This window comes from Chenopodium album, chromosome 18 (assembly GCF_948465745.1).
Source record: "Chenopodium album chromosome 18, dcCheAlbu1.1, whole genome shotgun sequence".
NCBI classification, from domain to species: Eukaryota; Viridiplantae; Streptophyta; class Magnoliopsida; order Caryophyllales; family Amaranthaceae; genus Chenopodium; species Chenopodium album.
This window is the reverse complement of record NC_137851.1, coordinates 19,587,489-19,659,577: the sequence shown is the minus strand read 5'-3', so window position 1 is coordinate 19,659,577 and position 72,089 is coordinate 19,587,489. Positions and strand designations below refer to the sequence as shown.

Genomic DNA, 72,089 nt, shown 5'->3' with positions numbered 1-72,089 from the left:
TATGACAACAGTCGCGACTATAAACACACTCGCGACAATGGTAGGTTCTACTTGCTGAAACCTCTACTCTAATAAAAAGACTAAAGGCCCCTTGAGCTGACATCAACATAAGCTCGAGCACTGAAATAAGAAAGGCTTGTAGACTCGTAAGGAGAAGGAACTCGACTACTTGCTTACTTGAATGAGTAAGGTAATGCCAATTCACTTACTCGTTAAATTAAGGTAATTCCTATTTGCTTACTTGGAACAAGTAAGGATGAACAACACATTCTGAAACTAAAGCGCACACTAGAAAGTGTTTCGAAAGGTGCCAGCAGGTGCCCGGAGCCAGAGCCCGGCATGTTCGCCCGCTGGGCCGAGTGTTCGCCCACTGATCAATCTTCACCTTTAGATAACAAAAAGTGTCTGCCCCTCAGATCGCCAAACTATGATGAGAGTTTCGCCTTACTCTAACAAGTATGCAAGTAGAAACTACCTTTTGAAGCGCAATCGCGTAGGGCGACTGTGCCAGGCCAAGTCAGAAAGGCTTTGATGACTCAAGGTTCATATTAGGGAAAGGAGAGTGAGGGGAAGAGGCGACGAGAGTCGGCCCGATCATCCAATTCGCTCCAACAGACAGGCATGGTTTTGTAGTCAAGCAACTTCATCACTTTCGTGTACCCATTGGACGGCAGCCCTTTCTGGTGTTCCTTAGGGACCGATTCACTCTGCGTAGATTGACTGAACGCCAAAAGCCTTCCACTGGCAGGCGATCGTGTTTTTCACAGGATTTCTCGTTACTCATGTTAGCATTCTAACATCAATAAAAATTCAATACAAAAAAGCTAATAAAAAAACTGTAAATTGCGCTTCTTTAAGATCTAGAGAAATGCTACAAGTCATCCGTCCCAGAAACTTCAAGCTTTAAAGATCTTTAATTACAACTTATCCACTTCCAAACTTGTAGATCTTCACCTATAATCTCAAATACAAACACGTAAAAAAGAATTAAATAAATTATCTCCAAAAATATAAATGAAAACCATTATAACAGAATATAAAAAACAACGAAAACCTAAAAAAAAAAATTAAAATAACATAATTTATTCTCCATAAAATATAAATCAAAACAATTATAACGAAATTTAAAAAAAAAAAGGAAAAGAAAGAAAACAAATCAAAAATATCAAAGTTAAAAAAAAAAAAAAAAAAAAAAACAAGAATTAAACTATATGAAAAACCGAAAAAAAAATTTCTAGAAATTATAACTTATGAAATACAAGATCTAAAATAAAATTCGTTTTAAATGATGATTAAACATAAATTCAAAGCAAAGAATTGGAATCCCCACTTGATACTCACACATCACAATCCTAATTCAAAGAACCTTAATACCAAACAATTTTTTTTTTTTTTTTTTAAAAAGAAATCCAAAAAAAAAAAAGAGTAGAAACGAAATCCAATTATCAACTAATGAAGTAAAATCTAGAAGCAAAATATAAAACAAATATCAAAAATCATAGAATTTGAATTAAAAAACGAAGAATTGAGAAAAAATGGAAAATGTTAGTTAATTTATAGATCTTGAAAATAGCATGAAATTGAAGAACACTCATCAAGACGAAATTTTACAAAAAAAAAAAATGAAATAAAAGAGAGAAAATAATCAAACCAACCTTCTCCGTGCCTTTGCATGCTCGATCTAATCGAGAAATTAAATTCACAATACAGTAACAGAAGAGAAACTAAATCAAAACGAATCAAAGAAATCAAGTTTTCGAACAAAATCACATCGAAGCGAGTAGATTATTTTCGAAAAAAAAATGAATCGAAGAGATTGAGTTTTCAAACATTAATCAACTGATTCGAACAAACTCAAACCAAATAATGGTAGATATTAGGAGAAAATTAAATTATTGGGTTAAAAAAAATAATAGAGTTGTTGTGAATGTGCTCTGAGTTTAGGGGTTAAGACTTAAAGAAGAAAGAAGTGAGGAGAGAGGGGCGGGGAGGAAGAAGGGAGGAGAGAAAGGGAGAAGAGGAAGAAGGGTGGAATGAATAGGGTATTAGGGTTTCTTTTTTATATTTAGTAAATATAAGGGAGACCTGTTTAATGGGTAACCAATCTCTCCTACTAATTTTTTAAATTTTTTTAAAAAAGAGAGACATGTTTTCTTAATAACGGGTCTCCAACTATTTTTATATAAAATAAAAAAAAGCGAGAGAGACCGGTTATCTTAGATAACTGATCTTTCGAATATTTTTACCTTCAAACAAATGAAGTTTGAGACCCGTTATTCTTAATAAATGGTCTCTTGGATCAAAGAGAACTGTAACAGATCTTTTATATCGGGTCTCTTTGGCCAATTTTGTAGTAGTGTATTCTTTATTGGCTGGATAATATCCTCTATTGGCTAGATGATCTCCTCTATTGGCCGGATGATCTCCTTTATTGGCTATATGATATCCTTTAATGGTCGGATCATATTTCTACTTGGTGGATAATATCCTCTATTGCATGGGTGATATCCTCTATTGCCTAGATGATATCCTCTACTAACTGGATGATATCCTTTATTGACTATATGATATCCTTTATTGGCTGGATGATATCCTCTATTGGCTGGATGATATCCTTTATTGGATATATGATATCCTTTATTGGTTGGATGATATTTCTACTAGCTAGATGATCCATGATATCATATAACCAATAGAGGATATCATCCAGCCAATATAGGATATTAAAGACACAATCATAATTGATATCATAAAGCTAATAGAGGATATCATCCAACCATGATATCATATAACCAATATAGAATATCATCCAGCCAATAAAGGATATGTATAACTTGTTTGAGAATATGTATAATTTGTTTGATAATGTTTATAACAATGGTGGAACCTCCATTGAAGTGCTCGTACTAAAGGTCATGGATATAACACAACTTGCTCATTTCTCAACCAAAATACATGCATATGTTATCAAAATGCTCACAATTCAACATACAATCATATGGGACAATCAATTTCAACAATTATACATCACATAAGAAAGCCCCAATTCGATATTTGGGCATTTTTCAAAAAATCCGAGAATCTCAAGTTTTCTCTCTCTTCAGCCATGGATGACCTCGCTCCTCTCCTTCGCCGTAACCAGCACCAAATTTTCATCTGGTGGAAACTTGTTCTTCATCGCAAGAAGATGACGATGATTTGATACTTTCTTGAGTCTCGACTGACGAAACATTCGATGCAGCTTGCCGCACCCAATACTTTGTGTTCAAAAATACTCCCTCTGGTTTTGTTAAGTGTCCTATTGGGAGTTTTAGTACTATTTATTAGACGTATTTTGACCAATATTTGTGCAGTAGTTATGATGTGCACTACTTGGAAAAAAAATTGAACACTTTACAAAAAATGAACATTTAGTAAATAAATATGAACACGCCATAAAAAATGAACATAAACATGCAATTTTATATATACATATTTTATAAAGATATGTACATTTTATATGCTGTAAATGTTCACTTTATATTACAAAACTATTGATTTATTACAAGTTAGACAAACTTCTTTCAAAAATTTGATATTTATTATATGGTGTTGTATTTAATGTACTACAGGTTATACATATGTGGTTGTTTAGAATTTTTTTATTAAATGTTCAAAATTTATGATTTTTCAATTTTTTTTTTACTATATGTTCAAAAGTATAGGTATGGTGTATTGCGATTGTTCAGATTTTTTTACTAAATGTTCAAAATTCGCAATGTATATATTTTTTTTACTATTGCGATTGTTTAGATTTTTTTACTAAGGGCCTGTTTTGATTTACTGAAATGAGCTGACCTGAACTGATCTGATTGGAGCTAAACTGAACTTAACTGAATAGAGCTATGAATTGTTTATGAGAGAAGGAAATTAGGAACTAAATGGAACTAAACTAAATTGAACTGAAATTAAGCTGAAAAGAATAGGCCCGAAATGTTCAAAAGTATAGTCATGGTGCATTGCGGTTGTTCGGATTTTTTTACTAAATGTTCAAAAACTCGCAATGTTTAGTTTTTTTTTTTTTACTAAATGATCAAAATTTAAAGTTGTTCATATTTTTTTACTAAATGTTCAACAGTATAGGCGTGGTGCACCTATTTTGCGATGTTTGTGAATTATACAAAAGAAAAATTATTGGTGAATTATACAAAAGAAAAAATATAGATTTTTGGGTACTTGTTGGAATCATCTATCTTAATGAGTAGATTGTTAATATTTAATTGTTATTGGTACTATTGGGTGTTTTTCTTAATTAAAGATATTATTGGTTAAAGTTTTGCATCGGCATATGTGTCATACCACCATATATAGGGTACTTGAAAACAACAGATGAGGGAGTATTTGACACAATATAAATTGGTAAACATGACAACTCAAGATCGGAAACAAAACTCGGAATTCAACTTTGCAAGCCAACTGATATTTTAAATATTTATATTAAAAATTCTATTATGGTCATTCTTAAAATGATCAGCACTATTCTTAAATCTTATTGGTTAATTTTTCCATTTATTTTTAGCACTTGTTCAAACCTCTTTTTTTTTTTCCTATGATTAATTTTTTTTTCCGAAAAAATAATTTCTAATTTTTCGAAAAACTTATTTTATTTTTCATAATTATTTTATTTAAATCACTTTTTAATAAAATCGAAAAAATATTGTTCTTCAATGTTCTACAAGGTTATTAACCACCAACTTATGATCTTTATCCCATAAATTCACTCACACATCAACAGAGAATGAACATATGCCTTGATCACACACCATCTGCGAATTTTTTTTGTTTTCAAAAATTGGGTTTGTGTGAATATGTGTTCTTTTTCAATCCTAGAATAGTACATTTTAACTTGACAATTTTTAATCAAGGGATGCAAAATTAGCAATTATATGTAATTAAAAATATTTAAAAATTTTCATTTTTTCGATAATCTGGGTTCATTTGGAAAAAATGGGAAGAAATCGTAAAATATTTTCTTCAAAAACCCTTTTTATTAAAAAAAACTAGATCAAATTTTAAATCTTATTTTATTATAATATAATCACCTAAATACATACAGGACATTATATTTGACACACAACTAATATATATATATATATATACATATATATATATATATACATATATATATATATACATACATATATTTGTGTACGACCATATATGTTAATTTGGACATTACCAATTTCTCTTTATAATTCATTAATATCTTCTTATCTTTTTAAATTATAGTGAATATGATTGTAGTCCTCACTAGACAAACCAGACTTCATGTTAACAAGGTTTGATATAAGTGGTAAGGCTCCCTTTACTTCACCTTATTTTTGCTGAATTTAAAATATTTTTATTGATCTGAAATAATTTTTGCTGAAATGAAATTAAATTTATTGAATTGAAATTATTTTTAGTAAATCGAAATTAGTTTTGCTGAACTGAAATTATTTTTACTGATGCTCTATTATATTTCTTCTTTAAAGTTACTGAATTTTACTAAACTGAAAATATATTCACTGAACTGAAATTATTTTACTAGACTGAACTTTTTTTACTAAACTAAAATTATTTTTACTTAACTGAAATTATGTGTACTTAATATTATATTTTTATGGTGAAGTGAAGAAAGGCGGTCATTGACATGAAGTCACTCTGCACTGTCAAAGAAGTTCAAAAGTTGACCGGTTGTCCGGCAGTATTAGGGAGATTCCTTAGCCGGTCAGGTGACAAGTGCCTCTATTCTTTCAAGCGATTAGAAAGAAGACTATGTTTGAATGGGGGGATGATGCTGAGGCAGCCTTTTAAAGATTGAAAGAACATCTACACTCTTTGCCAAGGCTTGTTAGCCCTCTGCCCAAAGAGATGTTTTACATGTACTTAGCCGTCTCTAATCATGCCCTCAGTGATGTTCTCCTTGCTGAGAGAGACAGCATCCAGCTCCCGGTTTGTTTCATTAGCCATGTTCTTCGAAATGCTGAACTACAATACCCAACGGTTGAAAATTTTTACCTTGCACTTTACATGCCAATTAAGAAGTTGAAACCATACTTCTTGGCACATTCGATTGTGGTCTATACGGACCAACCCCTCAAGCGGCCAATGAAAACTCTGGAGTCATCCGGTATGATGCTCAAATGGGCTATTGTAATGCAAAGTCTAGAAATCACTTTCGAACTAAGAAAGGCAGTGAAGGGACAGGCGTTTGCCAACTTCATTGTTGAAATGACAAGGCCAGCTGCGCTGGAAAATCTTGACTAGGTTTGGAAAGTGTATGTAGACGGGAGCTCTATTGTGAATGGCTGTGGTGCAGGGATTATATGTCAGTCTTCTGAAGGGGACAAGTATGAATATGCACTACGTTTCAGATTTCAAGACCCAAATATTGAGGCAGAATATGAAGCCCTGCTAGCCGGCATCGCATGTGTAAGGCGGCAGGGGCAAGAAAAGTTTACACTGACTCTGATTCTCAACTGGTTGTTAGCCAATACCATGGTGACTATGAGACCACCCATCCGACTATGATCAAATATCTGCAGGTGCTCAAAGCTGAAGCTGTGACATTTGATGAATTCCACTTAAGTCAAGTGCCTAGACCTGATAGCAATCAAGGAGATGCACTGTCAAAACTGGCATCACTCGCCTCCTATGATACGCCTCGGTCAGTCTTCTGGGAAGTAATAGATAAACGAAGTAGTGAAGAAGATCCCATTGGAGTATTAGACCGAAGCTCAACCTGGATGGATGGCATCCAGGCCTATTTACTAGACGACACTCTACCTGACTTAGCTCTAGAAGCAGCCGTAATGAAAAAGCGTGCGGAAAACTTTGAGATCCGAAATGGAGAACTCTTCCAGACGGGCTTCTTGAAGCCTCTATTGATGTGCATAACCCCAAAGAAGGGGCAGGAAATACTGGAGGACTTGCATGTGGGCTATTGCGCCTCTCATATAGGCGGCAGGTCGCTAGCAGTCAGGGCTAGGTGGTAAGGCTACTTTTGGGCCACACTTGAGGCAGACGCCATGGAAATGATGAAGAAATGTGACAATTGTAAAAGATTGGGCAAGCTGATCCACCGTCCGTCCACTGATCTGACAACCATTTATAGCCCGGTTACATTCGCCAAATGGGGCATGGATATCTTGGGCCCATACACTCCTACGTCAGGCGGATGGCGGTACATTGTAGTTGTTGTTGATTACTTCACCAAATGGGTAAAGGTAGAGGCGCTCAAAAACATTAAGATAAAGGATGTCATCTCTTTTATCTGGAAGAACATCATCACCCGGTTTGGGGTACCTTTATCTATGGTCTTTGACAACGGCCCTCAGTTTGAGATGCCTACCCTGAAGAATTGGTTAGGAGATCAAGGTATCTCACATTGTTTTGCATTAGTTGGCCGACCCCAAGCAAACGGCCAAGTTAAAGCCTTCAACAAACAAATCTCAGACGGTATATAGAAGAAATTTGAAAAACCTGGCGGTCTATGGGCTAAAGAATAAACTCATGTCCTATGGGCCATCAAAACAACAAAAAAGGGGTAACTAGTGAAGCCCCAATCCTCATGGTATTGATGAGTGTCATTAATGGCACTCATTTAGCTTCTTTTAGGATGATTCTTAGTTGTTTTTATAGCTCTTTTATCTCTTTTTACTTTAGTTTTATCTTTTATTTCTCTAGTTTGTGCATTTCTTAGTTGTTTTCCCATGTTCTTGCATTTCTTAGTTTATTTTGCCTTTTCTCTTTTATTTGTTTGCTTTTCTTTGTTTACATGAGAACGGTGATGTCCAAGGCTCTCAATGTCTCTTCCTCGGGTTTTATGAAGCTCAAGATGCAAGCCGATCTCTCCCTTTGTAGCTCAAGAGTCAAGGTGTGCAAGATCTAAGTCTTCAAGGCCGCGCTCTCATGCTGTGCTGCCACCAAAAGTGGTGTTGAACCCACCATCGGGGCGTTTAGAGACTGCCACCCCCAATGTTCATCAAGTGGAGCGCACGGGAAACATCAATGGTCGCACGAGGAAAGTCCCCTGCTCCCATGGCGCGGGCACGCATGATAGGGGCGCAGGCGTGCACGAGCATGGCGCGGGCGCAAAACCCCTGCTCCCCTGTTCCGTACCCTCTTCTTCGCGGTCGCGCAATTTGGGGAGAGGGCGCGCTTGTACGTGTTCTTCTTGGACGTCTAACTAACTTCTCCTTTGTTTGTTTTACTTTATATAGATTTTCTTCCTATTTTTAGAGAAAGAATGATCAGAGAAGATTCAGATTTGTATTAGAATTGAATATATTTTTAAAGAGAGAAAGTTTACGCTTGGAATTCTGGTTCTTAGATTCTAGAGAGAGAAACTTGATGATTGATATACTTGATCTTCATTCTCTTTGATCTTGATCAAAGTTATATAAGAATTTCCTTCTCTTTAATCCAAATTTAGTGTTTGATTTTTGATATTTTGTTGAATTTCTAGTTGATTGATTGATTTGATTATATATTGTTGATAATTTGATTACAATGTTGCTGTGAATTTGATGATTTGTTTAGTTTCGTTCTTCATTTCTACAAGAGTAGTGAGTAGATTCTTTTCTAGGGATGTGGTGAAGCATGTATGAATGATAGATAATAGCTAATTGGGGGATTTTGATTGAATTGATATTGTGATTAAATTGGTTGATAGAAATTGTGCCTGTGTTTGATTTGTTGAGGAGTAGCTAACCTTGATTATCAAGCTAGATTGCATTGTAGTTTTCATTGATACGACACATTGATTTGGAAGTTACTTTTATCGATTGAACTTGACTTGTGATGTTCCTATGATAGACATTCGTAGAGACCCCTAGTTTGACGCCTAGGAAATAGCTTTTCAAGTGCTTTTGGTTGCAATTGCTATTTTCCCTCACATTATGCAATCGATCAATTTCCTTTCCAATTAGCATGTTTATCGTAAATGCATGTGGATCCTAATTCCCAAGTGTCTTGACAAAACCAATCACTTAATCTTCGGGATGGCTTGACAAAACCAATCACTTAATCTTCGGGATGGCTTGACCTAAGGGCTAAGGCTATAACACTTGCCTCCATTCCTTTGGGTTCGAACCTTGACTTACCTTTATACTTATATTTGGGTTTGTTAAGTGTTTACAAATTTTGTTTGGCTATAGGAGGATTAGTTATACCAACGACCTAGTCCATCCCGTCGTCAGGTACACAATGCTGAAGCCGGTTTGCCCATTGAACACTGTGAGCCGACACTTCGAGTCATGTTATATGATGAAGAGGCCAACTGGGAAACCATGAGGCTAGCATTGGACTCACTCCCAAGACGCAGGGGCAATGCCACCTTGTGTCATGAGATTTACCATATGAAAATGAAAAGAGCCTACAACAAAAGAGTGCACAAACGATGAAACACCCCTAAATCTCCCTCTACAGAAATACTAGTATAATACATGTATAATTATACCGTAGAGATAGACTTAGGAGTGCTACCACCGCATGATTACGCAAGGCTACTCAAAATACTTAACTCGATTACAAAACTTGCAGTGGAAAACTCAACTTTCTTTTATTAATGCTTATAAAGATAGTAACATTGTTATGAGTACTAAAAATAAAGACAAAACCAACATTCCTAAACTAGGTGAAGTAAATCCTGGGACTCCCATATTCTCATTCATGACTCCACCTGAAAATAGTCAACACTGCTTACCATTACGGTAAACAGGGCGAACCAAAATAAAAAGGAAATACGGATTAGCAAAAATATGCTAAGTACGATAAGTGCAAGATAAGTAAACTCAATTTTTTTTTTTTTGCAAACATGCTTTTAAAACCAATTCTAATAATTAATTTAATAAATTCCAAACTCATGATTCAAAACCAATTCACAAATATTCTCAAAACAATTCCAATAACTCAATAATAATGATTAATAAAATCAATTATTTTCGAAAACTCAATCTCCACTCTAAGTGTGCATACCCCCCAAGCTAGTCTCCTACTCTTTCAAGGCTATTCTTGGAGAAAGACTAGGTCATACAAAGTCCATAGTCTTTAATGAATTCACATAGTGGGATTAATATAATAAACATGCTTTGTAAAGCTTTTTAAATAAATAATTCAATAAATCCTCATAAAATTCCTCTTTGAATAAAATCAACCTTTATAATAGGTTAACTCAAAACTCCTTTTGTATTTAATTTCAACATGCTTCAAAATCAACCTTTTAATAAATACTTGAGAATTAAATCTCATATAAATAACTTTTCAAAATCAATAACTCTTCCTTTGAAAAACCTTTTATTTAATTCATCAAACTTTTCAAATCAATTTATTTAATTCAAACCATTCAAAACATGATATGAAAATCAATCCTTTGAAAATACATTTATTAAAACAAGTATTAAAATCAATACCTCCAAACATACTTTATTTCATAAATCATAATTCAAATCAATTTAATTCAATTACCAATTAATGATATAAAAACATGCCATTTAAACAATCACTTTCAAAAGTATCTAGCCACCAAAATGTACCTTGATTCCGATATCAATCAACACTTTGCACTTTCAAAGTACAATCACGAATACACCTTGCAAATAACATAACCATAAGGTTATCACAATATAAACTCAAATCTAATGTGCTTGAACTATAAAACACTTTTAAAATAATACTTTAACATAAAATTATAGCTTTGAAATAGGTATTTGTATTTTAGAAAACTAACCATGAAGAAGATAAAAGAATAGGATTAAAGAGAATTGAATTTTCGTTGGAAAGAATAGGCAGAACTTGCAGAGACCATAACTCCTTCAATATAACTCTGAATTGGGTGATTCTTGAGCCTAACCTTAAGGATTTTTTGAGAGGAACACTCTTCCAAGAAACGTAAAAACCCTAAAAACCGACTAGAAGTGCCTGAAAATTGGCTTCCAATGTATAAGGGTTGATTATGTATGAAAAGAGTAGAAAGAAAAGTATGAAAAGGTTTAAGGAAAAGAAGAATAAGAGAGAAGAAGAAAATTAGGTTTTGGTGTGAAGAATACGAGAGGCATGAGAGGGTATTTATAGGCTCATGAGTGAAAGAATTATGGTAGGAGAATGTAGGAAGAATCATGGTAAAAAGAATTAAGGATTTACTTGGAGAAGAGAATAAAGAAATATAGAAAGTTTTGATATTAAAGTGATTAAGAATAATAGAATTAAGGAAAGTGTGTTGTCATGAAAAATTATATGGAAAAAGAGATTACTTGGGAAATAATCAAGGAAGATATAAGGTAGGAAAATAAGATGATCAAATATTTAGGGGATGGAGAAATAAAATTAAGGAAAATAATATATTTAAGGGAGATAATTAAAATACAAAAATTACCAAAACAATTTTGCTCAAAATATAATATGGTGGCCGAAAATTTGAGCTTTCCTAAGCTCATATTTTCGGACCTCCCTTTAGATATTTAGGAAAATATTTTGCAAGTTTTTAAGGAATAAAAATGATTGTGTAAATAATATATTTTGTAGAAAATAATTAATTACAAAATACCAAATTAAACTAACTTAATTAACCAAGAAAAATCAGATTTTCTACATTTAGAAAATCCGAAATTACTAGCTAATTAAATAGGACTTTCAGCGCTTTAAATAAATAGGAAAATATAATTTTTGCTTAATTAAAATATCTGAAATGTATATAAATAATCCGATTTTTAAAATAAAATAAATGGATGATAAATCTTATCCAAAATCCAATAACCTTTGTTTTAAAAATATTTTTGGCGCCAAAATTCGAATATCATTTTGGCTCCAAATTCAAATAGTAAAATAAACTACTAAAATACCCTTTTAAGGGAATACTAATTAATTAATTAATTAGAAAATACATTTCAAAAATACGGGGTATTACAGTGTACCCCCCTTAAAAGAAGTTTCGTCCCAAAACTTAGCCAAAATAAAAAGAAATCGATTTTAAATTCTTAAACTCATGCACATCCTAAACCAGACACAAGATGAAAGACTCAAAATTACTCAAAAATGATTTGAAAAGCAAACGTGCGAAACTCTATCGCCCTCTACCCCCCTTAAAAGGAGTTACGTCCCCGTAACTCGACCAACACATTAACTCATAAATCAACACTTTATCAACAATCAAGTAAGGAAAACTGGCAAGTTTCAAACATCCAAAAGAGGCTAGGTGTTAAAATGATTTATTTACAAAAATAGTGAGAAAACTCGTAAAATATTTTTTTTAAGAGTCACTTGAAAAATTTATAATACTTACATTAGGAGAAATCGTTGAAAACACTATAAAAGTCTCATTGTATGGTATGAACTGAAATCAAAATATTTAATAAAAGATTTTAAAAGATCTATAAAAGTTTTCAATCTAAACAATTATTTAAAAACAAGGAATACAAAACCTTTTTTTTTTTTTTTTGTGAAAATATATTTGAAATTCATTTTGCATACTTGTAAAATACTTGATTTAATTAAATTCATAAGTTACTAAAATACCCTTTTAAGAGAATACTAATTAATTAATTAATTAATTAATTAGAAAATACATTTAAAAAATACGGGGTATTACAAATGACCCTTGAGAGTGGGGGACTTTGTGTTACGGAAAATGGAGGCAACCATTAGGGCCAATGAACGAGGCAAGTTGACGCCCAATTGGAAAGGTCCCTACCGGATCTATGAAGAAGTTAGAGGCGGCACCTATTATCGGGAAACTCCAGACGGCAGGAAGCTGGCTAGGATTTGGAATGTAGATAACTTAAAATAGTACTACTTCTAAGACTTGTAATTTTTCTGTAAATGAAAAGCTTATCAATGAAAAAGTTTCTTTTTGTTTTCAAACTTCTATTATTCATAATTTATTTAGATACGTCTCCCAATGGGAACACCGCCTGTGCAATGTGCAGGCGGCAAAATCTAAACTAACTGTCTGCTCCAACACGAGGACGACATCTGATGACATCCATTTGGGTGACTTTGTTGCAGAGAGCATATCCCATTTGGGTGGTACATTGCTCTAGAAACTTGAAAACAAACGGCCCTACGGACTGTCTGGATTAAGATATGCTCACAGCTGTTTGACTTAAACCATGCATCTAACATGAAACTAAAAAGTTGAAAGTTGCCTCCTGTTTTGTAATAAATGGCGACCAGCTACTATTTTATTTAGATACAACCACATCTTGGTGCATATACCGTTAAACACCTACTATTGCACAGGGGAAATACAGGCAACCAAATTCTAAATAATAAATTTAAGCTAAGTTCAAAAACTTAGCAGCTAAGCAGTGTTCGTGTAAAGCGCTCTAATGAGGCCAATGGCCGGATAATAAATCATTATTCATCTGCTCGATGGCCTACTGTCTGCCTGGTTTGGGGCAATCACCATAGTGATTGATTGACTTAGAAATCAGTCACACTCTTTAAAGTATCAAAAATTTCCAAGTCAATCAATTCACACTTGAAACCATGCGCACAACCAGCCAGGGGCAAGAACATTCGGTATAGTGAAAAATTGTAGAGAAAAAAGCAAGTTAACAACTTAGCTAAATTCTATGCATAATAAAATTGCAAATCTTAAAAATTTGAAATGACGCATTGTGAAATAATGCCGGCCAAATGGCCGGATGATTTATCATTCATAGGACTGACCCCATGGTCGGTCTAAAGATTAACCGGTTCAACCAGCATAAATTGTTGAGTTACCCGAACCCCTAGTCGGTAAAGATACATGATAACGTGGCACGCAGGTCGAAAAAGATAGCAAATGGCCATCCGGCCGCAAAAATAACGTAAAAGCTTAATTATCCTGAGGGAGCTCCTCAATATCGATAGCCGCATTCTCTTTCGCCTGGTAAGCTGATGTTCATTTACATTTTCCTGCTCCTCCTTCTAATCAGACCCCCCGAACGACTCTTCGGTAGAGTCGGATGACTCCTCTTCCTCCTCCACATCCGTTTCCTCTTTGGCCTTCTTCAAGAGAGCATCATTAAATTCAAGGGAGGCCGCTTCAAAGGACACTTTCCATCTGTCATAGTTGGATCTTCTGGTTTTGCAGCCGCCTCTTGAGCTTCTCGGCCTAGTCACGTAGCCTGTCGACCTCCTTGTTCGCCTCTTGAAGGGGCTTAAGCTTGGCCTTAAGGCCTTTGACCTCCTACTCTAACTCGTACATCCGCTTCTTCGCTGCCTCTAGATCAGCCTTGACCTGCAGATTGGTCGTTGCCTGAGAATACAGTCTATCATTGGTCAGTAGTTCATTTTGAGAAATCTCAAAAGCAGCCGTATCTAGAAAAGAGGCGGTCAGAGCATTTGCAGCCTTTAACTCTTTGGTCTTCTCGTTAAACGACTTTTTAAGGCCGTATACCCGCAACATGGCCTGCATCCGACAAAAGGGGCAAAACATTAATATCAAGAGACTCGAAGAGTTGCCCAAAAAGTAAAACTAAAAGAGTTATAATACCTCAGCAAGGATGGCATCGAAGTTGAGGGTGCTGGCTCCTCTGACCGACTCCTTATCCTCGGGGGAGATGGCTCTCAACATAGTCTTTGCCAGAAGCTGGATATCCGGCCTTTGGGGGACATCTGCACATTCAACACTTTGTAAGTAGTTAACATAAATCTGCCCATAGGATCGAGTGTCTTCAGAAGTGTTGGGCGACTGTTGATTGAATTTTACCCTACAAGGGTAGGGCAAAGGGTTAAAAGCAGTTATACCTCCAACACCCTCCTCGTCTCTCTCGGCAGGGGCCTTACTCCCACCAGCAGCCAACCTCTCTTTAGGATGTTTAGTCCTAAAAGTCATATCCTGGTCCTTGGGAAGCTTTCTTCTCCCCGCTGGTGAGCCGACAGCAGCACCAAGTGGACGTTTGCCACTCTTCGACACCCTTTGGGTGTTCGGCTTTTTCAAGGCTTCAAGCCCTGACAGTGATTTCCCTCCAGTAGGGGGGGTGGGAGCTGTCCCCTGCCTTGGTCTTCTAAGGCTTGTGAGCAACATGCTTCCTGGCCATACCAGGAGTCTTTACATCACCAACCGTCTGCTTCCGAAGCTTAGGATCTGGCTGAGGAGTAGAGGATTATTTGCTTGACTCCCCTTGCACATAAAAACCTAATTAAGTTATTAGCCAGTAGGAGAAGAAAGTAAATAAAAAAAGTACAAGTTAAAAGAATAACTCACCTTAGGCGGGTTTTCCGCCTCTGATTCATTGGGCTTACGCTTGCCCAAGATTGATGCCTGGTAGAAGGCGGTGGAGTTTGCATTTGGCTTCTTAGAGGCATAAAGCTTCTCCATTGCTTTGTTAGCATGATAAAAATGGGAAATGATTAGTAAGAATACAAAACAAAGATCAAGTCTTGCTAACAATTGAAACAAACATTTGGTCGACTACCTCTCGGCTTCTCAACGCTCAGGTCTCAAGCGGCCAAGTGATTCCCTTCAGCAAGCCATTCATGATGGGGAATGTAACTCTGGGGGACAATTATTTTCTCCCCAGTCTCTTCATTTGACTGAATAGTCACTCTGAAAAGACCTTTGTCCAAGATCTGCTCCTTGGCCCCTCTTGGGACAGGCGGCAGCTTAGCTCTTCTAGAAAGCAAAGGAGGGTTCCGGTTCCAACTGTTATATTTTTTTATTCCTTATCCTATTAGGGGAGGTGATAATGTAAAACTTTTTCCGATGGTCCCTCTATTTGGACTCCTTCCCGACAAGCATCATGTAACCCTTGTGGCTTGAAAGGGTGTACAATCTGGACCCGCTTTCTTTTGGGATCCGGATAAGGTGGTGCATCTGGGCAAAGGCCTCAAAGCATGGCTCTACCTCAAGCATCTTGCACACGAAAACATAGCCCAAGATATTGACCCAAGAATCGGAGGCAAGTTGCCAGATACCCTGCTGATATCCGTCTAAAATTCTCTCAACGGCCGGGTGGAGAAGGAACCTAAGACCAGCTTTGAATGGCCGCCTCATAGCACCCAAAACATTCCTCTCCATAGCTTGACGGTTCTGGCCAGACTACAGTATCTTTAGCATCCGGGATGATGATAATAATGTCAGGCCCCGCCAGCTCAAAACTTCCCCACCTTTTCAATCATAATCTTCCGCATGTTGGCGGGAACATGCATGGTGGTAGTAAGCAGCATATTGCTCTCGGCGAGAGGCAAAGGGCTCGGCCCGTCCCTTGCCATTTTCACGGACAGAGACCCCTCGTCGTCTCTAGCAGGAAGCACTTTTGATCAGAATATACAGAGACTCTGTCAAAAGTAGACGACTTTGATTCACCGCCAGAATTGTTGGACCCAATGTCCGAATGAGAGACCTTATGAACAGAGCAAGAAGCATCATCCCTTAACTCCTCCCCTGATTCTTATAAAATCAAATTGCTGGAGGTACTTAGGGTACTAGGCGGATGATCGGAAATTTCACTAACAGGAACCGTAAAAGAGCCATCTGAATTTTGTAGCCTAACTATTCTTTTTGTTCTGGCCATGGTGTCCAGTACAGACACAGAGAGGGTTTGATTCGGGGATGATAGTACTCTAAAATATTTACTTATGTGTGGGGCAAGCTCTTCTATTCTGGTTCACGGGTTCTCTTGGCTACATGGTTCATCAGGTGGAGAGATCGAGCTTCAAGAAATAGTGAATGGTCTTATCAATACACAAATGTATAACTCCCCGGGAATTTCAATTGCACTTATATTCATCACTGTAGGAATTGGGTTCAAACTTTCCCCAACCCCTAAGGATTTTGTCAATCCAGCCCATAGGGTACTAAATCATATCTTATTTTTTGAATTCGAGTCTTTCGGACTCAACTAGGATCATAATTTGTGAATTTTTAGGTGAATTAAGATCAAGAAAAGGAAGTTTTCTAATCACTAACTCAATCCCATTCATTGTCGAATTCTACTCAACGGAAGTCCAATAAAAGACATTCGACACTCCTAGTTCTAGACTCAACTGTCCTCTGTGATCGTCTGATCGCTAACCTAGTTTGTGTCGTGTGTGTTTGGGAAACCATTTTCAAGTAGAGAAGAAACAAAATAAAAATAAAAGAGAGAAAAGCAGGCGGTTACCTTACAGTTGAAGGTACGGAGGACGCTTGAAAATGCTTGGTCGTTTCTAGAATAAGGCGAACAGGTTGCATACGGCAGATACTTTTCTCAGAAAATGACAAATTATCTCAAAGTCAAAGATTCACTCTCAAAGAATTTTTTATAAACGTGCGAAAATGAGAGGGGGTGAAACTTATTTATAGAGGGGTTATAATTTGGGAGTTGAAACCCTAATTTTACCCCAGATAAATGGTAAAATAACATGCGCCAATGTATGAGTGCCACTTGTCACAGGCTCCATGTGGCATGCCACGTCATCCTTGTGTGAGGCAAATGTTTTGGGTATTTTTACCCCGCCGCGTAGACCAGCCAGAGCGTGACATGTGTTACCCTAGGAAGGGCCCAAAGTGGACCAACCAAGGCTCGACACATGGCAGGAAGATACCCTAAGGAAATTGGTGGCCTTCAAGGCCCAAATCCTTAGAAAGCCGTAAAACGGCGCAACCCAATCAGTCCAAGGTTTCCGTGACCTGAACAGGGGCAAAAATCCCGAGGACTCTATAAATATGGAGAATCCCCCCATTATTGGGGCATATTCATTTATTACAATACAATCAATTCTCTCACATTAGAGAAAACACCTGATCTTGGAATCCGAGAAGATCTCACTTTACCATTTTCACACCTTTTTATATTCTCCGAACACGTTCTAACTTGATCGTCAGAGGCAGAATTCCAACCAGCCGGAGTCTCCATTATTTTGCAGGTATAGGCGCCGAAATCCAGGCTTGGTGACGTAACTCTCCCAAGGGACATAGAAAACCCGAAAACAATTACGGTTATAGATGTGCAATCAAAAATATTTTTGTAAAGGTTTTTATAAACTGAAATTATCATTTCCAAATCGAAATTGAGTTAGTCTTTAAGTATCTTATTATTTTTTTTTAAATTGAACCTTGTGGTTTGCATTATATAATTTTTTTTTACATAATAATATCATAGTTAATAATTGGCTTAGATGGTTAAATATCCATATTTGTTATAAGAGGTTGAGGATTCGAATCTTCTTATCTTTATATTTTTATATGGAGTAATATTGGTTGCTTTGATGATGTGGCATATTATACGAAATAATATTAATGATGTAGAATTATGAGATGTTGGAAAGGTGACGTGGCGCAATACAAAAGGGAGTACGTGGCACATCCATGTTCTGATAAGGAAAAGTAGTAATGGAGGAATGTTATATATGTATTTGTTAATACATATATTGATTAAAATATTCTAAAAACACATGGTAGAGAGATAAAAGAGGAGAGAGATAGAAAGAGAGAGGTCTGTAGTGGATCCCACCTATTTTATAGTTAGATTGTCTCACATGATGGGGGACCGCATGTTGATTGTTCCACTAAAACTTATATAGTACCATTGAATCTTCAGTGCTAATATTTATCCATAAATTTGTTGCAACTGAATGTATATATAATACCACTATATGCAAATGTAGTATTATCGTATGTTTAGTGGTATTATTGATCATCCAATTATACCAGAATATGCAATCGTTTGTACATATGTATAATTACATGAATACCGTACCCCTTGTTATGCATTTATACATGCATAACATTCCTCCCTTTAAAATACATCCCATGTGAACACCTTTTAATATATTGGTACAAAATATAGATAAATAATCAAATGAATATGTGGAAACATAGCAATTATAGTGACAATAAACTAATTGTCAAATTAGCGTTATGTGTAATTACATGTGAACTATTTGCCATATATGATATCTACTTAGCTATGGTTAGAAACGAGGTAGATTATATTGTTATTGAATTGAACCATAGTTATTACTACAACCATTTGATCAAAATGATCTTCTCATCAATTTCCACTAAGTGTAATGAAATTTTTTCGCTTTCTATTTTAATTCGCTTATCCGCATTATTTTTCCATATTACCCTCATTTTAACCGGTCCAATGAAAGAATGGTCCGAATGTACTTTATTACAAAATAATAATATTCTCAATGTAGTTTATTCTAAGTGAGAAGATCATTTTGAACCATAAGCCCTAAATGCTAAACTCTAACCATAAACCCTAAAGCTAAGGGAGTAATTTTTAATATTTAAATCTAGGAGATTAATAATTATTTTAATAAATATATAGGATTATAAGTGACAAATCCTATTAAAATAATTTAAATTAACCAAAAAAACATAGTCACACGGTATCTTTTTGAATTAAACCCCTGTTACACCCAAAATTAAATTTTTGACACACTTTAACTTTGAAACATTAACTAACAAGAGATGAACTTTGAAACTATGTTAAGTAACTTAGTCTAATGATGAGAGTATGACTGAATAGAATAAGCCCCACTAGAAGGCCCAAAAAGAAGAATGGAACCAGTTGAAAAGCAAATAGGGTATTTCGAATTTCAAAGGGAATTGGCGCCAAAAGCCATAACGGCCTAGAGGTTATTAAAAGTATGTAGTAACTGCACCAAATTCGCCTATAAAAAAAGGAGAACAACCAAGGGAAAGACATAAACAAATCAATTACCAAAATCATTCCATTTTCTGTAAACTTTCTCCTTAGCTTTCTTAATTAGTTTTCCCTTGGCTTAGTAGCTAAGCAATAAATTAGTTCTTTAAGCTTTGTTTGAATGAGTTTGGCTTTTGGTTGATTCAACTAGCTTTGTTTGAATTAGTTTGACTTTCATTTAATTCAATTAGTTTTGTTGGAATGTGTTTGACTTGCATTTGTTTCAATTAGCTATGTTGAATGTATTTGACTTTCATTTGATTGAGGTAGGGGTCCAACTCCTTCTCATAGGTAGAGGTTTCTCCTCCACCCTTTTCTTCAACCTCAACGTCGGCCTCTCTATCCGATATAGATAGCTTTGATCTAGCATGAAAACCGTCTGACTTAGCATCCGACTGAAGTGACCCTTCCATGGAGTCGGATGTACTACTCTTACTACCAGACTTCTCACCGGACTCTCTTAAAATAGAGTCACCCAGCGTACTTGGAGGACTGGGTGGATGGTCAAAGACTTCCCTAGCTGACATCCTAATGGTACCATCTCCCTCTTCTTCATGGTTTGTTCTTTTCCTTTAGACCATTTTCTCCTGCACAGACAAAGAACCGGTCAGAATTAGGGAAGAATACAAAGGGAGAGGCACCCCTAGTCCTAGATTTAGTCGTACTAGAAGACCGGCAGAACACTAACCTAGCTCATGTCATGTGTGTTTGCGAAATCATTTTTTGAAAACAAAAAAGCAAACACAAGTGGTAAACAAAACAAGAAGAAGAAGCATAAGAGAGAAAGACGGTTACCACAAAAAAAGAAAGGAAGTGTTGAATATTGAGCTTGTGAGACGGCTATTACACAGACGGACTGAACAAAGGCAAAAACAGTAACTTTCTCTCTCTAAATACTCTTAAACTTTCTCTCTCTACAAATGATTGAAAGCGTAAAAATTAGGGAGGTGTAAAATCTCTATTTATAAAGGGGAAATTCAGGGGCAATATAATCATGTAACTTCTCACGGAATGTGAACGGTTAAAATAACCATCACCCCCTATACGCCTTACATGTGTCAAAGGCGCCACGTGGCATTTCACGTCACCCCTATAAGGGGTAAATTTTTAGGGTAAAAATACCCTAGACGCGTTGACCAACGAGGAAGTGACATGTGTCACTCTAGAAAACGTTCTGAGATAACCAACTAGGATTGGATACGTGGAACCCCTCATCATTGTGAGAAATACGGCCTTCAACAACCTAAATCCTAATGCGCTGTAAAAATTGCGCAGCCCAATCACTTAGGAAAAATGACCTAAGGAAGGGCACGCGCTCACTCCTATACCCTATAAATAGGGACATTTATTATCTTGGGAGGGACGCACAATTTTTACATCGTTCTCAGACACTATTCACCTATTATTTCAACAACAATCTTACCTAGATCTCGGGATCCAAGAAGAGTAACTTTTACTTTTCACACTTAACCTACTCCGTTCCTTTCTAACTTGATCGTCGGAGGCGAAATTCTGAACCAGAAGAGTAATTCCTTTTTTTCAAGTACAGGTGCACGTTGATCCAGCCTTGGAGCTGTAACTCTCCCAAAGAACATATAAAAAAAAACTCCCAAAACAGTTGGTGTTTGTGATGACAAATTCAGTCATCGCTTTTAATCTCTATCTTGAAGGAGGCTTCATATCTTCAATGTTTGGGGTAAACAATGTCCCCGAATGTTTTGCACCCTCCTTTTGTGGAGTTGCAAGAAGAAAACCTGAATATTCGTGCAAGGTTTCACATGGCAGTGTTAGTAACATATGAGAATTACTCGGTTTTTTTTTTCGATCCCTTGAAGTGGAGTGGTCTCGATCTTTTTAGTCAACATGGTGCCATGCATTCATCTTTCGTTATTTTCAACTCTCAACAGCTGCCTTCTTGAATTTGCTTATGTTCCTGCTCAGATCCGACAACCCGTATTCGAGATCCCTGAAAACCCTATCGTCTACCTAAACACCTACACAGGAAATGAGGATTAGCTAACCCCGGGGTGAATCCGGGGATAACCACTCCGATGACAAAGTCAGAAAGTGTCTAAGAGAAAGAAGAGATGATATGAAGAGAGAGATAGAGAAAGAGAGAGAGATTAGAGAGAGTAATAAATGATACCTTTTTATAAAGATAATCCCATCTATTTATAGCTAACTCCATTGCCAAGTGGTTGCATGCCATGCAAACCACTTTTGTGCCAAGTGTTGGTTGATCCATGCCACGTGCTGTTTGGTGACCAGCCATTATCTACGCCGTTATACATTAATGCCGATATGATTATCATTATAATATTTAATTTAGACCCATGCAATCCGTATAAGGGTTGATATCGGCAGACAACTTGGTGATATCGGTATCTTCCCATACAGCTTCAATCCCTTTACAAGGTTCAATTCCCATCACATGTATTAACTGTTAATCAAAGTCCCTTCCAAGGTTTACAAAAATGTGGCAAGTATGGGTATATAATAAAGAACTGGATGGTCATTGGGTGCCTTCGTTCTTCTGGTTAAATGGCAAGACTTGACATCGGGATTATTTTGGCATGTTGTTCCGTTGTGGTTCATCAAGTGTATTTCTTTTTCTTGTTTGGTTGGTGAGTTTAGTTTGGTGTTTGGTTTGTTGTTTTAAAGTTTCTTTTAGCCTTGTATGTTTGGTTGTAATTTGGTTTTCGTTTTATAAACTCTTTGTAATAAAAATATAAAAATTAATAAAAAAATAAAAAAAACAATTGGGAATTTGATAAGAAATTTGAGGTTATTAGTAAAAACACAACTCCATTTGCAGCTGAATTTGATTATTATGGACCAGATTACCTTATTAACCATGATAAAGAGGATACATATGCATGAGGTGATATTGAAGAATACCCAATTTAAACAACTAAGAGAAGAGAGAAAGGCAGAGGGAGAGCATATCGATTATGTTAATAACCATGATAAATAGGATACATGCATGGGGTGATATTGAACTATACCCAATTGGCCAATTTAAACAACTAAGAGAAGTGAGGGAGGCAGAGAGGGAGAGGGAGGGGAACTGCTTTCGAGACTTGTTTCAATATTTTCTCAACACCATGGCAATCTGAGCAGCCTATATACCTCACTCTGAACCTCTCTATGAACATTGAAAATTGAGATGAAATAAGTAATGGAAGTTTTCATTACACCTTGATTTAGTTTTATTACTTGCTCAAAGCTATCTTATTATATACATGCATACAAGTGTACAAGACACAAATAAAAAAAAAAAAAAAAAAAAAAAAAAAAAAAAAAAAAAAAAAAGGTGTAATGAAAACTAATGAAAGACATTCAAGTGTTTGAGTTGCCTTGCGTCGTATGATGAATATTGAAGGTACATTCCTACTCAGTTCTATAATGAAATTGCAGATCATATATTTTCATAAACTTATGTTAGCAAAAAATTTGTAATGTTAATGTCATAGTGTTGCTTATACTATCCCTAGTCACCGTTTTGTGCTATCTAAAACAATTTCAATAAATTCGACCTCTGTTTCATCCTCGTACTCATCCATTTTGTTAATCCTAGTGTTGTTGTAAAGGTCACTATTATAGCAAACTGCACTTTTAGTTGTTGCACTATGACTAAGCCACTCAGCATCGATTCTTCCCATAGAAAACAACTCTTTGCTGTCTTCGTATCCAAGCGTTGCTGCAGATGAGTTTACGACGGGACCAATGAAACATGGATTAGGGGTCCTGTGTGCATTTGCAGGAAGATAATTGAAGCTGCTTTGGCCTAAATTCACTAGCATAGTTATGCCAATGTTTGTAGCTATAACAGGGTATAATGGCCTCCCAAAATCCTCTGACTTGCAATGTATTACATGCACCAGCTCTGAGTCAGCTGTGAAGTAAATCTCCCTTTTTCTTGGATCAAATCCGCAACCAATTACCTTTCCAGTTTTAGCCCAATCTTCTTTTTCAGATTCAAATACAAGTTTCATACCTGAACAGTCAAAGATTAATCATATGTAAATCAGAAAGGTTTTATACTACCTCCGTTTCATATTCTTTGTCACGATCTGACATAAACTGTGAGTAGCAAGTGCCTAATCGTTACAATAATATAAAACATAGATATTATATAATTCACAACTCCTAAAGTCCTAGTAATTTTTTTTGAACAAAAAGTCCTAAAAAGTTTGGTGTCTCTGGAAAACACCTAAAGTAATATTCTATGCACTTTTTATAGATTTTTTTGACTTTTACCACAAAAAAAAATCAACAAATTGTTTTTTACCACCAAAATTTTTAAACTTTTATTTTACCACCAAAAAAATTCTAAAAATTGTTTTTTACCACCTACCGTTAAGAAAACCGTTTAATCTAACAATTTTTTAAAAAAAAATTCTTCAATTTTCGTGCACAAAATATGTTCATCATAGGTTTAAGGGGGCATTTTGGCCCAAAGAGTCTAATTTGAGGTCATAATTGACAAAAAAATGATCGAAAATGCCTCATTTGCGTGTTCATGCAAATTGAGATATTTTTAACCACACAAAACGAGGCATTTTCAATCACTTTTTGTCAATTCTAACCTCAAATTGGTCCCTTTGAACCAAAATGCCCCCCTAAACATATGAAGAACATGTTTTGCATACGAAAATCATAGAATTTAAAAGATTCCGTTAAGTTTTTGACGGCAGGTGGTAAAAAACAATTTTTAATTTTTTGTTTGGTGGTAAAATAAAACTTTTAAAAGTTTTGGTGGTAAAAAATAATTTTTGAATTTTTTTTATGGTAAAAGTCAAAAAATCCCACTTTTTATTTTAAATTTTGATACATAGTTATCATACGTGTTTTACAAATGTAAATCTTGCAAGAGAGAGAGAGGAAGGAAAAAAAAACGAGTGAGACTATAAGAACACATGGAATTATGGAAATATGTATCAAGATACCCCCAAGGTGTTACTTGGAGTTTGGAATTAGATGTGTCAAGGTTCTTCCAAGGAGTAATTGATTATTTACAGAATAACACTCTTCATATTTGATACTCCAATTATTCTTTATCTTTTTTTTTTTTTTAAAAAAAAAAAAAAAAAAAAAAAAAAAAAAAAAAAAACTCTATTTGACTTTTTGCGATCTTCAAGACTCAACTTAAAATGTATACGTGTAAAAATTATGAAAACTTTATATGAATAAAATATACCTGGTAAATCTAAAATGATTTGAAATGACTTTATTATCTATAACACAAATTTTTATATTTGGCTTGTCACATCATGTGGCCGAGGTTACTTATAAGGATTACTTAATCTAAGGTTACATAACTAGAGTTACTTATTTAAGGGTTACTCGGTTGATTAGGGGTAACTTATTCAGGAGTTACTCGGTTGGTCAAGAATTACTCTCACATAGAAAACACGCTAATCGACTAAGTAAATTTAGAATAAGTAACCCATGACTGGCATAGTAATTCCTAAATATGTAACCCGGCAAAAAACGCGCCAACCGAATAAGTAACCCAAAAATAAGTAACTTTTAACCGACTGAGTAACCCCTAAATAAGTAATCCCTGAATAAGTAAGCCTTATAAATAACCCTGGCCATGCAATATGGCCAGTCACGAAGAAAAAGCACCGTATTTCTAATAGATTAATGAGATTGTTATTAATGGGGCAAAAAAAATAAGGACATATAAAATAGTAATTTGAATCATAGAACTAGTAGCATTATTAGCGATGAATAATAATAATAATAATAATAATAATAATAATAATAATAATAATAATTTATGCACTGCAAATCTATTATTAGATTCATTTTTTTTTATTAAAAATAATAATAATAATAATAAGGAAAAATACACTTTAATAATTCTAACTATTACCGATTTGCTTCTAATAATCCCAACTAAGGTTTATTTTTTAATAATCCTAACTATGCCCTGAGTTTGTCTCCAATAGACCCAAAAACCGGTTACCTATTGAAAGGGTTTCATTTATTTTTTTTTTTTTTTTTTTTGTATTTTAAATGCCATATGTCAGCACATGATTGGCCTATTTTTTTTCTTTAAAAAAAACAGAAATAATCGTGATAGCCAACCCTCCACCACCGCCCAACCCACAGCCAATCGAAAAACAGTCGGCCACCTTCCTAACTCCCTGAAAATGGCCGGGCCCAACCCCTTTAACCACTCTCCTCCCTTCCTTCCCTCTTTCCCGGAAAACCAAAATAAAAAAATTTTAAAAAAAATTGGCGTCGCGCCACTTTTCCTTCCTTCACACCCCCTCGAAACCGCCTTGGGGGCCGAATTTGGGGGTTGGGAAGGGAGGATGGTCGGTTTCACTTATGTAGAGGTAGTTTTTGAGGGAGGTTTAGGTGGTTTGGTGGGTGGGAGTGGGCTAGATAGGGTGGTTTCAGGGGTTCGGAGGGACCGGTCGGTCGTTTACGGGGGTTAGTAGACAAGGTCGGTCGTTTTCCGATGGGTTGGGGGTTGTCCGTTGGGTTGTGTGGTGGCGGCAGGGGAAGGGTGGTGGCTGTTAGGGTTTAAAGTTTTTTTTCTTTTTATTTTTTTTTTAATTTTAGACCAATCACATGCTGACACGTGTATTGGTGACCTGTTACAGCAAGTCATTGACTTGGTGTTGACCGGCTGGGTCTATTAGAAGCTAACTCAAGGCAAAGTTAAGATTATTAAAAAATAAACCTTAGTTAGAATTATTAGAAGTAAATTAGCAATAGTTGGGATTATTAAAGTGTATTTTTCCTAATAATAATAATAAGTTAAAGTTCCGATCCACAACTTAGAGTACAGCGACTAAAATTGTGAAATATACACAAGGCCATGGAGAAATCTAGTTGGGAATCCTCCGGAGACATTTAAATTGAAAAGGTCGAGTAGGAATGTAGGATATATGTAATTCTTATGTGATTTGGTAAAGTGTTACAGTTTGATCGACACAAAATTTTTGGTATCTTAATTGATCACTTAAAAGGTAAATGGGTATGTATTTGGAGTATTAAATAATTATATAAGAAGATACGGAGGTTAATAATTTATTGAAAAGTAAAGAATGTTAGAAAACGAATTAATAATAATAATAATAATATTTTTTTTTTTGAAAGAATAATAATAACAATAATAGGGTTGGGCGATTAGGGTTGGGTAGTTTTAGGGTTGATCACCGGCTTCCACGTCAAGTTTCCGGCTTCTTCTCCGGCGAAGTGTTAGGTCTCAGGCAAAGGGCGTTTTCTGGGTTCTTAGCAGCAATTTTCCGTCGACATTCAGGCAGTTTCGGGGCTATTTTCTGAGAGGTTGCGCGAGCAGTTCAGCGGTTTTCTGGCAGCATCTACAAGCTTGGTCTACTCTGTTTTTAGTCGTGATTTTGGGTGCGTTTTTTGATCGATTTTGGTGCAATGATCAGGCGGCTTTTGGGTCTGTTTTGAGGGATGTTTTCGGGCTAGTTTCAGGCTGTTTTTCAGGTGACATTCTGATCGATTTCAAGTTGTTTCTGCTCTGTTTTCAATCGTGTTTTTGGGTCTGTTTTAGTCGTGTTTTTGGGTGTGTTTTTGGAGCGTTTTTGGGTGCGGCTTTGGGTCAGTTTTGAGGGCTGTTTGAGGGCTGTTTGCGGGCTGTTTGAGGGCTGTTTTCAGGCTGGTTTCCTAGCAAATTTCTGTTCGTTTTTAGGGCATACTTCAGGTTCGTACTGCTCGAGTTTAAGGCTGTGGTTTGTGGCAGTTTCAGGTGCAGTTTCGACTGCTTTTGGGTGCAGTTTATGGTCTGTTTCTGGTGCATTTTCCAGCGTCTTTCAGGTCAGTTTTCAGGCGTTTTGGCTCTGGTTTAAGTCTAGTTGTGGACTGGTTTTTCTGGTCATTTTTTGGACAGTTGTTTTGGTGCGTTTTGGTGGTGTTTTTGGTGTGTTTTGGGTGCAGTTTTCAGGCAGCTTTATAGGGGTTTAATTAGCAGTTTCCAAGTGTCACTTGGGAGGTTATTTGCAGCCTATGTCGGGAGTCGTTGTGAAGTTTCATTGTCCGTTTGTGGGTCTTAGTGGTTGTCAAGATGGGAGTGGAAATGGCCTTACTCGACGTTCTCTAATCAGGCATCTTAGTGATCGTCATTGTTGTATCGGTGCGCGAGATATCACCCGGCATTCTCTTACTTCTAATTTGGCTGTTTATAATGAGGCAGAAGTTACTTTTAGGCGTATGGGGATTTGGTTATGTGGAGTTTGCTATAAAACGCACACGTTTCGTTCTAAGTGTCGTCATGATAGGGATGAGGATGTGTCACCCCCTGATGAAGGAGATGGTATTGTTCGTTTTGTGCTTCATAATTTCAGCAAGCCGCAAGCTCCTTCTTCTTCTTCTCCTGCTCGAGTTGGTCATGTGGATGGTGAGGTGCGAGATAATAACGGCGGTTTTGATGTGGCTCTTCTTGATTGTTTATTCTCTAAGGGGTTTCGCACTGTTAAGTCTATCCCTCCCAAGTGTCGTTTGGGGTTTTCTCGGGTTCTGAAAGGCACTCTTGATAAGGTGATCTCTAAGCCTGATGACATTTCTAATTGGGTCTCTTTGTTGGTGTTACCTCTTTGCATCCTTAAAATCTTTCGCCCGAGGAGTAGTCGTGAGTCTCGGTCTTCGGTCAGACGTCGGCATCAGGAAGAGAGTATTTCCCGTGCTATTTGTTCTTGGGGTGTAGCGGGTGGTAATTTGCAGCTTGTGAGGGAAATTTTGGCAGAGGATTCTCCTACTTTGTCGGCGGTTGATGATGAGGACATTGATTTGGAAGAGCGTAATATAAAGCAGTGTCGTAGGAAGATTTGCGATGGCCATTACACTGCTGCAGTTCGGATTCTTTCTTCTTCAGGCGTTGCTCCTTATAATGACGCCACTCTTGCGGATTTACAGGCCAAGCACCCTTCATCTCCAGCTCCATCCTTGCCTGATATACCTATTGATCACCTTCATCTTGTTACGACTTCTGCTGTTGTTTTGGATCGGATTAAGAGCTTCCCTCGTGGCACATCATGTGGTAGGGATGGTTTGCGTGCTCAACATCTTATGGATTGCTTAAGTGGTGCAGCTGTGGCAGTCTCAGATGAGTTGGTTGTCTCTATTACCGAGGTGGTTAATCTCTTTCTAGCTGGAAGATGTCCTATGGAATTAGGAGAGTACATTGCTAGTGCTCCTCTTACGCCACTTGTCAAGCCCGGTGGTGGTATCCGTCCTATTGCTGTGGGTACGGTTTGGCGGCGTCTCGTTTCGAAGGTGGGTGCTGTTATGGTTGGTCAGTCTTTAGGGAGTTACTTTGATGGCCTTCAATTTGGTGTTGGGGTTTCTTCAGGTGGTGAGGCAATGCTTCATGCGGTGAATCGGTTGATTGAGGACCGTGGTTCTGATGTGGGTCTATCTATGTTGTTGGTGGATTTTCAAAATGCCTTCAATCTGGTTGATCGTTCGGTCATGTTAAGTGAGGTACGTCGCCGTTGTCCAGGCATTTCGCGATGGGTTGAATTCTGCTATTCTAATCCAGCCAGGTTGTACTATGGGGACCACACCTTATGGTCATCTCAAGGGGTGCAGCAGGGTGATCCCCTTGGTCCTTTGCTTTTTTCTTTGGTTTTACAACCCCTGGTATGTAAAATTAGGGAGACTTTTGATGTATGTCTTCAGGCTTGGTATTTAGATGACGGCACGATTATTGGTGACACTTTGGTGGTGGGGCAAGTTCTGCAGTTGATTATGGAGGAAGGACCTCGTTCTGGGTTATGTCTTAACGTGGAAAAAACTGAAGTTTTCTGGCCTACGGAAGACCCTCGAAGCAGGCTGGTGGGTGTCTTTCCGCCTAATATTGCTCGACCTTTGCGTGGTGTTAGGTTGCTTGGAGGTCCCGCTAGTTCCGATTCTGGTTTCAGTGGTGACCTTGTGATGCAGAGGGTGACCAAGACAATTGTCCTTATGGATAAGGTCGCTATGCTTGATGATCCTCAGTGTGAACTGTTGTTACTTAGGGCATGTACTGGAGTTTCAAAACTCTACTTTGCATTACGTACTTGTCCTCCTAGTACTTTTGAGGTAGCTCAGCGCACTTTTGATGGAGCTCTTCGATCTTCCTTGGAGCGTATTGTTACCGCTTCGGGGCCTGGGTTTGGTGATTGGCAGTGGCGGCTTGCCACCTTACCATTTGCGTTTGGAGGGCTTGGTGTTTATTCTGCAGGTGATGTTCGTCACTATGCTTTTCTTGCTTCTCGGTTGCAGTCTGCTGGGTTGCAGACACAACTTCTTCGGCATGCTGGCATTGTTGGTCTTGGACGAGCCTTTAAGGATGCGTTGTGTTTGTTTAATGGAACAGTGGAGTCTGACATTTTGAGTAATCCTAGTGAGGTCGCTGCCCCTAAACACATGAAGAAATTGGCAGATATGTATTTCACAAAGATTACCGCTTCTGCAGAATCTGCTTATTCTTTAACTCCTCGACAATCAGCATTATGGAAATCACAGCAGGGTGATCATACCTCAGCTTGGCTTCGGGCGGTTCCTATTTCGGGGTTGGGTCAGACGATGAACGCTAAGACTTATCGATGTGTGTTGTCCTATCGGTTGGGTGTTCCTTTATTCTCTGTCTCGACGTCGTGCTCTGCTTGTTCGAGGGTTTTTGCTGGAGATATTTTCGGTGATCACGCGGTGTCTTGTGCTGGTATTGTGGGTATTAAACATCGGCATAATGTCGTTCGGGATACCCTTGTTGATGTTTGCTATCGTTCTGGGATTTCGGCGAGAAAGGAGGTTGACATTGGGTTGGCTGGAGGGAACGACGAGGCCCTCAGACCTGCGGATGTGTTACTTTATTCATGGGATCGTGGTCGCGATGTCTGTGTTGATTTGACAGGGTCTTCTCCTTTGACACAGTCGGGGCTATCTGACTTTATTCCTGGGCGCGTTGTGACTGATGCTGCTCATCGGAAGCGGGTTAAGTATGAAGCTCGATGTCAGGTGATTGGATATGGTTTCATTCCCTTCTCCTTTTCTTCGCTTGGGGAATTAGAGAAGGAGGCTGTTGCGTTACTGAAGCGGATTCAGAGGTTCTCGTCGACGCAAGACATTGGGGCTCGTGCTGCAGCTCATATCTTCACTAGGGTAGGATTTGCTATAGCTAGAGGAGTGGGGGCCCAGATTGTATCTCGGCTTCCCACTAATTTATTGTAGGTTGTATGATTTTGTTTTTGAGATAATAATAATAATAATAATAATAATAATAATAATAATAATTTATCGCGATGTCTGTGTTGATTTGACAGGGTCTTCTCCTTTGACACAGTCAGGGCTATCTGACTTTATTCCTGGGCGGGTTGTGACTGATGCTGCTCATCGGAAGCGGGTTAAGTATGAAGCTCGATGTCAGGCTATTGGATATGGTTTCATACCCTTCTCCTTTTCTTCGCTTGGGGAATTAGAGAAGGAGGCTGTTGCGTTACTGAAGCGGATTCAGAGGTTCTCGACGACGCAAGACATTGGGGCTCGTGCTGCAGCTCATATCTTCACTAGGGTAGGTTTTGCTATAGCTAGAGGAGTGGGGGCCCAGATTGTATCTCGGCTTCCCACTAATTTATTGTAGGTTGTATGACTTTTGTTTTTGAGATATAATAATAATAATAATAATAATAATAATAATAATAATAATAATAATAATAATAATAATAATAATAATAAAAGTAATAATATACTTGGGTAGTTGGGTTGGATCATGAGAATCGAAAGATATAATATAAAAATGTAGCATTTTACGTTTAAAAAAAGTGTAACAAATTAAAATTAACCAAAAAATAGCTCGATTCCCTCTAGGACTTACTCTTAGGAGGAATTTTCTGGTTCCCTCTAGGGTTTTTCCCTATGGAGGGTTTATCTAGCCTCCATAGCTAAAATTTTTTGTTTTTTCCTTTAAGGTCTTTCTTCGCTCTTCTCCTTTTCTCTTTTTCTCTTCTATCTCTTCTCTTGAGGTCTTAACTATGAATCTTTGTAGGGGTTTTCACCTGTGTTTTTTTTACCGGTGGTGAGCCCCAAAATTTTTTTAATTGCTTTCAATAAATGGATCCTATCTTTAAGATGGTAGTTATTCAATTAGACTTAAATTCATTTTTTGATCGTCTGCCGAAGATTAAAAATTTAGGGTTTCATAATCTCAGGAAGTATCTAGAAAACCATATGATTATTTTCACTCAAACAACTATTCATCTGTGGATCTCAAGCCGAATTAGTGCTAACTTACATATTGTATTGTTTCGGATGAATTTTTTTATTAAGGCAGTCATTGATCGAATCTATGACGTAACTTGTTCTATGGTGATTTGTACTTGTATTTGAATCTTAGATTTCAAAAAAATATTGTTTGTAAGTGTTGTTTGACTATCTATTATTAATGAAATACGATCATTTTCCTTCTTATAAAAAAAGCGTAACATTTAAAAAAAAAAAAAAAACACAGCAAACACTTACTTAAACAAGGAGGGAGTATTACTTTTTAGATATACTCTCTACATTTTTTAATGAGTGCGTAACTTCATTTTGACTTTTGTACTATTCATGTAAACCACTTTGACCAATGCTTTATACTTCCTCCATTTTTTTTAGTTGCTACACTTTTATTTTCACGATCTCCTAAACAAATTTTTTAAGAGGAGAGAGATAGAGAGAAAAATAAATTGGACCCATGTGAATAGGAGAGGGATAGAGAGAAAGAATGTCAAAAATGTAAAGCGTTGCAGCTAATTAAAATTTTCCAAAATAGAAAAATGTAGCAACTAAAAAGATACGGAGGAAGTACGTAAGGTTAAATATTGTCATGTGTGTAATTCTTAGATACTCCCTCTGTTTTTAAATACTTGATCCATTTCTCCATGCTCGGAGTTTTAGAAGAAATTGGATAAAGTAATAAAAATAAGGAAGTAGTGGGGTAGGTGGAAGAATGAAAAATTGTAAGAAGCAAAAGTAGTGGAGATAAGTGAAGGAGAGAGAATAAGAAATTAGTAAAATAAGATTTATGATGGGTTCTCTAGGTGAGAGAAATGAATTAAATATTATAAAAGCTTTCTAAATAAGAAAGTGGAGCAAGTATTTAAAAACGGATGAAAAGGGAAAGTGGAGCAAGTATTTAAAAACAGAGGGAATATGTCATACCAAATTATAATGTCCAAACAAGTCATATCTGAATTGGATTTTTTCGGATCGATTTCGGATCAGGTCAGTCTGGTAGGTTTTTGACACCTTTATCGATGACTTGTAACAATTTATCTAATACAAAGTATACAAAGATTTGAATTATGTCATAAGAAATTATGCTTGCGCATAGCATGGAGATTTAGAAGATTACACCTACTAACACTTAGAGAATCAAAATTAGTGGTTGAAAATTTTATTTTATTTTATTTTTTTTAGAAAAAAAGGTGTATGCAGATACCCTATGATTCATACAATCATACCCACCTAGAGAGTAGAGATCTTATAACTACCTCCAAAATACAAATTTACAAGGTCAAATGAGAAAATGTTATTTGTTCCAATGAGAACAGAAAATTAATTTAATCTCTTTCTCATTATTTTTAATCCCTCTTTCCCACATTAGTTCGAACAATTATTGCTAAACAAAATTACTTTGGTAGCGTAATTTGTTGTCAATTTGTCATTACTATACACTCTTTTTTTTTTTTAGTTACATACTTTGCCTAAATTTTAAAACTTATAGGTTTTTTTTAAGTGTAATATTTCCAATTTTAGCAGATTATAACATTTTTATTTATTTTTTATTTTTTAATTTTTTTTTTGACAAAAGCTACATGGATATGTTATATTTTTCTTATTCTTTCTAATTACATAGTCCTTACACATTCATTACTCCGTACATTTAAGTTCACTAATTACTGTCAAAAAAATAAGTTCACTAATTAATGCAATATAATTATATAAATATTGTAAACCCTTAATAATTGATGATTGATAACAAATATGACACTGATAAATTCTTCTACATTTTTAGGGCCTCTAACCGTCTGAGTAATCTCTAATCGAGAAATAACCCCTGACCAAGTAACCCTTGAGCGAGTAGCCCCTGACCGAACGAGTAATTTCCAGATCAAGTAAACCTGGACAAAGTAAACCCAAAATAGGTAACCCCTAACTGAGTCATCCCTACCTGAACGAGTAATCCCTAAATAAATTACCCCGGCCACATTGTATGGCCAACCACACAAAGTACCCCCACACACGTGTGCAAAAGTGGTTAGTGTAAAATTAGTGAAAGTAGTGTTAATGGAAAAGAGAAATAATATGCTTACTCCGTTCTTTTTTAATATTTCCCATTTCCTGTTTTTATAAAGTATAATATATAGCCTTTTTTTTTTTTTTTAATTTGTACTTTTTTGGATGGAAAGAGAGAGTTGTATGGATATATTAATATTATTATATACTCTGTAGACTATGTAATGGGATAAAGAATGATAAAAGTTGAAAGTTTTCTTAGCATAAAAAGTTTAAAACAAAAATGAAAATTTGAAAATAGAACCTATCAAAATGAAAAGTGTTTTGGGTAATTTTTACTCAAGCCACGTGGACCAACCCGCAGGCGACACGTGTCAGTCCAAGATTAATCCAAACTGGATCTATCCTCATTTGACACATGGCGTTCCCAGAGTTTAGGAGAAAAGGCGGCCTTTAGGGCCCAAATCCCGAGAAAGCCGTAATTCGGCGCAGCCCATCAGAATTAGGTCAGAGTGACCTAATCAAGGGCACATTTACCAATGACCCTATAAATAGGGGGATTCCCCCCATTCCGGGGACATCTACAATTCATTTATTACAACCTACCCTACATTCTCTCACATCAGAGAAACCACCTAATCTCGGAATCCGAGAAGATCTCACTTTACTTTTCCGCACTCTTTACATTCTCCGACCACGTTCTAACTTGATCGTCGGAGGCGGAGCTCCAACCACCCGAAGTCTCCGTTGTTTTACAGGTACAGGCCGCAACGGACCAATCTTCGAGCTGTAACTCTCCCGAGGGACTAAAAACACCCAAAACATTTGGTGCCGTTTGTGGGGAGAATACCTTTAAGATGGTTCAAGAGTCTGTACCGCCACCTGAACCCAACCGGCCTGGAGCCGATGGGGTGGTCTATTCAGACCAAGATATGGACAATGACTGTGAAGTCGAAACCCGAGTGGGCCCTGATGTGTCACTCCTCTCTAAGCACATACGTTCCAGAGATAAGCTGGAACGAGGAAAAAACAAAGCTGGTACCAGCAGACTGCTAGACCACTGCCCAAGAAGACCCAGGCGGTAGGGGTCAGGCTCTAGTAACCCAAGACAAACTGATGTGTGTCATAAATGGCACACATTTGATGAGCATTTAGGTCCTTTTTGTCCTCTTTTCATTGCTTTCTTGCTCAATAAATGCTCGGTTTTATGCTTTTTCTCTCTTTTCTACCTTTGTTCTCTTATTTTACGGCTTTTGAGCATTTCTTTGGTTTTCTAGTATTTTCTCTTTTATTTCTTTTATTTTCGTTATTTTAGTTGTTTCCTTTTTATTTTAGATTTTATAGATTTAGTTTTATTTTATTTTATTTTAGTTTATTTGATTTTATTTTTATTTCATTTTCTTTTCTTTATTTTATTTTCATTTTATTTTATTTTCTTTCTTTTATTATTTTCATTTTTATTTTATTTCTTTTACTTATATTTATCGGTTTTAGTTTTATTTTACTTTATTTTTATTCCTCGTTTTTTTGTGCGTTTGTAGGTGTTGGTTCGAAGTCCAAATTGATGATAACTACTGCATACTTTGACCTTCATCACCATCATGGTGATGATAGTGAGATGATGGTGATGGTGATGAAAGGAGGCAGCAACTCCTCCCTTTTCTTCCTCTGCCTTCCCCTGTTCCAGCCCCTGCCCTTCACGCACACCACAACAGCAACATCAAATTCAACAGCAACATCAACTCCAACTCCACCACCGCACCAGCCATCACTCCGACCACCAATCACCACCTCTGCCCACAAACCCCAACACACACTCCAGCCACACAACAGCCACGCACCTCACCACGCAACTCCAACACACAATCGCATCTCCGCCACCGCGTCAACCACCAACAACCGCAGCACAAACGCCAGCTTCACACGCAATTTCCTCCAGCAGCAACATCAAATCACGCAACAACAACAGCTTTGCTACTCCTCACTCCCTCACCTCGCAACTCTAACTGCAGCAACCCAACACACACAACAACCACCGCAATCACCCGCAACCGCCGCTGCTCCTCCTTCGTTCATACCTCAGCAGGTGCGGGCGCACAATCAACGAGTGCGGCCGCACACAGCTGGGTCTCCATTTGTGCGTGGCAAATTGTTGGCCGTTGATTGATGTTGATGAGTGGCTGTGATGGTGTGCTGCGTGCTTGAAGATGGTGCGAAGCATGGGATAATTCCCTTGAGTTTTGGAGCAACAATTCCCGTAGCTTTGGCTTCTTATTTTGGGGATTTTGCTTTTATTTTATTTCCCATTTTATTTTTCTATTTTCCTTTTACTTTCTTTTTATTATTCTTTTATTTTTCTTTTCCTTATTCTTTTCTTATTTCTATTTTCTTTTCTTTTCTTTTCTTTTTCCTTTTTCTTTTCCTTTTATATTCTTTTTCTTTTATTTTAATTTCTATTTTATTTTCTTTTAATCTCTTGTATTTATAAATACCCATTTTTGGGTAGAATTAGAAGGAGACACAATTAGAAATTAGATCATTTTTCCTAGCTTAGTTGAGAGCTTCTCTCTCTAGTTTAGGGTTAATTTTAGGAGTAGATTTTAGAGAGAGAAAGTGAGGAATTTCAATGGTGATTGAGAGATTGAAGATTCAAATGTGACAATTGTATTGGAGATTTACTCTATCATCAATGAGCATTTCTAAACTCTATCTCATTTATTGCTTTGTTTAATTTTCATTGTTTTGATTGATTGATTTGATTGGATTTTGATGAATTGATGATTGATTTTGGTTATTCATGTTTGTAATGGTAGAATTGATGATAATGTTTGAGTAGTTGTTTAGTTAGGGATTTGGTGAAGCTTATGATGTAATGAATTGATGTAAATTGGGGATAATTGATGGAGTTGATGATGTGATTAAACTTGGTTGATTGATCATGTGCATGTGTGTGATTAATTAGAGAGTAGCTAACTTTGATTATTGCACTAGATTGCATTGTAAGTTCACATTGATACGGACCATTGATTTGTGGCTTGCATTTACACGATTGAGGTGTCTTGTGATGTTTCCTAGCTAGAGTTTATCGTAGTTGACGCTAGTTAGACCTCTAGGAGAATAGCTTGACATGCTCTTTTGGTTGCATGATTGACTTTCCCTCACATTGCTTGACTTAGTCGACTTTCCATTCCAATTTGCATTGTTCATTGCTATTATAAGTGAATCCTAATCCCTAGCTCTTATATTTGTTTGGTTTCCTCGTTTTAGTAGTTGTTAGAGCCACCTTTTATCTCTAGTCTTCGACCTAGCTTAGGCATATAATTGGAAGCACTTAGGCATTACCGTTCCTTTGGGTTCGACCCTTGACTTACCTCTATACTTGTATTTAGGTTTGTTGAGTGTTTATAAATTTTGTTTGGCTTAGGGAGAATTAGCCCAACGACCTAGTTTTCCCCACGTCACAAACTCATGAAATTCATGACAAGTTTCATGGGTGAAATCAAGGACCTGATCAACAAGAGGACGGCTGGCTCTAGCAAGGGTCAGTCGGCCAAGAAGACTCCTCAAGCTGAGAGGAGGAAGTTAGTCAGAGACCGGCAGCCTACTCCACATCCAAAGGAGAAGACTACGTCTTCCATTGACTGGTCTAAGATCCTTCTGCCCTAGAAGGGCAAAAGGAAGGTATCCGAGCCGTTCAGCCGGATGGCAGCAAGAAAACCTTCTCCGATGCTCGACACATCATCGAGCACAACCGGAGCCAGTAGCTGTCTGAATCAGCCTCTACATCGAGCTTTCCATACAGCTTCAAAAATACATCCGCAAGGAATTGTCAATCCTTGCATGAGAGCCATACAGGCAGCAAGTCCGTCCATACCGGCCCTTAGATGATTGGAGCAGTCCCTTATGCACCTCAGATGCCATACGGGTAGTATGTCCCACCATTCATGTAGCCGGCCCTCTTCGGGGGTCAGGCGGCACACAATGTCCAACCTCTGGACTGGCAGCTCCGTATGCTCAGACTTGGTGAACAAACCTCTGCGTTCACCAAGGAAATAACCGAGGTGGTACAGCCGACCAAGGTTAAAAATGTCTTGGTTGGTGCCTATGATAGTACCACAAACCGTGAGGACCACCTCATGGCTTACCACCAACCTTATGCACATGCAGGGGTTGGATGATGCTATGTGGTGCCGATGCTTCCCGGCTACCTTGAAGGGCATAGCCCAACAATGGTTTGGTAACTTGCCAGCCGGATGCATTGATAGTTTCAGGAGGCTTGCCTTCTTATTTGCTTTAAACTTCTTGATGAACATCCCTGCCAAGAAAACAAGTCTCGACTTGAGCACCATATGGCAGGGAGAGAGAGAAGGACTTCGCTCCTACGTCAGATAGTTCAATCTGGTGAGAATCTAAATACAAGGGTTGTTTGACAAGGTAGCCTACACAGACTTCTTCAAGGGTCTGAAGGATGGGTCAACCTTTAAGTTTGACCTTGTCCGAAAGAGGGTTTTCACCCTCCAAGAGGCATTGATAGAGGCGGAGAGCTTTATCTATGCCACCAACCTCTGCTCGTCCAGCCATCAGTCAGACTCCAAAAAGTCTGATAAGCAAAAAGAGAGTCAATCTGCTCAACCGGCTTAGAAAGTTGAAGAGAAAAAAAAAAGAGAAAAGGAGTCTGGGCAGTTGATGAATCTGATTAGCCATCCAAGAAGAAAAAGAGAGAATTCAAACCGTACATCCTAAGGTACGAGTTTAATAAACATTGCAACTCCATCCTCATAGAGATAAAGGACCGGCTGACCATTTAGAAGCCAAATCCAATGAAGAGTTCTATCCAATCACGGAACAAGAATAAATAATGTAACTTCCATGACAAAGTCGGCCATGACACCAACGACTGCTATAGTCTCAAGCGGACGTTGGACCGTCTGACAAAGAGGTGCTGAAATCTTATATCTTGAAGTCCAAAACAACTGTCAAGACGAATCCGGGACAATTGTCTAAGACTGCCCAACCAGGTACTAGTTCGGACACTAACAAAGACCCGGTCTACACCATAGCAAGCTTAGTGGTGGCCCGACCATCCAGGGCACCAAGGATAATCTGAAGAAGATGATCCACTATGTCGGTGATGGCCAGGTGTCTGCTAGTTGTACTTTCCCAGACATCCTCATCACTGAGAAGGATCGGGCAAAGCCCGCCGGTCGCATGACGACCCAGTTGTCATTGAGTATAAGGTCGCCAAACAACTGGTTGGTCGGATCCTTATAGACACGTGTTGCTCCTCTGACCTCATCAACTACAAGTGTCTGTCCAAGCTGGAGTATAAGCTGGATAACCTGCGCGACGTCTCTCATCCTCTTGTAGGTTTTGGGGGAGGGTCGTGCACCCAGTCGGACAAATTGATCTACCCATCCGGCTGGGGGAGAAGGGAAAAGGGCGACACATGATCATCCGCGTTTTGGTGGTTGAAGAGCTGACCGCCTATAACATTATTCTGGGCCGACCCACTCTGGATGAGTGCAAGGTCGTCATCATCCCAACTCTTATGTTGTTAAAATGTGAAAAGGATGATGGCTCTGTTGGCTCCATGAACAGGGATCAGAAGACGGCAAGGGAGTGTTACCTCTCAGACGTCAAACCAACGGTTGCTGCATCTGGTAATGTAAAGGAGCCAATAGATCTTGACGATGTCAAGGACTCTGACTCAGCCCCACCAGCAGGTGGAAAGAAAAGAAAAGATGATTAGCTGGTGGAGATGAAGAAAGAGAAGAAATAGCAATCACTAACCGGAGAACGGTCACATTAACTTCGTCCCCAGCCGGCTGGCGATCATATTGATATTCTAGTGGATGACAGTCATCATAGAGAACTATTAAGGTGGGGATGGCTGCCTTTGAAAGGCTGGGTGCAGACTTGCACCTCCTGCTGAAGGAATTCAAACATATTTTTGCCTTTGAAGTGGAGGAGCTGTCCACAAACTCGCCGTGGATCCCAAAAAGAAGCCTATCCGACAAAAGAAAAGAAATCACGGCGAGGAGAGAAGTTAGGCGACAGCTGCCGAGGTTAACTTGTTAGACGCTGGGTTCATTCGGCCGTGTAACTTCTCTGATTGGGTTTTAAACGTAGTGCTAGTAAAGAAGCCGAATGGTACCTGGTGCATGTGTGTAGATTACACTGACTTGAACAAGGCATGTCCAAAGGACAGTTACCCGCTTTCATAGATCGACAGCCTGGTCAACTTAACAGTCGGGCATGACTTAATGAGTTTTATGGATTCCCACTCAGGCTTCCACCAAATACCCCTGTGGAAAAAAGATCAAGAAAAGATAGCTTTCGTCGCTAATCAAGGGTTATTCTGCTATACTGTGATGCCGTTTGGCTTGAAGAATGCGCCTGCTACTTTTCAACGGATGATTAATACTGTCTTCATTAATCAGATTGGGAGGAATGTAGAGGCGTATATTGATGACATGATAGTCAAATCCAAGCAGCAGACGGATCATCTTGCTGACCTTCGAGAAACCTTCACCATACTCAGGCGGCACAAGGTCATGCTCAATCCCAAGAAGTGTGTCTTTGGTGTTGAGTTTGGGAAGTTTCTCGGATTCTTGATTGACCAAAGGGGGATAGAGGCTAACCTTGAAAAGATACAGGCGGTCATTAACATGAAGTCACCCCAAACTGTCAAGGAAGTTCAGAAGCTCACCGGTTGCCTAGCGGCATTGGGAAGATTTCTCAGCTGGTCAGGTGACAAGTGCCTCTATTTCTTCCAGGCGATCAGGAAGAAGACAAGGTTTGAATGGGGGGATGACGCTGAGGCGGCCTTTCAGAAACTGAAAGAACATTTACACTCTTTGCCAAGGCTTGTTAGCCCTCTGCCCAAAGAGACGCTTTACATGTACTTAGCCATCTCATATCATGCTCTTAGTGTTGTTCTCCTTGCTGAGAGAGACGACACTCAGCTCCCTGTCTATTTCATTAGCCACGTGCTTAGAAATGCTGAACTACGGTACCCCATGGTTAAAAAATTGGCCTCGCTCTTTACATGGCTGTCAAGAAGTTGAAACCTTACTTTTTGACACATCCGGTTGTGGTCTATACAGACCAACCCCTCAAACGGCCAATGACAACCTTGGAGTCATCCGGTAGAATGCTCAAGTAGGCTATTGAAATGCAAAGTTTTGAAATCACTTACGAACTAAGAAAGGCAGTAAAGGGTCAGGCGTTTGCTGACTTCATTGTCGAAATGACAAGGCCTGTTGCTCTTGACAATCCTGGTCCGGTTTGGAAAGTGTATGTAGACGGGAGCTCTACTATGAACGACTGTGGTGCAGGCATAATCTGTCAGTCTCCTAATGGAGACAAATATGAGTATGCACTATGGTTTAAGTTTCAGGCCTCAAACAACGAGGCAGAATATAAAGCCGTGCTAGATGGTATCCGATTGTGTAAGGCGGCAGGGGTAACAAAAATTGACGCCTACTCTGATTCACAGTTGGTCGTAAGCTAATACCATGGTGACTATGAAGCCACCCACCTGGTTATGATCAAGTATTTTCAGGCGGTCAAAGATGAAGTTAGGACACTTGAAGAATTCCATCTAAGTCAAGTGCCCAGGTTCGAAAACAATCAGGCAGATGTACTATCAAAATTGGCATCCTCTGTCTCCTGTGATACGCCTCGGTCAGTCTTTTGGGAAGTTATGGAAAAACGAAGCATAACTGAAGAGGAGCCCATTGGAGTACTTGACTGAAGCTCTACCTGGATGGATGGCATTCGAGCATATCTTCATAACGGCACGCTGCCTGATTCACCGTAGGAAGTGGCTGTCTTGAAAAAGCGAGCAACAAACTTCGAGATAAGAAACAGAGAACTATTTAAGGCGGGTTCTTAAAATCTTTGTTGAAGTGTATTACCCCAGAAAAGAGGCAGTGTGTTCTCGAAGAGTTGCATGCGGGATACTGCGTCTCTCACATAGGCGGCAGATCCCTGGCTGTCAGGACCAGGCGAAAGGGTTACTTCTGGCCCACTCTTGAGTCAGACGCTATGGAGATGGTAAAAAAATGTGACAAGTGCCAAAGATTTGGCAACCTCATCCATCAGCCGGCAACTGACCTGATAGCAATCCATAGCCTAGTCCCGTTTGCTAAATGGACATGGACATTCTAGGTCCTTATACGCCTACACCAGGCAGAAAGCGATATATTCTGGTGGCTGTGGATTACTTAACCAAGTGGGTGGAGGCAGAGGCGGTCAAGAGCATCAAGACAAAGGATGTCATCTCTTTCATTTGGAAGAACATCATCACCCAGTTCGGGGTACCTATGTCTATGGTGCTTGATAATGGCCCTCAGTTTGAAATACCTCAGCTCCAGACTTGGTTGGGAGATCAAGGGATCCCACATTGTTTTGCATCAGTCGGTTGACCCCAAGTAAATGACCAAGTTAAAGCCTTCAACAAACTCATCTCAGACGGCATCAAAAAGAAAATAGAGAGAGCCGGTGGTCTATGGGCTGAAGAATTAATTCACGTCCTATGGGCCATCCGGACAACTGAAAAAGGGGCAACCGGTGAAACCCCATTTCTCATGGTATACGGTGCTGAAGCCGTCTTGCTTATCGAACATTATGAGCCGACTATATGAGTCATGTTATGCGATGAAGAGGCAAACTGGGAGGCCATGCAACTAGCATTGGACTCACTCCCGGAACGCAGGGGCAATGCCGCCTTGCGTCCTGAGATTTACCGTCTGAGAATGACCCGTGCCTACAACAAAAGAGTACACAAACGACCCTTGAAAGTTGGGGACTTTGTGTTACGGAAAATGGAGGCAATCGGTAGGGCCAATAAGCATGGAAAGCTAACTCCTAATTGGAAAGGCCCTTACCGGATCTATGAATAAGTAAGAGACGGCACCTACCGCTTGGAAACTCCAGACGGCAGGCGGCTTCCTAGGACTTGGAATGTAGACAACTTAAAAAAAAAAGTACTACTTCTAAGATTTGTAAATTTTTGTAAATGAAAAGCCTATCAATGAAAATGTTGCCTTTTGTTTTCAATACTGTTATTTATTTCTTTATATACATGCGCAATGTCTAAAGCAGTTGACTTTCACATAATAAAATTAAACTAAGTTAAAAACTTAGTGGCTAAATCAATGTCCAAAAGACAAGAGGCCAATGGTCGGATTATACTTTATTTTATAAATTCGTCGTTCGGCGACGCCCATCCGGGTGGAATCGTCGTAGAGAATATCTCCCATCCGGGTGACAAAGTGCTATACAAACTCATGCAGACGGCAAAGATTGAACGACCTAATTAGTCAACTCATAGCCGTCTGACCAGGATAATCTAAAGAATGACTAAGTCTACCAAAACCGGATGTCAACGGACATCAGCCGGTTACTAGCTAAAGTTCTAACATAGATTATTTTTTAAAATTATGCAAGTCCTTTCAATGGGGCAAAAGGACATTGAGCGTAATTAGATTGCAAACACCCCAGGCAGAGGAGCATTACAATTGTATCAGCGTCTGGGCTAACGGCTGCTTTCTCGTCTGATTGGACGACTGTGTACTTGGTTTGGAGCAATCACTACTATGATTTATTGACTTGGGAACATCTCATACTCTTTAAAGTATCAAAAGTTCCCAAGCCAATCAATCAATAAGTATTCAAACCAATCACACAGCCGCCCAAGTGCAAGTACAGCCGATTTATCATATGTCGCATGCTCTTAAAGAGTTAAGCAAAAATCCAAACATATATATACATGAATGCAAAATTCGAATGCAAAAATTGAAGCAAATTGAACCAAAATCGATTCAGTCGGTACTTTCATAAATAAAACCCGGCCATAACAGCCGAGAAGAAATGTTGACTAGATACCTATCCGGGAAAAAAAAACTGTTGATTCATTACACATTAATACTCGGCACGCAGGCCGGAAATGCAGACGGCTTAAAGCCAAATTGAAGACAAAGAAGCTTAATTTTGGGGCGCAGCCAGGACCTCTTCTCCTGTCTGTTCAGGCGGCAGTTGAGTAAAGTTCACTTGAGCATCTTCTCATTCTTGCTCTTTCTCACCTCCGCCTGCAGCTTAAGCTGGCTCTTCTTCGATCTCCCGTTTGGCCCAAGCATGGAATGTCCCAAGGTCTGGTTTGCCCTCGGCCTTGGCATTAATGACCTCAATAGCATACTGATAAGCCAAGGCCTAGAGACCATACTCTTGTCCCGGGCATAGAGTATCCCACGAAAGCTTCATGCAGTCCGTGCAGTCAGACCCGTTCTCTTCAACGATCCGGTCTTGCTCGGCCTCTAGCGTTACCTTGAAGTTAGCTTGAGCCTAGGTCATCTTATTCTTCAGCCAGTTGACATCCGCACGGAGATCGATGTTCTCCTTGTCAACCACCTCAAGCGCCTTGAGGTCCGCTTGAGCATTTTTTAGTGCAGCTTCAAAGTCAGAGGCCTTTTTCTTGGCAGTCTCCAGCTTAATTGTCAAGAGCCTGATATTTTTCGCCTGTTTCATTTCAAAGGCTTTAGTTTCAAGTTCATTTATTGTACATTGATATTGGGTAATGTCTACTGAATCTTTAGTCGATTTATTGGCTCGTTTTACCTCTTCCCTCTTCCGACTATATGGCCGCTTGAGCTCATCAACCCTCAGAATAGCTTGGAAGCACAAACACTGTGAAAAAATGCAGTTGAAAAATTACTTAGTGTATTACAAGATGCTATACCTCAGACAGGAGGGCCAGGATACGTTCCAGATTGAACGTCTCAATGCCTAGAGTGGCGTCTTTCTCCCTTTTGGGAATGACAACAAGCATGGCCTTGGCATGCGCCTGTACGTCCGGCCATCGGGGGGATTGATCTGCACCATAGTTAAGAGTGGGTCCTTCAAACGTCTACTGAGAGTGAGATTTCACTCTCAGGGCCCAGCCAAGTTCAGGTGCAGTGTCGAAAGGGTTAGCCTTACCATCAAGGGTTAGCCGGCTGCAGTCTTAAGTGGCGGGCCACCCTTTAGCATCGTTCGGGCACCCAGCTTGATCCCCAGATCAATGCCTAGGCCGAAGCCTTGTAAGCTGATGCTCTTCCCCCCGATGTTGAGACGGGTCTTTGCAACTGGTAGTTCAGGAGCCGTCTGGGTCGACGACACCTTTTGGGACTTGGTGGAGCTGTTGGCTTCCTTATCCGGCTTTTTCTTAATGAGCTTGTTGAAGGATCGAGGAGGATTCTGAAATAAAATTGCACAATGAGTATACAGTTAGCAATGAGCCGCCTCTAGTGGGAGATTAAGACAAAATTCAAAGTAAACAGGTCAAACGGTGAATACCTGACCCTTGGCGGCTATTTCCGCCCTTTGTTTCTCCTCCTTATCTTTGTGGATCTGTGCGGCCGACCGCTTGGGGGTCTTGTCGTCTGGGAGCATTCTCAAAGCTTCTTTTGCAAAAGACAAAGGAACTTTCAATTCAATAGAATGACAAGACGGCCAGTGCAACAATAGAGGCGGCAAAGTTGCGGGATGTGTAAAAGACCTACGCTTTGTGAACATCGTGCTTGGTCCACAGGCGGACAAGAATGCCTCGTCCCTCAACCACTCAAGTTTCGGGATCTAGTTTTTCGGGACACTTATTAATTCCCTGGTTGAGAGGGTGTCCGTTTTGAGTTCGAAGAACCCCGCCTCTATGATCTTTTAATAGTCCTCATCCGGGATGGTAGGGAACTTGCACTTCTGACCTAGAAGGTCAGGCTTTTTATTGTATCGGCAGAGCTCGTAGTTCTCACACCGTGTGGGGGCAGTAACCAAATAGAACCGATTCTTCTAGTTGTCCCACTTAGACGGTTTGTCTAAGGTCATCTGATACTTGGGATAGGTGGTCAAAGTGTACCACGCCCTCTAGCCGCCTAGGTTGTCGCTAAGATAGTGCATGTGAGCGAATGCCTCCCAGCCGGGGTGTAGACCCTGCATCTGACATGCGGCGACGTACCCCAAAATATTAACCCAGGAATTTGGGGACAACTGCCAGACGCCCAAGTCATACCCCCGCAAGATGGCCTTCATAGCATCATGTAAGGGGAACAGGAGACCAGCCAAAAAATGTCGCCTCATAGCAGCCGAAGTAACTGTTGGCATTCTCCTGGTCGTCCTTCCAAGCAATGGTGCCCAACTCAGGCGGCACCCGAATCCTATACCCTTTTCTAAGGAGCCGTTTGAGCTTAAAATTCTCAAGTCCCTTCTCCATACTCTCTCTCTCCTTAGCAGAGACGTGAATTTTGAAGGGATCTGACTTATCACTCCAATTCTTTCTCTCCTCAACCTTACTATCCTCAAGCGGGGAAAGGGGGGCATCACTGTTATCCTTAGAGCTAGACCTAGAGGCGGTGCTTCCCCCGTCTCTCTCTTGGGAGACCTCTTCATCGTTTGTTTCCGAGGCAAGCACAGTTCTCTCCCCATCTCCATCTTCAGGATCAAGATCTCCAATTCCATCATTGGAGACGGCCTCGATCTTCACTGTCTTTACCCTCAGTCTCGTATAAAATCCCACCACTTGGGGTCCTAAGGATCCCAGAAGGGGAGTATTCCCCCGAATCAACTTGCATATCTTCCCCCTCAACAGGGGTCACCTCCTCAAACGGTACTTCAAATGTACCGTCTCTCCTTCGCTGTCTGGTGGCTGTTTATTTGGTTCTAGCCATTGTGTCCTGCACAGACACAGAGACGGTCGGTTCAAGGGATGTATAAAATTGCTCCATACACTTAGAGCTGCCACCCCCAGTCCTAGATTCAGCCGTACCAGGAGACCGGCTGACAATCGATCTAGGCTTTGCCGTGTGTGTTGGTGATGAGTCCATTTATTGAATGAAAGTATACAAACGGAAAAATCAAGAATGAGCTAAAGGGGGTAGAGACGGTACCTTTAAATTTGACTCTAAAGGGGTCAAGCGTTGACCGGCTGTATTAAGCGGGTTGAAGGTGATTTTGCTTATATATAGCACAAGCGGTTACTAACCGGTTAGGCAGACGGGCGAAAAACGAAACTGTTTGTGTTTAACACAGACGGTGGTCAGAGTTTCTCTAGAACTCTTTTACTTTCTCTTTAAAACTTTTTGGAAACGTTCAAAAATGAGAGGGGTAAAACTTGTATTTATAGAGGGGTAATTTCAGGGGCATCCCCGTAATTAGCCCTGAATGTGAAAAGTTAAATTTCACAGTTAAAATTCAACTAATGGTAGAGTGACACGTGTCACAGATGCCACGTAGCAGGCCACGTCACATCTGTGAGGGGCGAATGTTTTGGGTAATTTTTACCCAAGCCATGTGGACTAACCCATAGACGACACGTGTCAGCCCAGGATTAGTCCAAACTGGACCTATCCCTATTTGGCACGTGGCGTCCCCAGAGTTTAGGAGAAAAGGCGGCCTTCGGGGCCCAAATCCCGAGAAAGCCGTAATTTGGCGCAGCCCATCAGAATTAGGTCAGAGTGACCTAATCACGTGCATATTTACCAATGACTTTATAAATAGGGGGATTTCCCTCATTCTGGGGACATCTACAATTCATTTTACAACCTACCCTACATTATCTCATATTAGAGAAACCACCTGATCTCGGAATCCGAGAAGATCTCACTTTACTTTTCCGCACTCTTTACATTCTCCGAGCACTAACTAACTTGATCGTCGGAGGCAGAGCTCCAACCACCTGGATTCTCCGTTGTTTTGCAAGTACAGGCCGCACCGGACAAGCCTTCGAGCTGTAACTCTCCCGAGGGACTAAAAACACCCAAAACAAAAAGTATATTGACAAAAAAAAAAAAAGGAATAAAAGGGGTGATTAAAAAAGAAAAAATGAATGAAAAAAATGTTACTCACTACGTTCCACAATACGTGGGATGTTGGGGTAGACATGTAGTTTAAGAAAACTACAAGTGGATCCATTTAAAAAATTTGTTTATTACATAAAGGATTCTCATTTGTATTTTTATATTGTAAGAAAACAAAAAATAGGGTAGGTGGGGGTACTAAGGAGAGAGAGAATATGTAAGATTTAATTGGGTTTTGAGGTTATTGGTCCAAAAGAGAGTATAGGAAAATATTATTTATTAGTGCTCTCAATCCATATTAGTATCATGTCAAGTATTTTAGGACGGACGAAAATGGGAACTGTGTCAAGTATTATGGGACAGAGGGAGTACAATTAATCGGATACGAAGAAAGTATACACTGGTAGTCTAGTACTATTACTTTTAAACTATAAGTAATGGTGAATAACCTAGCTAAGCTTGGTCTAGTGGTAAGGTTGGTCACCTCAAAACCAAAAATTGTGGGAACAAACCCCACTAGAGGCAATTTGAGGTGGGGATTCCCTTACCCTTCCCCCCACTTCCAAATCGTCTAGCCCGCTAACTCAGGTCGGATTGGACCTATAAGAGGTTCCGACCCTGGCAGGACCCTTCTCCTTACCTTAAAAAAAAAAAATAAATAAATAAAAATTAGGTTAAAATAAATAAATAATAGTAATTAGGTGATTAGAGGTGTCAAAATCAAACCAAACAAAAAAAATCATCCGTTTCAAGCTGTAACCAATCCGATTTGATCCGAGAAACTCAACACCCAAACCCGATCTGTAATTGAACTAAACTCAACCCAAATTCGAATTTGACTCAATTTGAACTTTTCCCGGCATCGATTTGACCCAACTTGAACTCAACCCGAAACTGATTTGACCTGAATTGAACTCATATCGAACTAGTTTGACCGGACATGAACTCAATCCGAATCGAAATTGACCCGACAAATACCTGAGTCAATCCAATCTGTTTTTTATCATAACTGATATTAACTTGACCCTATTTTAACCCGAGCTGATCTTGACTTGACATGATTTCAAACTAACCATAATTTTAAACCTAACTTATTATTTACCTTATTTTTTACTTAAGCATATATTAATGACACGATATTGAAAAATGACACATTAAAAACTTGATATCGACCCAATAACAAGATTAAAAAAAATTCCGTAATTACTCAAATTTGAACAATGTACTTATTTGAATATTAAGTTTGGTCAACCAATCAAAATTCAGCCAAACACGAAAAGTATCTAAATCAGAATTGACCGAATACTCAATCAACTTTAGTAATCAAACCAAACTTATCAGAATCGAAATAAATCGAATCGAAACCAACCCGATCCATAGTCATCCGACCCGAGATTAACCCGATCAAACTCGTTTTAAACCCGATTTGATTGTATCCGAGTCGAATATGAACTGATCTAAAGTTGAACCAACCCTAACCCGATCTGGACTCGACAAATCTTGACCCGAATTTGACCCAACCCGAAAGTGATCCTATCCGATTTGAAGCGGATTAAAAGGGTAATTGTGAACCGAATATATCCGATCCAAACAGACCCAACCCAAACTCCATCCGATTATTCGAATTGACACCTCTAAGGTAATACTCACTTTGGGTCTCTTAGATCTGTCATATACTACTATCTCTTTTAGGCCCTGTAACATATTTCGCTGTACCAAATCTACCAATTAATCAATGTTTCTCTTTTCGGCATTGTTATCTCACAACTCCATATTTGAGCCGGGACAATCGGCTCTCTGGCCTTGGCCTATGGACAGAGGCCCAATTTTCTCACATTTTACGGAAAACAATAAGCTAGCGATGCTTCCTTTTTTTGTTTTTTTTTTTATAATTGCAACACTTTTTATAATCATCCATTTTTTATTAATACAGCATGTTTTGTATGCGACTGATTGGGCATGCCATGTTTCCACCTATAAGATTAAAAAGTTTTCCATACAACACTGAACAAGTAACCCTTGTAATATTAACCAACTAATCCCTAATATACTTACCAAGTTAACTTTTGTAACACTGATGAAGTAATCACAGTAACACTAATCGAGTAACCCTTCTTGTAACACTAATGAATTAATCCGGTGTAACCAACCACATATAAGAATTTGTGTATTTATAACATTCTGTTAAACGAAAATATTATATACTACTATATTATTCGATTTTTTCACCATATACCTTGAGTTTTTTCGTTTACTCACCATATGCACCTTAACTTTTGTAAATCCATCATATGACCCTGAGTTTCACAAAAATACACCATATACCCTTGATGACTGATGATTATTAACTTCGTCAATCATTAAAGATGGGGGAGAGATCTAAGGTGGTTTTGATACATAATTAACCAAATTCCACTAATTGTTCATTAGGGGTATATGGTAAAATTTTATAATAATTCAAGGGTATATGCATTGTTATTAAAATCCCGATTTAAATCTTAGAATCTTATGATTCATGTATGTTATACGATTCGATTTACGATTCTACCCGATTCTACATATTTCTCTTAACTAGCGAAAACATTATAAGTTTAAAACATGCCTACAACGTTTTTTATAAACAACTACTTTCTATTAATAATTAGGCTTTAAACTTAAAATTTAAATATTTTCAATTAAATTTGGATATGACATCTTGGTTATGCAAGTCCGTAGAATCTTACGATTCTACGATTCGATTTTGAGAGGCCCTTCCGATTCAAAGTAGAATCCCGATTTTAATAACCTTGGGTATATGATGTATTTGAAAATTTTCAATAGTATATGGTGAATAAAAAAGAAAGCTCAGGAGTATGTTGAAAACACCGTTTATTATATCTTTTTCCTTACATAGTCCTCACTCATACTCTACTAACACCTTTTTTACTTTTTTCTTCTCACATCTCTAATTTTTATATAAAAAAATTCACTTATTATTACTTTTTTTTAATCATTTTTTAATTGCCTAAAAAATTAAATTTACATAAAATTTTAATAAATTCAAATCTACTATATAAAACTCTGTCCCGGTTAATGTGTATCAATTAAAAAAAAAAAAAAACACGAAGGGAGGATCACATTAATTCAGTGATGCAGCCCAGGATGGTGATTCATTAGTTTGTGTTACTCCATATTGCATAAACTTGTACTCGTCCACCTTGATGTATGTTCTATTTCTTCAACAGATGAACGGTATGGTAGCATATTATGGCTGAATCACTAAATTCCTTAGATATGGCTCATTGAAATAGTATGGTAACGCTAAAATCCTTTAAAAAAAATTTGGCCCTTTTATAAAACTACATTATTAATATGGTTTATGGCTTGCAATTTGCAGTCAGAGTCACAAATCATATTACATTGTTATTTGGTTTCAAAAATTTTGTAAACCCCGCCTAAATCGCAAAGTCAGCATCACAATTTTAAAATTATAAACCACATTAAACTACAAAAAATATGATTGAATTTTTAATTTGATACTATCTAAACTGCACTCTGAATAGTCATACTAATACTTAACTAATTTTGTTTATGAAAAATAGTATACTTTCCGTTGAACATATATATTGTTGCATTAATTTTGCTAAGGAATGCTTATATGTTACGGAGGATGATACTTATGAATAGTGAGCCGTCCATCCGTATCTTGTTTAAAAAGCTAGTTTTATAGTACGTGGTTGAAAATGTAAATAACAATTTTTATACTTCCTATCATACTAGAATGCATCCCTATTAGTGCATTAGGCAAATCCTTAATTATATGTTAAAAAGTTAAATGTTTGATAATTATTGGAAAAGTTATTGATGGTTTATATTTATTGGGAAACTAGATGAAACCCGTGCGATGCACGTTTGTTTGAATTTTTTAAATAATTTTTTTAATATATATATATATATATATATATATATATATATATATATATATATATATATATATATATATATATATATATATATATATATATATATATATTTATTTATATATTTATGTGCTAAAATTTGTTATATATTTAGATAAAATACCTGATATCAAAAGATAATATTTTATATTTAATTCATTTAAACTGGAATCTCATTAGCCAATTTTACTTACGTGTCATTTAAATTATTTAATTGTAAAAGAAATTAATAATCTCGTATTTAATTGGCTACCACTAAAATTTATTATTCTACATGGCGCGTTGAAAAAATTAAATCATACGTGGCTCTCTAAAAACTCGGGAAAAAACTCCCCTTTATATATATATATATATTAGATTTATTTTCATCTTCCCCCCCCCCCCCTAATAAAGAGCATGTAGAAATGATCTATTTAGGCCTTGTTTAGTTCACCTTATTTTTAATTATTTCAGAAAAAATAAGTTCAGATCAGAAAAAATATGTTCAGACCAAATCAGATCAGAAAAAATAATTTCATATCAGATCATCGTTTTATGTGCAGTTTTTTATCGCTAATTATCTTTAATACCGTAATAAAAAAATGAGAAGGTTTTGCGTAGAACGAACTCACGTGAGTCCAATTTCTAACCTTCAAACACAACACCTCCATTTTCTCTCTCCTTCATTTTTACAATCCTTCCTTCATCACCATATTTTTCACATTTTCTCTCTCCTGCTCACTCGCATCCTTACCTCATCGTAGAAGCTTCCCTCTTCTTCTTCAATGGCGGACTCTGTTGAATGCAAACCACGACGACCGCTGCCACCGCTGCTGCCGATGAAGAGGAGGGACGAACACCGCTCTCAATCTAACGAGTTACCAGCGAGAAGGTTGGAGTTGAATGAAACAGCAACATTCTTAACATGATTAACTTGGGAATAAATGGAATTAAGGGAACCAAGATGGGTTAATTCAGTGCAAAATTTTTGACACAATTCATTAGATTGCAATTGGGTTATTGAATTCTTGTAAGATTGTGGGAAATTTACAGCACTGTAGGTAAAACGATGGCGATGTTGTAAAGCTCGCCATTTTGCTGACATTTATGAAATGAAAAACTGGGTATTTTAATGGATGTTTAACACTAGAACTAAATCTAACGAATTTCAGAAAGCTCCAACAACTATATATATGCCTGACAAATATTATCTAATGCCTGACCAATATTATCTAATACCTGATCAATATTATTTAATTTTTGATACTTATTATCTAATATTTGACCAATATTATCTAATTTCTAACACTTATTATCTAATTTCTGATACTTATTATCTAATATTTGACCAATATTATCTAATTTCTGATACTTATTATCTAATACTTGACCAAAATTATCTAATTTTTGATACTTATTATCTAAATTCTTATACTTATTATCTGATATCAAACCATTATTATCTAATTTCTAACAATTAATTTTTTTTTGTATGATTGGACTCACGTGATTCCGTTCTATACAATACTTTTCCTAAAAAGATTATGAAAATTACATTTTAATAAAATACACATTATTACGAATCTAATAAGACTTCACTTGATTATTTTTTCCTTATACATTATTGTACACTTTAAGGTCAAAACTAGGTCAAATCAGACAATCAGATCAAATCAGATCAGCAAAAATACGGTGAAGCAAACAAGCCCTTAGAGTTTAGAACATTCTCCCTAAGAGAGCCTTACTTCATTTTTTTTTTTTTTTTTTGAATGGATTGTTTAAAAAATGACTAGAGAAATGCATACTTTGTATTATATAACTTTTTAATGAAAATTAATTAAATAATAATAATAATAATAAATGAATAAATAAATAAAGTAAACAAGACAAAAATGAAACATACCTCCAAGAAAAACAGAACCATCAGAATTGAATCCAATAGAGCCAGGATAGCTCCCAGGAATCCTAGTCGTTACAAAACCCCCAACACTCAGTCCTATTGACATCTTCACACCACCACCTCCTCTTCGGCCGCCGCCACCGATTTTCAACTCCTCTAACAAGTGAGACCCTCGGCTACTACTCACATGAAATAATCCTTCTTGCGTCTTGCCAATCCCCGAACTCGCCGTAGAAGAAAAACTCCGCTGAAACAACAGCTTCGTCTTTTCACCTTCACCATTAAGCTTCACATTATCTTCATTTGAGTTCAAAACATTTATCTCAAAATACGCCTCTTGCGGAAAGGATTGAACCATTGGTGGCCCTGGCAAAGGCAACGCCATCCTCACCACCGATTTCGCCACCGAAGATAAACTTGCAGCCACGGCTCCACCACCATGGTTTAAGCCTTTTATTTTAAAGGATAACTTTTGCATAAAATCAACTGATCCTGAACCAATTTCCCAACTCTCTTCGACCTGATTAATACTAGTCAAGTTATTAATACTGCTACTGCTATTTTCTCTGCTGCTGTAAAAATCCCCTGTGAGTCGCAGACTCCCAAATAAAGATGATCTAACAGACGGAGACCTCGACACGTAACTATTAAAGGCAAATCGTGACCATCCATTCTCGACAGCGTCGGTGATCAAAGCTGGATGATCAGCCCAATTGAAGAAAGATTTTGTAGACGAACCACGGCGGAAGAAATGAGAACTTAGCCTTCTCTTGCTGTTTTCTTCTGTCTGTAACGGTGTCGTTTTAACCTCTGTTTCGACTCCTCTGACTTGTTGTTCATGGCGCTCTGTTGCAATACTCCTTAAATTAGACTTTCGACGAATAATCAGAATCAAGAAAATGATCACCATAAGTCCGGCGAAAATCGCAGTAATTAACGCTTCACGCCAACCAAACATCATCGGTTTTCAGCCTTTAGGTGGTCGGGGGATAGAGTTTAAGGGAGAAAGTGGAATTTTCAAAAGTTAAAGGAGTTAAACGAAAACAATAATAAATGCAAAGGAATATTTGTGAAGAAAATTGAGACAAAACGTGGACTAAAGAATTGTTCAAGAAAGGTAGGAAAGTTAAAGGAATCATCAAAGTCATGATTCTAGAAATATACATGCGGGTTTGACACAATAAGTATTTTTTTATTGGGACCAAGAATATTGTAAATTATTGATCAAATCTTGTTATTATGTATGTTATTATGTACAAAATTCATTAATTTAACGGTGCCGGCACCCGTTGCCGACTTTTGAATTTGCGTGCTTCATGTTTTTTTCTAATTTTATTTGGGTACATTAAAATTGTGTAATTGATGTATGAACCTACTAAATGAGTTGAAAAATATTAAATGAGTTGAAAAATATTAAATGAGCTGAAAAATATCATTTGGTACCCTTGCATCCGGATGTGGTGTTAATTCTTAGATGGCTTCAGGCCTTCGCCTTGCTTCAATTCATTTTTAATGACTAGTATTACATACTTTTGGAGTATCACATCAGAGTAATGTAATAATGTATATATAAAACAAAATAACATAAACATTTTGTATTATTTAATAAAATAAATCCCCAAAAAATCTTAATTTCAAATTCATTTCTCTCTTCATTGTTTCTCTTCACTTTTTATCTACTCAATTTCAAAACTTCCATTTTAACATCATTAAACTCTCTGTCATTCAACAAAGCCTAATAATATTCATCTAAATTTTACATTAACTATTACAAATAAGCACAAAAATTTTCCATTAAGTGTAAATTTTCTAATATACGTAATTGAACATTTATCTTTCCATAACTGAACATTATTATGACACAAGGTTGAACATTAAGTGTAAATTTTAAATTTCACAACATCAAAATAGGTTGATAGGATTCTTAGAAAAAGGAGTAGTTCATGCACTACAAGGTTGAAGCATGATCCCTTCAAAAAAAAAAAAAAAAAAAAAAAAGAAGGTTGAAGCACAATAAGTAAGTAAATTTTATTTTAATTCAATTATTATTGATTTTGCCAAAAAAAATTCGGTTAATATAACTTTGATATTTTTATTTTCTTCATAAATTTAACATCAAATGAAATAAAAAAATTATGAGAGTGTGTTATTTTAAGTTGAGCATGTGTTATTTGAAAGTTGTTATTTTAAATTGAGTCTATGTTATTTTGAAAATGTTTATTTGAACTGAAATACTTAGTAGTTGTTTTCTGGTTTGTACAATTTATAGTTGAAATTATGTTATATTGAATTTAATGTATTTTTGTTCTAGTGTTATATTGTTAAAACCATGTGTTATCTTACGGAAATCATATGTTATTTTGATTAAATCTATAATTATGTTACTAAATCGTGTTATTTATATTGTTATATTGTGTTACTTTGTATATAACCTTAAGTTATTATTTAAATAATTTAATGTTATTCTATACATTTAGCTTTATTTTGTTGCTTTGATTTAATTGTCTTCTTCGCACTTATCTCTTTCTTCAATCCGCCATCATTAATGGCATTCAAAGTTGTTTTTAAAGTTTCTCTCTCCTTTTTTTTTCTCCTTTCCCGTCACAATTTACCGATTTAGGGTTTTATAGTCCCTAATTTTTATCGCACTTTCTTTCTCATGTTTCTCGTTTATGCAAATCTATCTTTTTTTATTTTTATTTTTTATAACGTTGTTGTTTTAATCCCGGAGTACCGTGAGCACGGTGATCCGGGAGTACAATAGAAATTGCGCATTTTTGAGTTATACTAGTTGTGGACTCGCATGCGTTGTGCGCGGTTCCCCAAGTTATCGATATTGTCTAGAAAATGATATGTTGCGGTTGTGTGTTTTGCTTGCGAGAATGAGAGGAGAATGATTTTAAAAGCTCTTGGAGACAATTAAAGAACTATAGTGAAAATGTAGGTTACTGAAGATTCGATGAGGTAGGCCTGGATTGTCAAGTATACCAACGATTCTTCCTAATACATTTAATGGGGTCTTGCTTGAAGTTGAGATTCTAGAAAATTAGGAGTAATGTTAAGTGTTCGAAATAGCATTGTTCACTACCATGACATACTATTTATCAAAAGTGGTGCATTAACACCTATATATTACATTATAATGTTACTTTTAGCAACTAATGCAAGGAAAATTGTAACTTTTTTAGATATTTTAGCCGTTTGGTTAGATATATATGTGACTGGCCTTTTCAAAATTAAACATTTCTCTGTCTGTTTTGAATATGATATTGGTAATAAAATGGAGGTGCACAATCAAAGTTCAAAGATTTAAATTCTGTCATTCTTTTTGAATATGATATTGAAGTTTTGGCTTGTTCATATTAAAGCAATTTTGGCTAATGAAACCAATCAAGTCTAGATGACATGACATGCAAAAAGTAACTCAATCAACAGGAACTGGGATTCATGGGTACTGCAAAGTCATTCAATCTGAGTAAGGTTGTGGCAAAGTTATTCAATTTGAGTAAGGCCGTAGCAAATTCTATAATATGGTACACATAGATTTAAGACATAAGAATACATAGTAATAAAATACTGCTTTATAAGGTAGATTAGCAAAAGTTTTGATTGCATTACATTTTGGTCTACAAAATATAAGATCTTAAACATGATCTTGTACAACAGCATGTACTATTATATGCTAATCTATTACTTATCATATTCATAAGATTTTAAGCACTTTTAACCTAAGAAGATAAAGCGTTATGTAGGAACACAAGTTATTACTTATGTGCCTTCACAACCCTTCAAAATATGTAGGAGCTACAATAATATATTACTTCCTGTTTTCGGGTTTTTTTTTTTTATGTTTTTTTTTTTTTTTTTTTTTTTTTTTTTTTTTTTTTTTTTTTATTTTAACAAAAGACTATGCTGCCAAGTTCGCAAAATGCAACATTTTAAGATCATTCTTGTAAGATAAGTGTTATGAAGGAACATGTGGTATTGTCTATGTTCCTTCACAACCCTTCAAAAGATTTAAGTCATATAGACTTGGAATATTCTTGGTTTATACGAATTGCTATGCTGAGAAAGTAGCAAAATGCAGCATACACATAGTATAGTTGGAAATTTAAATTGTCAAAAGAAGTTCTTCATCAAACCTTGTAACATCACTGGTTCATTTTAGAAGGTTTGTTATTGTTGTTAAGGGTAGTACATTTGTTGCGTTGTCAGGACTGCTGCTTTCAAATTCAATTGCTTGCACTTGTGGAAGAACTGTGTTGATTTTTTTAGCAATTTCTAGGCCTTGTTCATTAAGATCAAACATCCTTTCTTTGATATCAGCATTAGGAGTGCAGCTCTTGGTATTTGCAGCTTCGACTTCATTGACAGTGTCAAAGTGTTTCCTTTTGAGTGAAGAACGTGGGCGTTTATGCATTGACCAATCCGGAAAGGGTGGCTTTCCAAGTGCTAAATTAGCAGCATCCCTAGTTTCTTCACTAACATCTTGATCGACAGTTTCAGCTACTTTGAAACAATCCATGGTTGTAGAAACTCCAGGCTGGTTTTCGACCATTGCAGCATGATCATTGTCAGCATTTGAGATGTAAGTGGAGCACCTATTGATGTGTGCAGTCTGATCAGCTGGTATCTGAACTGCTTCTAATATCTATTGAAGTTTATTGCTAGCAGTTAATGCTAGTAAGGGACCAACTTTTAGATAGAATACTTTGGAAATCAGTTCTTGGTGTGCAGTTGCGAAAGTGAGTAGATCTTCCTGTGAGTATTAATATGTAAATATATTAGTTCATGTATACATGTATGATTTCCATATATAAAAGGCAAAAGAATCATAAATTATTTTACTTGATAAGCTTGAGCACATACATTTTCCATTATATTAAATATGTCATCTGTATTCATTCCCAAGATTTTTTCAGTCTCATTGGTAAATGCTGTAAGTGTAATGCTGTCATAGGCATCTACAGCTTCAAAGGTTAAAGCAACCCTGCATTTAATTGTTTGGTATACAATAGATATGAAAGGAATAGCAAGTACTAATGAAATTGATGTTGTAATATGTGAATTAATACATACCTGACACAAGCAGTTGTTTCTCTAGTATAGCATTTTGAACAAGCAAACTGCCTCCCTTCTGGTAGATTAGTCGGTTTCCCACACTTTGAACATCCTGTTGGGTTTCGGTGAGTCCGACCCACCCGCGGAAGGAAACCCGAGCCAAAATCACACTCACAATAATTATAACCATAAAGCATAATTAACTTAAACAACAAGACTAAGTAAGAGATCATTACCTTTGTAGCGTGCTTCGCTCACTTAATTGAGCTTTTACTTCAAAAGCCCTTTAGCTCCGCTCACACGGAGACCTCCTTCGATGTCTACCTGCAACGTGAGCACCGAACTCGGTCTATTGCCTTGGAGTTAGAAAGGCCCGACCTCAAAACCCGAGTAATTAATTGTGTTCAAAGGTTTTCACACCGTGATGCCTTTTTCAACACATACTCAAGTGCTTTTCCCAATACCCCAAGTTGGGTATTTATAGGGAAATGCAAGAGTGAGAAATGCTCACCCATCAATGTGGGATATTTGATTTTTCTATTTTATTTTAAATCTAAAATAAAATTAATAATCAAGCTACTAATAAATCAACAAGTGTCAATCTCACATGAGAGGTTAGGTGAGCACCATTTGGAGAAGGGGGACCAAACTTGCTCCCCGCTCCCTCTCCCAAAACCGGCCAACTCACCTCCTCACTCTCTTCTTTGCTTGTGCCACATGGCAGCCCCGCTTGGGCACCAAGGCACCCTAAGTGGGCTGCCATGGCTTGCTGCCACCTTCGACCCTGCAGGCTTATGCTTGCAGGCTGCTGCTGGCCGAAGGCCACTGCTAGCAGGCCTTGCACCATGTGCGGGCTACTAGCTGCAGCATGCTAGCACGCCACGCACTAGGTGCGGGCTGCTAGCCGCAGCTTGCTAGCAAGCCTCGCACTTGGTGCGGGCTGCTAGCTTCGGCTTGTTGCTTGTGGTGGGGGTGGTGCACCATGCCACATGCATCGCTACCCCTGCGTGCTAGCACGCACGCACTGCTAGCAGTGCTAGCACGCTAGCGCGTTGCTAGCTTGATGCTGCTACTGCTAGTGATGGTGCGCTAGCAAGCACTAGCCAGCCTAGGCTCGGCTTGGTGCGCTTGCTAGCCACCTTGCTAGACCATATGCCCCTAGTACTCGGGCGTTCCGATGATAGGGATATTTTAGTCATTTTGTTAATTTATTAGTAATTTTCTCGTCTCGTCTTTTATCATTTTCGACTTGAATTCCGACGCTTGGTTTCGACGCTCCAAGCTCGAATTTCCGACGTCTAAATATTAATTACTCGGTCGACTCATTAATTCCTTCTGAATTAATTCGTCGCTTCGGTTCGTTAGTTACTTGGGTGTGACCGGAAGGGTTCAGTCAAGATTGAGCTGTAATATCAATTATACATTAATATTACTGATCGGAAGCGGCCTCCACCCAGGCATTCCGATCACTTGACCTCACTGAATAATTAGCTTTCTAATAATTCCGAACCCTCTATCGGAATAATACACTTGTTCGAAGGACACCATTCCTTTCAATCTCCCACTTGTCCTTCTGAACAAGTGCGCATTTAGTGTATAGCCTTTTTCCTATGTCACTTAATGTCACTTCATGAAGTATAAGGTAAGATTTATTCGTCATCCTTATTATGTCCAGAAGTGTTTCTCGATCCCGAGTCCGACTGTCAATAAACAGATGATTACTAAAATCCATCAGAGCACGGCCATGCATTTTATAGTCTCGTTCTTCGAGAGGCCTTGTAAACAACAAAGACATCTTCCCTATTTTTAGTAGGGGGACATTCCCAGTCTTGTAATTTAGCTTCTCTTACTGAGAGAACCTAGCCACCCGAGTGTTGTCGTTATAATCCCCTATTACGACAGACGTTTGACAACATCAAAGCGGACTAGTACTCAAATAAGAGAACTCACAATACTCATGGTCGAGGAAATAGGTTTCGATAGCCATAATGAGATGTATACTTATGAAGATTTTTAATCTCTTAAAGTACTCTCATAGGTCGATCTAGTATGGTTCTAAACAATTACCTATGCAAATGATTTATGACGATCATGTCCTTGTAGCACAAGAAACGGTGCTATAAATCAAACTACACACTAATCTCAAATAGTCATTAATCGTCCATCATTTAAATGACCTTGATTAGGGAAATTTCTCGATTATAATATTCAATGTTTACTTAATAGGTGTTTCCTTACCAAGACTGTTCTTAATACCCTATTTTGAATATTCTTAAAATCGAATGGACTCATTATTTAATCCTAAACCACAATTAAATAGCAAACAGAGTGATAAAATATTGCATGAAATTTATATTACTCCAAAACTCAAATGGTTTTTCTTAGTGTCTTGCATTAAAATGTTCAAATTTAATTAAAACACTAAATAGGGAAATCAAAGCCAGTCTCAACGTGCCTGATTCCCATTGCCTCAACGTGCTTGTTTTTCTTCACTTGAGGCAAAGGTTTAGTAAGTGGATCGGCTACATTGTCATCCGTTCTAACTTTACAAATTCTGATTTCACCTTCTGATTTCCATTCTCGAATCATAAGAAACCGCCACTTGACATGTTTGACCTTCTAATGTTCCCTTGGCTCTCTGGCCTGAGCAATAGCTCCATTGTTGTCACAATAGAGGGCTATTGGACCCTTGATTGAGGGTATAACATTAAGTTCACCAACGAACTTACGAATCCAAACAGCCTCCTTAGCCGCTTCAGCATTTGCCAAGTATTCGGCTTCAGTTGTAGAATCTGCAGTTGTGCTCTGCTTGGCAGTCTTCCAACTACACGCTCCTCCATTTAGAAAGAACACATAACCAGATTGTGATTTGAAATCGTCTCTGTCTGTCTGAAAGCTCGCGTCGGTATAACGTTCAATAACTAATTCCTCTGAACCACCATACACCAAGAATTTATCCTTGTTCCTTTTCAGGTATTTTAAGATATTCTTGGCCGCAGTCCAATGGCCCTCTCCTGGGTCTAATTGGTAGCGGCTCGTAGCACTCAAGGCATACGATACATCTGGCCTAGTACATATCATGGCATACATGATCGATCCAATAAGCGAAGCATATGGAATTTGATTCATCCTTACCCACTCATCAGGTGTCTGTGGACACTGCTTCTTGCTTAGGGTTATGCCATGTGACATTGGCAGATGACCTCTCTTGGCCTCCTCCATGCCAAATCGAGCCAGTACCTTATCAATATAAGTACTTTGGCTCAATTCAATCATCCTTTTCGATCAATCCCTATAGATCTTGTATCTAGTATGTACTGAGCCTCTCCCAAGTCTTTCATTGAGAAAAACTTTCCAAGCCAGGCCTTTACAGACTCTAACAACGGAATGCTGTTTCCAATGAGTAATATGTCATCGACATATAAGACTAGGAAGGCGATGTCACTCCCACTGACCTTCTTGTAAACACAAGATTATCTAGATTCTTGATAAAACCAAACTTACTGGTGGCTTCATCGAATCGCAGATTCCAACTCCTACTTGCTTGCTTTAGCCCATAAATGGACTTCTTAAGCTTATAAACTTTCCCAGCATTGTTTTGGTCGACAAAACCTTCAGGCTATGTCATATACATAGTTTCTTCCAAAATACCATTGAGGAAGGCGGTTTTGACGTCCATCTGCCATATTTCATAATTGTAATATGCAGCAATCGCTAGGAGGATCCGAACGGATTTAAGCATTGCGACTGGAGAAAAAGGTTTCATCGTAGTCAATACCATGAACTTGCCTGTAACCTTTTGCTACCAATCTAGCTTTGTAAATGAATACATTTCCATCTTTGTTGGTTTTCAACTTGAAAATCCACTTACATCCGATAGGTGTATAACCTTCGGGTAAGGCAGCAAAGTCCCAGACTTGATTTTCAAACATGGAATCTATTTCAGATCTCATGGTCTCTTGCCATTTAGTAGAGTTGGTGCTTGCCATCGCTTGCTTGTAGGTTGCCGGTTCATCTCCATCCATGATTAGGATGTCCTAATTCTCGGTTAATACTAAACCAAGATATCTATCAGGTTGAGATCTTGGCCTCTGAGACCTATGTAGGGTAATGGACTAAGCATTTGCATTGTCGGTTTGACTTTGCACATTTTGATCATTTTGACCTGCGTCAATAGATGCTGTTTGAGCACTTTGACTGTCATTCTGATTTTGTTGCTCATCCTTAAGAACTTCGTCGAGTTCGATTTTCCTCCCACTTGTCATTTTGGAAAGGTGCTCCTTCTCCAAAAAGACACCATCACGAGCAACAAACACTTTGTTCTCCAATTTGTTGTAGAAGTAATACCCTTTGGTTTCTTTTGGGTTGCCCACAAAGTAACCTTGTCAGATTTGGGATGAAGTTTGTCAGAAATCAATTTCTTGACATATGCTTCGCATCCCCATATCTTTAGAAAAGACAACCTAGGAGGTTTCTTCGTCCATAACTCGTATGGAGTCTTTTCTACATCTTTCGATGGAGCACGGTTCGGTGTTAGTGCCGCAGTTAGAAGTGCATGTCCCTAGAAAGAGATAGGAAGATCACTAAGACCCATTGTAGATCGTACCATGTCTAACAAGGTTCGATTTCTCCTTTCGGATACTCCGTTCCATTGTGGAGTTCCTGGAGGTGTCAATTCTGAAAGTATACCCTTTTCTTTCAGATGGTCATCGAATTCTTGGCTCAAGTATTCACCACCTCGATCCGATCAAAGGGCTTTGATTTTCTTGCCAAGCTGATTTTCATCTTCACTCTGAAATTCTTTAAACTTTTCAAACGATTCAGATTTATGCGACATGAAGTAAACATAGCCATATCTACTATAGTCATTTGTGAAGGTGATAAAATATCGATGTTCGTTCCTTGTGGCGGAGCTTATTAGTCCACATACATCGGTATGTATTCGACCCAATAAGTCTCCTGCCCTTTCTCCCAGCTTGGAGAATGGCTGCTTAATCATCTTGCCTAATAAATATCCTTCGCAATTCTCAAACGATTCTAAATCGAAAGAGTCAAGAAAACCTTCCTGTAGAAGTTTCTTGATGCGTTTGATGTTAATGTGGCCAAGACGATAATGCCACAAGTAAGTCTGATTTGACTCCATGGTGTAGACACCCATTTGTGTCTCCCCAAAACCAAACCGGGTGATGAATACCTGTCACGTCGAACCATAATCGAATAAGGTGAAAGCGGTTGAAAGTCAAGTGTTGCGGTTTAGTTTTTATTAAATTCTCTTCTCTCTGTTTTTGAAAATGACTTTATTTATTTGAAGATAGCCAAACCAGTTTAGTTTGGTCCATAATTAAGGTCCAATAATTGTGTAGTTGGATGGGGCTTTGAAAGACCTTTCCAACGATATATTATAAGCCCAATTCCGATGAATAATGAGGAAGTTATGGCCAAGATACTAAACTGGGCCTGGTTAATTATTTAAATACGGCCCAATGATCTAGAGGAGGGTCCCATGTTAATTATTATTCCTAAAATTATTAGGATTAATTATAGTTTTCTGGAAGTTTCTGGAAAGTTCTTTTTAATTCTAATATTATTAGATTTAATAATTAATTATTTTAAAATAGACTTTTATTTGGAGTAAAATATCGTTTTATTATCTTGAAAATACATATTTTATCTTCTGTATGGATTCCGTAGATCAAGTTGATTAAAGATCGGATTCCGCGTGAAGAAAACGCGCTAATACAGGTTGTCGCCAAACGACAAGTCTGTCGCCACGCGACAGACCCTGTCGCCTCGCGACAGACATTGTCGCGTCGCGACAGAGTCGATTCCTGGCGACAGCGTGTAGTTTTATTCCTTATCAAATTCTATGTTTTTCCGGACTATTTTTTCTTATAAATAGGATCCGAATCCCTGTTTTCAAAAATCATTCACAATCATCAACTCTCATTAATTCTCTCTATTCCCTCTCAAGAATTACTTAATTCTTTCTTTTTCTCTCTCTTTCTAAACTAGCTTTTACATACACAATATTCCGCATTCACAAGATCTTTAAACACTTAGCCAAGTTCGAAGTTGCCTTCGCCCTAGACGTGAAAGGTTGATATTTTCTGAGGGTTTGGTCCAAAACTAGTCAAAACTTTATTTAATTTGATTTCAATTTGATTCTTTAATTATTCTTTATTATTTTCATTGAAGTTACTAACTTGTGTATTTTGTTATTAGAAAGAGGTACGAGGCTTCAAAGTATGTAATCTTATTACTCTCTTTCAATGTAGATTGCATGTTTATTATTATTTAATTCCTAGTATCATGTTAGGATGTTATTTTATGCTTTCTAGTATCATGTTTAGGGTGCCTTTACTCTTTCTAATATCATGTTAGTACCATGTTAGGTTTGAAGCTTTGATCTTTATTGTTTAGTGACATGATAGGGTTTGTTATTAATCTTGTTAGTATCATGCCTAGGATCTTGCTATTATATTCAAGCTTTATTATATCATGTTATTATCATTGTTTATTGTTTATTATTATGTTGCTTGATTATATTTTATTGTTATTGCTTGATCACACCTTTTATGATTGTTAAAGGGAATTTGTACTTGAAATCACGCTTAATAAGATAATTATTAATTTGGTTTAGGCTAATATGATTTTAACTCAAGTGATCGCCAATAATAGTATTATTTGTGCATTAATATTCAACCAACATAGATAAACAGGGTAGGTTCAATATAATGTTTGTATGTTATTCGAAAAGCGCACATGAATACGAGCAGAACAAAGTAGAGGCCTATTTTATAGGGCGGGTCCTTTCTTTTGTAGATTGGATTCGTACCCTCATCCCCGGACCCTGTTTGGCTCAAGACCTTATGGAGTAGTTGATGGTCCTTTTGGATTGTCTTTTGGGTTCACAAGTTCCTAAAACTTGTTGGCGACTCTTTTTGCTCTTTTTCTTTCCCTTTGGAACGCCACCGTACTTTAGTGTATGATCAAAGTGGGGTTCAAGTTTGGGGTTATCGTAATGCTTGAAATATTCCCTACAATTTTTGGCGACTCCACTGGGGAGGATTTCTATTTATATTCCTGAAATTTATTTAATTTTGGCAATTATTTAGAATGAGCGGATGAGACTCGAAAAATTCTAAGTATTTCATGTGCGTGATTTGATTAACATTATTGTCATATGCATTAAAAGGTCCTCATGGGAGCACCCCATGAGTCAATCCATAGGAATTTTACACGTAGGAAATTTGAGAAATATCTTTCATGACTAGAATCGAAAAGATGATGCGAAATCTGGAAAATTCGAAGAACACAGAAACTTGCCAAGGCATGTAGGAACTAGCGTCTAGAAAACAGGGCTTGTCGCCCGTAAAAGGTTTCTGTCGCCTGGCGACAGTTCTGTCACTTGGCGACAGAAGCTTTTTTGCGGCGACAGTCCCTGTAGTCTGGCGCCAAGTTCTTCCAATACCGAGCCAGGGGTCTGCCTTCTTGCTTTGACCATTTCTAGCATTGTTGGCTTGATTTTGCTTATTGATTGAGTCCTTTTCTCACTTTTCTGAACCCATATGTGTTCTACATATGGAAATAACCCTCTGGGGGTTCCTGCTTCACCTGCCCAATGGAATATCCCACTATCATGTGCAAAGTTCAGATTTGGGTACGTGCAAAGTTTGTGAATCCACCAAACCATGGAGTCGAGTTCGATTTCATCACGAACTCGCGGAATCCTGTCCATTCGCTCAACCCTCCCGGTAGGCTTGTGTGCAATGCATATGGATTCATAACCATGGACCTTTTTGACTTAACCCATATCCTCGAACTTTAGAGAACTAGAGCCATGGTTAGGTTGCAAACTCATCTTATGACTATGTGAACTACTTGTGCACCCTTGCTTGTATATATTATATATGTGTTAACCGTTTGTTTGACTTGTGTTAAAGACTAAATAAATTGACTAATGAGTAAAAGGACTTTGTCTAATTAATTAATTAATTTTGAATTAATTAAAGGCTAATAAATGAATCAATTCGACTTAGTACGACTTTAGGCATGTCCATTTAGAGTAAAATTACTGGAAACAGTCCAGATTAATGTTCCAGCAATGGCACAGAAATTTGGACTGTGGCGCTGCAGTTTAGTGTCTGTCGCCTGGCGACAGTTTTGTCGTCTGGCGACAGGCTCTAAACAGTGGCGACAGTCCTGTTGTTTTAGCGACAGTCCAGTTTTCTTGCTCAAGTCATCACGACGAGTCTAATAAACAGTCTACTAATCGGTTAATCAATTTATTAATGGTTCAAACCATGTTTAAGTCTTTAATTGAGTTTAGGCACTTAAAGTCCAATGGTCATACACTAAGAGTCAAAGCATGTCACTCACACACACATAAAGCACACACATAACATGTTTGTCACATTATGACCATGTCTAGAGAGTCTTGAATGCGTGTTTTCCGTCATTTTTTTTAGGGGGGTAAGTCGGATATTAATCCTCCAATTTTAAAAATTTTAAAACTCCATTAAAATTTCCCTTAAAATATATACCTCATTTTTTTTGCCTATTCTTTCTTTTTTTTAAACCATAAAGTCAAGTCAATTAGAGTCAAGTATTAAAACAAATATGGTTTAACTTACAGCGCGTGGGCAAGAAAGGAAGGGCGTTTAATCAAAGACAACACTTTTGTTCAAGTCTTACTTTTTGACAAACCAATCGGTAGGAAAAGGAAAGCTAAAAAGGCAATGGCTAGTCAAGAAGAACTTAATGAAGTCAAGGGACAGGTAGCTAACTTGGCTGAGATGTTACAAAACTTATCACTGCAAATAAGTAATCCTGAAAAACAGAAACAAATGGACCTAATCCAGGAAAGCTTAGGCAAGCTGTCCAACGACTTTAGATTCCAAGAGATTAGCTCCCAAGGGGTCTCGGTGGATAAGGACCTTCTCCCACAAAAGTTTAATCCCAATGACATCCCTAAATTTAAGGCTATGGATAACCCTTATTTTCATTTAAGAGCTTTTGAAACTGTAATGAACATTAAGGGGATAGATAGGTTATGCCCAGTTTAGTATGTCAACAGTGGTACTTTTCACTTGATAAAGAAAAGACCTCTAGTTGGGAGTCTATTGTAAGCGCTTTCATTGAAAGGTATAAATGCAATATACAAGTTGAAACCGATCATAGAGAGCTAGAAATGCTAAAATAAAAAGAAAATGAAGGTTTCACCTCCTTCTTTAATAAATGGAGGGAAACTACTGCAAAGATGGTTGAAGTACCTAGTGAAAAAGAATCTGTCAGGATGTTCATTAAGAACCTCCAAGAAAAATATTCTAAGAACCTTAGGTACCAAAGCAATCTAAACACCTTCAAGGCCGTCTATGATATTGGAATTAATATTGAAGATGACCTCGCTAAACAAAAAGCTGCTAATAGTAACTCAAGTAGTGGCTGGAAAAATAAGAAGAACGACAATTCTTCTTCATCCAAATCTACCCACTCAAATAATGTTAGCACCTTTAATCTAAATGAAGTTTTGACAATGAACAATAATCAAGGACAAAAGAAACCATTTAGGAAGAATTATACTCCTATTGGTATGAGTTATGACACCGCATTTGACCGCCTACACGCAAAAGGTCTTATAACTCCCATTGGACCATTTGGAGACCCACCTGTCGAAAGGAGAACGGCTAGCTGGAACCCAAATGCACATTGCAAATATCACCAAGGAAGGGGTCATCCTACGGAAAATTGTTGGAGGCTAAAGGAAGCCATTCAAGACTTGATCGATAGTAACAAGCTCCCGTTGCCCCCTGCAAGCAAGAAACAAAGTATCAATACCGCACCGCTGTCGGATTCCTTGGCTATTTCCGACGAAGAAAATCAAGTGGATCCATCTAGCCTCATAGAGCCTATCGAGACCATTGAAGAAGAAATCTTCGAAGATGCTCTCGAATTCCATGGCCAGGAACCTGCAACCAAGCAAGAAGTAGTGGCGTTGACATCAATATTGACAGAATTAAAAAAATTGATCTCACAAACCTTTGAGGCTATAAAAGAGAAAAATGAGTTACTTAAAAGTAGACCTACACCCAAACAAAAGAAACCTTTTTCCCTCCAAGTAATTGACACTCCCAGAAAGAATAATAGAAAATATACTCCAATTAGGACGTCGTATGCAAATATGTTCAAAATGCTCTCTGAAAATGGTAAAATTCAACCCCTCGAACCGAGACCATTTGAATCACTAAAAAGAGTGGACAAATACTATTGTTCATATCATCAATTAGGGGGACATACAATAGAGCACTGCTTCAAGTTCAAGGACAAGGACTTGGTTCAACGTTTGATTGATGAAAAGAAATTAGTTCAACTTCCACGAGACGCCGCGATTAATGGAGTATGGGACAGTGATGATGAGGATGTTTACCTTAAAGATATTGAAGAGACTCCTCTATCAACAATATACCCAGTAAGTGACATTTGGGACGAGGAGGATTCGCCCATAGATGTCCTCACTAGGTCCGGGAGAGTACAACCTCCCATTTCAACACAACCTATACCTTCTATCCAGCAAATTCCCGTGCCTATTATAGAAGACAACGATATCGTCAAACAGTTAAAAAGGACTAAAGCGGAAATGAACGTATGGAAGCTCTTAGCTACGTCTCGAGAGCATAGGGTTGCAGTCATGGATGCTTTGGCTAAAGTAGGCATAGATTCGGACACTACTCCTGAGGGACTTGCTAACTTCCTCACGAGTGACCTTCCAAGTCCAATCAATTTAGTCACCTTTTCGGATAAAGATCTACCACCGGAAGGTGATAAACACAATAAAGCTCTAAACCTCACAGTCATATGCAAAAGGATGAACGTTCCTATGACTCTTGTGGACAATGGTTCAGCAATTAACGTGTGCCCACTTAGAACCGCAAGAATGTTAGGAATAAGAGATGAGGATTTATCCCCATCAACCCAAGGCATAAGAGCATATGATAACTCACGCCGTCAGGCACTAGGGACAATTACCATGAATATAACGGCGGGTGCAATTGAGCATGCCACTACATTTCAAGTAGTGGATATCAAGGCATCCTTTAACTTGCTATTGGGACGCCCTTGGCTTCATGATTTAAAGGTCGTCCCTTCATCTCTTCATCAACAAGTAAAAGCCATAGTTGGAGGAATTCCAATTACCATTGATGCTTCATCCATGAGGATCAAAACAGTAGAAAATCCACTAACTAATGTGGAACATGATGAAAATGATGAGGATTTGTGGGGCTTTAGCGAAGAGGTCTCCTTAATAGAGGAAGACGAAAGGACCCCTCTTCACTACGACCTCCATTCAAACATGACGACGAATGCTATCCTAAGGAAGCAAGGCCATTTTCCTAGAATGACTCTAGGAAAGAAGAAAGGAATAGCTGAACATATGGGACTACCTGGCCTCCCTAAATTGGATACTTTCGGACTTGGTTTTGAACCAACTCATGAAGACCTTAAGTGGGCCCGGGAAAAATCAAGAGCACGAAAGAATGCCCGCATACAAAAAAGGGAGATACCCATGGATCAATATCCTCTCACCTTAAATGGACAATTTATAAGAGAAGGAGAAGATTATCCTTGTCATGAATTTCCTGAACCTTTTGTTGTAAATGGTATAAGACAACCTGGGTTCGAGATCTTTTTGGATTGTTACTTCCTAGACAAGATCCCAACTCCAATTTATAAGGAGAAGACACCCTCTTGTTTTGACTTTAATGTCATGGGGCTCCTCTTTGGAAGAGAAAAGAATGAACCAAAATACGCGGAGGATGATTCTTCACTTATCCAAACGGTTCTCCAAAGTGAAGGCTTTGATCCCTCGAAATTTATCACCCCAATAGAAGATCAAGAGCGTGGATGGCGCAAGACGGTAAAGATAACCACTACAAATGGAAAGAAGATTTCAGTAACCACAGGACAAGGACCAATGTTCGAAGAATCGTCTGAGTCAGAGTCTGAGTTAGAGTATTCCCCTATCGAGTTTTCTAAACTTTTAGTTGTAGCACCCTCGCCTTCTATTTCTACTCCTAGGATAGTTAGCAATCAAGTCCCAACGGACATTTCTTTATTTGATGTAATGATTTCTGAATTCAATAATATGTCTTCTTCCCCGTATTCTTCTTGTTTCTTTTTATCTAAAGATGACGAGCATTGCTTAACTAATGATGAAAATGATAAAGAAATAATTAAAGCAATGGAAACACTTGAAAACAAGACACCAATAATTGAGGATACAGAAACAGTTGATATCTCAAAAGATCCAACCATTAAAAGAGAAGTTAAAATCGGACTAACACTAAGTAAAGAAGAAAGAACCGATTTAATTAATCTACTTAAAGAATTTATTGATGTATTCGCTTGGTCATACGAAGATATGCCAGGCATTAATAGAGAGATAGCTCAGCACACAATACCATTAATTCCAGGAATGAAACCTGTAAAACAAAAGTTACGTCGAATGAAACCCGACGTAGCTCTTAAAATAAAAGAAGAAGTACAAAAACAAATAACTGCAGGTTTTATCAGGGTATCCAAATACCCCGAATGGGTCGCCAATGTCGTCCCGGTTCCGAAAAAAGATGGTAGAGTTCGAATGTGTGTCGACTATCGAGATCTAAATAAGGTAAGTCCAAAGGACGACTTCCCTTTACCACACATCGATATTTTGGTAGATAACACAGCAAATCATGCACTTCTCTCGTTTATGGATGGGTACGCAGGATACAATCAAATCCTCATGGCCGAAGAAGACATGGAAAAGACAACATTCATAACACCTTGGGGTACTTATTGCTACACGGTAATGCCATTCGGGTTGAAAAATGCGGGTGCTACTTACCAACGAGCAGCAACTGCCCTACTTCCATGATATGATGCATAAAGAAGTGGAGGTCTATGTGGATGACATGATTGTAAAATCAAAAGACCGCCAAGGACACCCAATAGCCTTAAAAAAGTTCTTTGAAAGGCTAAGAAAATACAACATGAGATTAAACCCCTCCAAATGTGCTTTTGGAGTTACCTCAGGATAACTCTTGGGATATGTCATAAGCTCTAGAGGAATAGAGATAGACCCCACCAAAATCAAAGTAATCATGTCTATGCCACCGCCCAAAACCGAAAAGCAAATTCGAGGATTCATTGGCCGGTTGCAATACATAAGTAAGTTCATATCCAAGTTAACCACGATATGCGAACCAATATTCAAGAAGCTTAAGAAAAATGTACCAATTATATGGGACGATGAGTGTCAAAAAGCCTTTGAAAAGATCAAAGCCTATCTCTCGAATCCTCCTGTATTAGCTCCAGCACTCCCTGGGATACCCCTAAAATTATACTTAACCGTCACAAAGGAAACAATGGGAGCTATGCTTGCACAAGAGGTAGAAAATAAAGAAAATGCTATTTACTACCTAAGTAAGAAAATGCTCGAGTATGAGACACGCTATAC

At 37.9% G+C, this 72,089-nt stretch overlaps 1 protein-coding gene across 1 annotated transcript; it reads right to left on the bottom strand.

Moving 5' to 3' along the window:
• Positions 1–22,907: 22,907 nt before the first annotated feature.
• LOC145590596 (uncharacterized) lies at positions 22,908–54,644 on the bottom strand. Its single transcript, XM_081647022.1, has 2 exons — positions 53,537–54,644; positions 22,908–23,640 (listed from the first exon to the last, which is right to left on the bottom strand). The coding sequence occupies exons 1-2, from the start codon at positions 54,492–54,494 to the stop codon at positions 23,138–23,140; spliced, it is 1,461 nt and encodes a 486-aa protein (XP_081503148.1). The 5' UTR covers positions 54,495–54,644; the 3' UTR covers positions 22,908–23,137.
• Positions 54,645–72,089: the final 17,445 nt, after the last annotated feature.

Excerpts from the sequence above, each read along its gene's own strand:
- LOC145590596 (XM_081647022.1), bottom strand. The coding sequence starts at position 54,494 with ATGATGTTTGGTTGGCGTGAAGCGTTAATTACTGCGATTTTCGCCGGA. Across the intron at positions 23,641-53,536 it reads TGGTTCTGTTTTTCTTGGAG|GTATGAAACTTGTATTTGAA; the intron begins GTATGTTTCATT and ends TTGACTGTTCAG.